Genomic DNA, 72,089 nt, shown 5'->3' on the forward strand with positions numbered 1-72,089 from the left:
AAGAGAGAGAAATTAAATACAGCGTAAGACATGGAGGCTCAAATGTGTCATAGAGCTTATAATATAATGTTGATATAATACTCTTAATATTATGTGTTGATTTTGGTATCTTATGGTATATATGCTATGGTATATATATTATGGTATATATGAGAAAACTCAGCTCTGTGAGAGTAGTATTTGTATTATGGGTTTAACGTTAAACGTGTGGTCTTCCATAACTGCTGCTCACCTTCCTTCAGAGCTCGGACCCATCTCTGACGACAGTCGTTGTCCGGGGCGAAGATGTATAGGTAACAGTTGTCGTGGACAACCTGTTGAGACATTTATGCATATTTGAAAAAAACTGTGTCATGGCTTATTTATAAATGAAAGTCATTGTAAAGTGTTCCCAATGGTCAGTAATTAGCATTCCAGTAATTAGCATTCCAGTAATTAGCATTCCAGTAAATAGCATTCCAGTAATTAGCTTTCCAGTAAATAGCATTCCAGTAATTAGCATTCCAGTAATTAGCTTTCCAGTAAATAGCATTCCAGTAATTAGCATTCCAGTAATTAGCATGCCAGTAAATAGCATTCCAGTAATTAGCTTTCCAGTCATTAGCATTCCAGTAATTAGCTTTCCAGTCATTAGCATTCCAGTAATTAGCATGCCAGTGGTCTTACCTGGAAGGGGTACTTGTTGCTGCAGGGGATTGGGGCTTCACTGCACACTATCTCCACACACTTGATCCTGGAGAGCTCAATGCAGCCTTTCTGGCTGGGCTTTTTCTAAAGATGAATACAGCCTTCTATCAACATCTTCACAACTTTTCATTTGCACATCAAACAATACAACCCCCATAAAGTAACTTATGTACAAGTCATATTTCTTCATAACTCAATATACGATTTAATTAAAAAATGACACTGCTGAACCGTAAAATGTAAAAGAATTTCAACAAAATGTAATTCTTGCCAGCAATTGATAAACAAACAAACCACACAATTTATCAATACAAATTGTACATGCCCCAGGGCGCTGTTCAGAATAGGTCAGGTCCTGGGTGTCCAAGACAAATAATCTTTCCTTGTAATTGCAGGGCGACGTCCTTCGCTTCTGTTGAGATTTCTTGATGAGAGTCCCCTTCAAGATTACCGTGGGGAGCATAGTGAACACAGATACCTGGCTAACATTGAGAGACAGAGTGAGAGAGACAGCGAGGTGGGCTGTAGAGTTAGACTGAACATCTATGGAGGAGTGGAGAGAAGGGAAAGAGTGTTGGGAGTTAGTGTCGTGTGAGTTTCCGGTGTAGATATAGGTAAACCACTTCCTTGAGCACGACAGATAGAAAGAGACCAACTCTCAGACACATACAAACTCATTCTGCAAAGATACACACTCAGACTAAGATGCACACACACACACCCACCCACACAAGTCAAAACATCACAAACTGCATGGGTGCACAGAACCACAGGGCCTGAGCAGCTCACACACTAACAAAACTCACAGTTGAACAAATGCTATCATGCAGGTAACTGCCAAACTAATGAAAACATTTGAGTAAATGAGTGATACAAAGTATATTGCTTCCACACCAGTGTGGTTATTGAGTTAATTAAGCAATTAGCATCCCCTCATGCTTAGGGTCATGTATAAAAATGCTGGGCAGGCCATTATTTTGCCTGCCATGGCTATGCTCCCATAGGATGACAATACCCCCATCCACAGGACAGGAGTTCCAGACACTTATAGAATCTATGCCAAGGTGCATTGAAGCTGTTCTGGCTCGTGGTGGCCCAACCCCCTATTAAGAGACTTTATATTGGTATTTCCATTATTTTGGCAGTTAGTTCCATATACACACAATATGCAGTCGTTATATACACTGCTCAAAAAAATAAAGGGAACACTGAAACAACACAATGTAACTCCAAGTCAATCACACTTCTGTGAAATCAAACTGTCCACTTAGGAAGCAACACTGATTGACAATAAAGGAGTGGCAAGAAGGTTTGCTGTGTCTGTCAGCGTAGTGTCCAGAGCATGGAGGCTCTACCAGGAGACAGGCCAGTACATCAGGAGACGTGGAGGAGGCCGTAGGAGGGCAACAACCCAGCAGCAGGACCGCTACCTCCGCCTTTGTGCAAGGAGGAGCAGGAGGAGCACTGCCAGAGCCCTGCAAAATTACCTCCAGCAGGCCACAAATGTGCATGTGTCTGCTCAAACGGTCAGAAACAGACTCCATGAGGGTGGTATGAGGGCCCGACGTCCACAGGTGGGGGTTGTGCTTACAGCCCAACACCGTGCAGGACGTTTGGCATTTGCCAGAGAACACCAAGATTGGCAAATTCGCCACTGGCGCCCTGTGCTTTTCACAGATGAAAGCAGGTTTACACTGAGCACATGTGACAGACGTGACAGAGTCTGGAGACGCCGTGGAGAACGTTCTGCTGCCTGCAACATCCTCCAGCATGACCGGTTTGGCGGTGGGTCAGTCATGGTGTGGGGTGGCATTTCTTTGGGGGGCCGCACAGCCCTCCATGTGCTCGCCAGAGGTAGCCTGACTGCCATTAGGTACCGAGATGAGATCCTCAGACCCCTTGTGAGACCATATGCTGGTGCGGTTGGCCCTGGGTTATGCTAGACCTCATGTGGCTGGAGTGTGTCAGCAGTTCCTGCAAGAGGAAGGCATTGATGCTATGGACTGGCCCACCCGTTCCCCAGACCTGAATCCAATTGAGCACATCTGGGACATCATGTCTCGCTCCATCCACCAACGCCACGTTGCACCACAGACTGTCCAGGAGTTGGCGGATGCTTTAGTCCAGGTCTGGGAGGAGATTCCTCAGGAGAACATCCGCCACCTCATCAGGAGCATGCCCAGGCATTGTAGGGAGGTCATACAGGCACGTGGAGGCCACACACACTACTGAGCCTCATTTTGACTTGTTTTAAGGATATTACATCTGTCACAGTATCTAACGAAGGTGGCGCCCCTCCTCGGTCGGGCGGCGCTCGCCGGTCGTCGTCGCCGGCCTATTAGCGGCCACGGATCGTTGTTTCTGTGTCTTTTGGTATTGTCTGTCTATCCCGCACCTGTTTTGTGTTTGTCATTAGTGGGGGGTTATTTAGTGTGTATTTTCAGTTGGGGTTCTCGTGCGGGATTGTTTATTGTTCACTCAGGACAGTTGTGATTGTATCCTGTAAGTGTCCATTATATTGCCGGGCTGCGCCCCGTGCGCTGTTTTTTTTCAGTGCGCTTATTTTGGGAAAAGTGTTTTCCCCTGGCGGACTTCGCCACGCGCCCTGTGCCCTACGGCTATTGCATTTTTTCTATTATTATTAAAACACAGTTGCTCCGGCCCTCTGACTCCTGCTCCTGATTCCACATCTCCACTGGTCCTAGACAACCGTGACAACATCAAAGTTGGATCAGCCTGTAGTGTGGTTTTCCACTTTAATTTTGAGTGTGACTCCAAATCCAGACCTCCATGGGTTGATAAATTGGATTTCCATTTATTATTTTTGTGTGATTTTGTTGTCAGCACATTCAACTATGTAAAGAAAAAAGTATTTAATAAGATTATTTCATTCATTCAGATCTAGGATGTGTTATTTTAGTGTTCCCTTTATTTTTTGAGCAGTGTATATTGTTTTCAACAGAGGATATTTGTATAAACCTTGCTGTCTGTCTCTCTGACATTTGCAACACTATTTCAATATTCAAATTCTATCTCCAGCTTTAGCATAGACAGGCAGGCAGCTTTTCTCCAGCTGGTTGAAATTATGAATCCGCATAATTTTTATGGATATATGCAAAGACAAATCAATAGAAAACAGGTCAAATAAAACTAAGTGCAGCTAGTCTGCAGCAGTGGCGACCCTTCATTCAGGACAAAAAAAAGAAGTGGTGCCTTGTTAACACAGATAGAACAATGAGCCAGATGTTGCACAGAAGTCAATTCCTTTTCATGTTTGTTCAACATAATATCACTGAAATGACATGGAAACAACATTGATTCAACCAGGTGTGTGACCAGTGGGTAACCCTAACACCCACTAGCGGTTCTGTGGGGGGGGGGGGGGGGGGGGGCAGTGCCCCTGTGACAACAATTTTGGACCCCTTTGTGGCCCTGCTAAATGTGGATTATGAAATAATTTTTACATAACTGATTTTTGCTATTGTTCTTTTTTTACATCCGTTATTAGACAGTGGCAACGATGATGATTATGAACATGGTCTTTTGCCTGCTAATGCCTGCAATGCAGTGAAGAAAACGATATGACAACAATAACGTCTAATGTAACTGGCCACTCTAACAGTACAACTGGCCCCAGCTTGGCACCCCCCAGTTGAAATGGTCTAGAACTGCCACTACTAACACCACCCCTTACCTTAACCCTAACCTTAACCCTTACATGAGCCATTTTACCGGGGGGGACATCCCAAGGAACCCAGAGAGTACATACCGACTCAGAGATCAGCTCAGAGACATTAAAGAAAGGAGGAGACAGGAATCAAATTGGGCAATGGAGTATAACATAACACCCCACCCAGCAGACTGTTGACCAATCGAGTTCACATTGTCATGCTGCGTCACGCGGTTGCTAAGCTAAGCTTTTTTCTTCTTCTTTCTTTTTCCAATTTTTTGTTCCTTTGTTTTTTATTGTTTGTAGCTTTTTTCGTATATATTTTTAATATTATAATATTATTTTTGTACACCTTTTTCTTCACATTTTCGTGGTATCCAATTGGTAGTTACAGTCCCGTCACTGAAACTCCTGTACAAACTCAGGAGAGGCGAAGGTCGAGAGCCATGCATCCTCCGAAACACGACCCTGACAAGCGGCACTGCTTCTTGACACACTGCTTGCTTAACCCGGAAACCAGCCTCACCAATGTGTCAGAGGAAACACAGTGTACCTGGCGACCATGTCAGCGTGCATTGCGCCCAGCCCACCACAGGAGTCGCTAGTGACTCGATGGGACAAGAACATCCCTGCCGGCCAACCCTTTCCCTAACCCGGACGACGCTGGGCCAATTATGCGCCGTCCCGTGGGTCACCCGGTCGCGGCCGGCTGGGACAGAGCCTGGACTCAAACCAGGATCTCTAGTGGCACAGATAGCACTGCGATGCAGTGCCCTAGACCCCTGTGCCACTCGGGAGGCCCCTTCGCAGTGTTCCACAGGAGCATCATTGAGAGCATACTGTCAGGCTGCATCATGGCCTGGTATGGTAACTCCACCACCGCTGACCACAAGGCTTGACAGAGGGTGGTACGCTTAGCCGAACGCACCATTGGATGCTCAATGCCTGCCCTCCAGGACACCTACAACACGCAGGAAGGCAAGAACATCATCAAGGACCTCAGCCACTTGAGTCACGGCCTCTTCTCCCTGCTTCCATCACTCAGATGCAGGCAGTATAGGAGCATCATGGCAAAAACTGTCAGACTGGCCAATAGCTTCTACCCCCAGACCATCAGGCTACTGCTAGGCAGCCACCTGCTCAACCTGTCCCCCCCCCCCCCCCCCCCCCATGTATATATTCTACCCCCCCAGCAAACATTTACCCTGCCCCAACCCACCAAATGGACAATGCTACAGTTATAAATAGATAGCATTGTCCATTTGGTGGGTTGGGGCAGGGTAAATGTTTGCTGGGGGGTAGAATGTATACATGTGTCTTTTCGTGTCTTTTCGCACGAATTAAGTAGCACATAAATGTGTTTTTTTCTCAAGAACTAAACCACACAAAAATGCACAAAAACGCACGAAATCTGCTGAAATACATGATGTACATATTTGCACTAATTGAATGTGAGGTTGGGCTGGTTCTTCGGGATGCAGGTTTTGGGGCTATGTTTAAGTTGCACTGCGGCCGCCATGGGATTTCTCTTAAAAAATATATATTTCACTGTGACCTGCTGCTGACTGTCAGGCAGTGAGGTTGGCTGTTGCTGACTGAGTGGTGGGGAAGGCCGGAGGTGTGTGTGTGTGTGTGTGTGTGTGTGTGTGTGTGTGTGTGTGTGTGTGTGTGTGTGTGTGTGTGTGTGTGTGTGTGTGTGTGTGTTGAGAGAGCACTACAGCTATTGGCAGCTTGTGACCCTTTTTTTAGCAGTTGCAGGTAGGCCATTTAGAATGTCATTATGGTGACACCCACCTATTTCCAACCTTTCAAGAAATAACGGAGACAAAGCACTAGAGCGCATTACATAAATTCGCTCAGAGGTTTTTTAAACTGCATTCTAATGTTGACATTGTTTAAAGAAAACGTTATCAAGCAAAGTGGTTTATGCATGCCCAGTTTTTGGGTCTCGGGGCTGCCCGAGCGATAACTGAAATGGAAGTTATGATGATACGTTTGCCTCTGTCGGCCATCAAGTAGCCTATTCATGTTATGCCATTGTAGGCTACCATTTGATACATATGTTGAAATGACGATATCACTGGAGTCATTGCAAATCAGTGCCACTAGTGTAGCAATTTAATAAATAGCCTATCACTTACGTTTATTGTTGTTGTAGCCTTTTGTTATTATGCAATTATTAAAGGAAATGTTTAGTTAATTAAATTGGAAGTTATCAAAGCTCAATCGCAATTGCCGATAAGTTGTTAAAACGCATTAAATTGACGGTAACAGTAGTAAGATTTGACTACAGGTAAAAATACATCTAAAAAATAAACACTGGCTGTTGTTGTCAAGCATATTCAGTTCATAAATGTATTATCAAATAAAATAAAATAACACTTGATTTGTCACATGCGCCGAATACAACAGGTAATCGGTCTGATATACCACCATAATTTCACCTTACCGTGAAATTCTTACTTAGAAATAGAGTTACGAAAATATTTGCTAAATAAAGTAAAGTAAAAAATAAAATAAAAAGTAGCACAATAAAATAACAATAACGAGGTTATAAACAAGAGGTACCGGTACCGAGTCAATGTGAAGGGGTACAGGTTAGTCAAGGACATTTGTACATGTAGATGGGGTAAAGTGAATATGCATAGATAATGCATAGATATTAATGCATATATATTAATATTTAATTCAGTGTTTGAAATTATGAACACATCCTCAGTAGCCTATTACAGCAGGCTATTTGGAAACACAAGCACTTCTTACCTCAAAATCGCCTCGCTATTCATGTTGAAATAATTCGTATGTTAATTTGAACTAAGCAAGCTGCTAAATCGTTCAGTTTACATCTTGCCTACATCTTGTCTAGGTTACTGTAGACTATTTGAAAAGAGATGCCTATCAGGGGCCATAGGCTACCTGCCTTTATCCAAGTGTAACCGATGTGAAATGGCTAGTTAGTTAGCGGTGGTGCGCGCTAATAGCGTTTCAGTCAGTGACGTCACTCGCTCTGAGACTTGAAGTAGGTTGTTCCCCTTGCTCTGCAAGGGCCGCGGCTTTTGTGGCGCGATGGGTAACGATGCTTCGTGGGTGACAGTTGTCGATGTGTGCAAGGGTCCCTGGTTGGGGCGAAGAGAGGGACGGAACCTACACTGTTACACAAGCAAACCATAGCAAAGTTGAATTATAATCATAAACCATGATTTTAGTCTAGCCTATGCCTATTGAAATGACAAGTCAATCTCGCAAATGGGTCATTTATAACAGGTTGTAGTCTTAACATCTGTCACATAATAACAACACAATTGACAGAAAATTGCCTAACATTCGTTTTTTATGTTGTCCAAGTGTGAGATTTCGACATCCTCTGACCAACTTTCATCACTCCAACTCTCCTGTCTTATTTATCTATACAGTAGTCATGCACATGTGCAAAGGGGATTTATTTACAATTATAAACTGGTTACCAACGTAATTAGAGCAGTAAGAATAAATGCTTTGTCATACCCGTGGTATACAGTCTGATATACCACGGCTGTCAGCCAATCAGCATTCAGGGCTCGAACCACCCAGTTTAGAACAGACCATATACCAGGGGTATGATATATATATATATGTTTTACTGTTCGATTTTACGTTGGTAACCAGTTTATAATAGCAATAAAGCACGGGGGTTTGTGGTATATGGCCAACATACCACGGCTAATGGCTGTATCCAGGCACTCCATGTTGGGTCATACAGAAGAACAGCCCTTAGTCGTGGTATATTGGCCATATACCATACCCCTTGTGCTTTATTGCTTAATCATAGCAGTCAAATTAGTTAAATCGGCATCCATTGATAGAAAATTATCTGGGGAGTTTATCTTTTCTCTAGGATATATTCCAATTCCTTTTTTTAGGTCATGTCATAGCTCCAAATAGTTAGTCATGAAGAAAACCGAATTGTGCTTCTAACGTCGTTACAAGTTACTACGATATTCATTCTTAAAGTGCTCGATAAGGTTATGGGGAAATTATTTATTGTATAAATATGGCAACTTCTCTCTTGCTGTGAAAAAGTAGGCTAGTTTTCAGGACTTTCTGTAGTTTTGAGTGATCATTGGGATAGATATTTGAACTGGACCTGGCAACCTTGGCCAGGTGAAATCCCGCATCATTGGCTCATTGTTATGGCAATAGAACATTTAGAACGAATGACTGGGGCGCATCCATATATACCGCAAAAAATACGTAACGACAGGTTTGATTCTCAGGCAACCGAACCGATAGAACGAACGACCAGCCTGCTTGGGTAGAAACCCCAGATTTGTGTCGGGACTATATCTTGTGGAAGGATGAAATTGAATGAATACATTTATAAAATAACGTGTTTAATTAAAATATGTAAATCATTATTTGAATATGTTGCTAACCCTTTGTATAAAAGTGATAATGCCCTCGAAGCCGGTGTTTGGACGATATATTGTCAGGGATTGCCGGCCCGAGACAAACACCCGTGCCAATATATCCTCCAAACGACGGCTTATCGGACATTATCACTTAAATAACAGCTGCATTGGACCATTTTAAGACACTTTATGTTGGTGTTTCTTTTATTATGGCAGTTACCTCTATGCTGACCATCACAATGAGACATTAATTTATGTCAGATTGAACATCGCACTTTCGACCTCTCTTACGCCACTTTGTTACAAACTTTTACATTGTACAAGTGTGTTGGATGAAACATTTAAAGAAATTTGCCAAAATACATCAAATGAAGCGGCCAGTCTGTGAAAACCAATCAAATCGTGTATTACTGACGAAAAACTGGCCAATCCGCACTGCCAACAAATCATGTCAAACAAAAATCCAACCAATGGGATGGGATGATAGGGGCATGAAAGGGGAACGGGAAGAGAAGTCGCGCAAACACATTTCTTGTGAAAAGCAATAACGTTAGTTGTGGTGGCGAATTCAGTCTATATTAAATACAGTAATTGATGACTCGATAAAAAGGTATGTTTTGCCTCTGTCTCATTCCTTGTTGTGAAATTACTTCCAAGTCTGCCAAGCTCGCATGTTAGCTAGCTAACGTTAGCTCGCTAGATACTGAATCATCTGAAAATACTGTAGCTAGCTAGATTGTTCACATTCCGTTTGTAGGCTTGTAGCTAGCGCATTAGTCCCACTTGCTCAGCAGGTTAGCTTTAGACAACGTAGTCAAGCTGTCCTACGTAACGTTACACACTTCTAGCTATGCTAATTAGCTAGCCAGCTAGACGCGCATGCGTGACTACAAGGTGGGTATCTCACAAAGCTAGCTACTATTACCAGATTAATAGGGGAAACCCTATAAATTGTCCTAGTTATAAGTATCTTTGATAATAGTCTATATCGAGAGGTAAGCCATCCTCTTTGTAAATCAGCAGGATAGTAGCCATCAGGTTCTTTCCCCAGTTTATTTGTTATCAATGACAAGACAACTAAAAAGGCAAAGTGGGATGATGAAGTAATGTGGGAGGCTATAATAAATATGTAATCTCATCTTCCTCTATCCAGGCCTCCACCATGGGTGAACCACAGCAGGTGAGTGCCCTACCTCCCCCTCCCATGCAGTACATCAAGGAGTACACGGATGAGAACATCCGCAAGGGGCTCGCCCCTAAACCCCCTCCTCCCATAAGAGACAACTACATGATGTTCGGCAACCAGTTCCAGTGCGACGACCTGATCATCCGACCGCTGGAGAGCCAGGGCATCGAGCGGCTCCACCCCATGCAGTTCCACCACAAACGGGAGCTCAAGAAACTCAACATGTCCATCCTGGTGAATTTCCTGGATCTCCTGGACATCCTGATCAAGAGCCCTGGCAGTATAAAGAGAGAGGAGAAGCTGGAGGACCTGAAGCTGTTGTTTGTCCACATGCACCATCTGATCAATGAGTACCGTCCGCACCAGGCCAGAGAAACCTTGAGGGTGATGATGGAAGTGCAGAAGAGACAGCGCCTGGAGACTGCAGAGAGGTTCCAGAAACATCTGGAGAGGGTCATGGAGATGATCCAGGGGTGCCTGGCCTCCCTGCCTGATGACCTGCTCCAGACTGAGGGCTCGAGTGGGGCAGGGGATGGGGCGAGGGGTGGTGGCGCGTTGGGGTTGGCCGCCAGGCTAAAGACTGAACCCATGGAAGTGGAGGAGGCTGGGGCTAGCTGTATGGCTGTTGGGCCACAACAGGACAAAAGTATGGGTGGGGCTGCTAAGGACACAGTATGGGACAAGGATGCAGCAATGTGTAGTATTATCGACGAGATCGCATGAGTTTTGTATTTAGGGCTTGGGTCTCTACAGAAGGCTGCAATGATGAAGAACGTTCAGATAGAAATGTGTTCTGTAGAACAGATTGTCTGTTGTGACTCGAGTTCTCTTCATTATATTTCTATATGTAATGTTCAGAATCAAAATGATTCACCATGCTGAATATAGGTTTCTCTTGTTTTGGTATGTTTGTTTCATTACTGTTATTTGTCTCTGTTTAATTGTGTTGTATGCTTCATCTAGTTCTGATCACATACGCTGTCTGCAGTTTTATAGTATTTTTCATGGACTATGCAGTGTCATGGACTATGAAGACACCTTCCTTGAGTTCAGATTTTTTTTGGGCTATCATTAAGGTTTGGATGCTCTTAAAATTCATAATTTGACAAAAGTTAATAAAGCAATTTCCAAGTCCTGTAACATAATTGATGAATTATTTTATGATTCATTTTCACTATCGTGGTTGACTGTTGAATTAGGCCTACCACCCTTTTTTTCTGTTTTAATCTAAGAATGGTTGAATTATACCATTAGTGGTCCTGCTGATTCCTTTCAGGTTGTCTTAAAACTGAGTCCTGGCGAGAAACCACTGTTTTCTACTTAAAATTATATTTCATACCTTAGATGAGTCCGTGTGTGAACGAACAAACAATCTATATGTTTAGGAGCTGAATCACTGCATTACACTATGTAGTCCAAGAATGCTGAAAAGATCTTGCACTATGATCAAACCTGAACTCTATTCACATGTCATAACCTAATGTGATTGAATGTCAGTGATACAGCCACTGCAACAGTCTTTGTTAGATGGGAAGGACTTAGTCTGTGAAATTTTGTGTGTAGCAGCTTGCTATGTAAGCTTATATACCTGTAGCAATGTGAGCTAATGTCCCAGTCAGAGGCGCGCTACACTACCTCAGTCTCTGTCACTGTTTGGCTAGAGTGTGTAGTGACATTCAGACACACTCCGGGATTAAGTTTCCCCTAGCCTTGTGAACAGCATGAACTGGCACACACCCAAACATTTTAGTAGATAGTGCTGACGGACCCAGAGTAAACTGTATAGAAATAGTCTCACTATGTATATGCTCCCAACAATTTAATGTGTAAATCACCAACTTTTTGGCAACACCATTCCCTGTACCTTGAAGAAGGCACTGTTGCTGAAATGAGGATTTACCCATTCAATTATTGGGATCATTTACATAGTGTGTGACTAGGTCTGTGCTATGTAACTAAAACATGCAGTAACGTGAGATTGCGCATTGGTGGTGACAGACAAAGACAATGAAGCCTTATACAACAGGCTGAGCTAGTACTGCAGGCAAGCCTTTGTTGTGTAAGATAAGGTTTGAGTCAGAGAAGGCTGGTGAGATGAGATACAGGAGGACATGCTCACTGTAATGGCTGGAATGGAATGGAGTCAAACGTGGTTTCCATTTGTTTGATGTGTTTGATACCGTTCCATTGATTCCATTCCAGCCATTACAATGAGCCCGTCCTCCTATAGCTCCTCCCAACAGCCTCCACTGGTTTGAGTATGTAAGTACATTAGTCCCATAGACAGACAGACACACTGAACCCCTAGGAGGATTCTAATTTCCTTATGACGCCATACATACAAGCATTGAATTGATGTGGTGTTCGTTTTGGATCAATGAGGACAGATATACCGCTGCCCGTGAAATGTGAATCTGAATTTCCATTCCTGTGTTATGAAAACATGTTTTGTTATTGAACTTGTTTTTCTGTATTTAATGTAGCCTAGATACTACTATCTCTGATTCAACATGTCTGTGAAGTCTAGTCACATCAGGCATTATTTCAACACAATACATTACCTAACCAGTCGGCCCTGTCTTTGTGCAGAGCAATCAAAACAACACTACTGCCCCAGATATCGAACTGCTACTCAAGTCAGGAGAGACCTACATTTTCAAGTGGTTGCTATAGTGACAGAATGATTCTGAATCATAGAGCGCCTATGAAAGACAGGGGATGCATTATGTGGGTCTGTAGATGCTAGGTGGGAAGGCTGTTGTTCAGACATTACTTTAACACACCTGATTCAATGATTCAGCTAATCAAGGCACTGAGGAACCCAATTGATTAGCTAAATCAGTTGTGTTAGCACTGGTCTGGAGCAAAAACCTGCACAAGTAGGCTAGCTCAGCTTTCCAGGAGGAGAGTTGGCTACGGCTGATCTGGGCTAAAGGCTGGGTGTCCTATCATCAGATTGACTATGTTTAGATGTGTCGGTCTTTAAATAAATGGCCTTATTGGCCTACCTACCTGCATGTTGTAGGGATGGCTCCAATCCCTTTTTTGCGTCCCAAATGGCATAGTGCACTACTTTTGACCAGATCCCATATTCCCTACATAGTGCAGAGCCCTGGTCAAATGTAGTACCAAATATAGGGAATAGCTCTCGAGTGGCGCAACGGTCTCAGGCACTGCATCTCAGTGCTAGAGGTGTCATTACAGACCCTGGTTTGATTCCAGGCTGTATCACAACCGGCCGTGATTGGGATTCCCATAAGGCGGCGCACAATTGGCCTAGCGTCGTCAGAGTTTGGCAGGGGTAGGCCGTCATTGTAAATAAGTATTTGTTCTTAGCTGACTTGCCTAGTTAATTAAAGGTTAAATCAAAATATATAGGGTGCCATTTAAAACACAACCCTTATCTTGGCCAGAGACACACGCCCAGTGATTTACCCAAAAACTGGAAAGGTGTTGTGATGGACCAGGGATTAAACCCTAATTAGGCTAACCCTGACATACATACTGTGTGTTACCTGTGCCATGGAGAACAAAGGGGGAAAGGTCAGAGTTTACAGCTTTATTTAGACTACTGTAGGACGAGGAGGGGGAGCTGGCTGCACATTGACTCTGTACCGGTACCCCCTGTATGTAGGCATGCTACTGTTATTTTATTGTTGCGCCTTAATTATTTGTTATTTTATTTCAGTTTATTTTAGTAAATACTTTAACACTTTTTTTTCTTAAAACTATTGTTGGTTAAGGGCTTGTAAGTAAGCATTTCACTGTAAGATGTTGTATTCGGCGCATGTGACAAATACAATTTGATTTGGGTTATATGGGGATGCCAACTTAGCCTGCCCTGCTGTTATAAAACACATATCTTTGTTGGGTTTAAAGGAATGCCAAGTAGGCTGTAGGAATCATCTAATATGTTTTTTGTTGCACAATCACTCATGGACAGATGAAACGGTGAGAACATGTCAAGGCTCACATAGAATTATGTGATTACAAGCAGCAGTAGTTCCTGGTTTGGTTTTTTGTCATTGATTATTTGGACAGATCCAGATTGGGTGAAGGTGGTGCATGAACTAACCTAACCTAGCAGGCGTAAAACAAACAAAAGATCCTCTGGCAACCACACAGGTCGTTGGGTTGTCACAGCTGCAAAGTCATAAACCGTGCCTATTTCTACAATTTCTCTTACTAAATGTGATTTTAAACCACAGGAGGTTGGTGGTACCTTAATTGGGGAGGACGGGCTCATGGTAATGGCTGGAGCGGTATCAGTAGAACGGTATTAAATACATCATTTGTTTGATGCCATTCCATTTGCACTGTTCCAGCTATTATTATGAGCCGTCCTCCCTTCAGCAGCCTCCCAGGTTTTCAACCTAACCTTAACCACACTGCTAACCTTATTACCTTAAGTGTTACCTTAAATTAAGACCAAAAGCATTTTTTTCCCCATTAATTTTGACAATAGCCCAATTTTGACTTTGTGGCTGTGGTGACTTGTGACAAACCCTGGCACAGACGTCTTGAAAATAAAAATAAAAACCTGTCAGGGGAGGTTCTCTTTGGCACTGTTCAACCAATCCAGTAAATGTGGAGGAGTTAAGATGGAACAATGAGCCAGATGTTTCATTGGATGTAGAAATCAGAAGCTTCGGGTTGGCATTTCCATTCACCACCAAATGTGGTGATGAGAGGAAGCCCAGTGGCTGACAGTGGAAGAGGATGGGGGGTTTCTACTAGTTACCACAGCCACAAAGTCAATATTGTCTATATCGTAAAAGTTCATGAAAACTAAAATGAGCTTAGGGACGTCCCTTCCCTACCCACTGGGCACAGACGTCAATTCAATGTCTATTCCACATTTGTCCAACATATTATCTTTGAAATTACATGGAAACAACATTGATTCAACCAGGTGTGTGCCCAGTGGGTAACCCTAACACCTACCTCTTACCTTAACCCTAACCTTAACCCTTACATGAACCATTTTACGCCTCACCCAGCAGACTGTCGACCAATCACCACGGAATCCCTTCTCAAAGTCAGGGTAGGATGGTGCTTTCAAGACAACTGGGAACTCAGAGAAACATGAGGTGTAATCATGACATCAGTGAACGTCAGTTCGGAAAGTCGGAGCTCTAGAAAGTTACCAGAGTTCCGTACTTGGAATTCCGAGTTGGATGACCGTTCAAAATAATTTTTCCCAGTCAGAGCTTGTTTTTTCCCAAGTTTCCAGTTGTTATGAATGCACTAAAGTCGGAAGTCTAAGATTTCCGAGTACCGATTTCGCAGTTGTTTTGAACGCGGCAAATGTTGAGAAACCTGCCTATTTTCCTTGAAAGTATGTAATATCACTTTTACAAACCTATAGACTATCACAGAGATCATGTGATTTATCTCAAATCTCGGAAAAGATTTGTAATGTACTTCTGGTTCATGATATTCATGCTAATGTTGGGTTTTTGAGCTAGCGCCCAATTGACTCCCATTCACACCTTAAAGGAGAGCTCTCCTTGTCCCAGAATAGGCCATAATGCACCGTGTGGCCAATTGAAGACGTATGAGCAATGTAGACAATGGCCGTTAATACGATTCCAATGGAGTATCCCATCTCCTCAAAACTATCTCTGGCTAGTTTAAACTGGTGCAGTGAAAATGGGCTATATCATAAAAATTCATGAAAACAAAACTTAGGAACATGCTGGACTTCAATACGTCATTCTAGATTCTGTGTTATCTGAGAAATTTGACCTGTTAATTACTTTCAACTCGTTAATTATTTTGTCCCAGCTTTTTCCACTTGTCCCAGCTCTCCCCTATGTCTGGGCCAGGTGGTGAAGGTAGGTAACATTACCTCCTCCACACTGATCCTCACCCCTGGGGGCCAAACAAAGGTGTGTCCTCAGCCCCCTCCTGTATGCCCACGACTGCATGGCCTCACACAGTTCCATCTCAATCAAGTTTGCTGACGACACAACAGTAGTAGGCCTGATTACCAGTAATGTTGAGATGGCCTACAGAGAGGAGTTAGGCACTCAGGAAAAACAAACAGAAAAACGACCCTAAGCATACAGCCAAGACAACGCAGGAGTGGCTTTGGGACAAGTCTCTGAATGTCCTTGAGTGAACCAGCCAGAGCCCGGACTTGAACCCGATTGAACATGTCTGGGGAGACCTGAAAATAGCTGGGCAGCAACGCTCGCCATCCAACCTGACAGAGCTTGAGAGGATCTGCAGAGAAGAATGGGAGAAACTCCCCAAATACAGGTGTACCAAGCTTGTAGCGTCATACCCAAGAAGACTCAATGCTGTAATCCCTGCCAAAGGAACTTCAACATAGTATTGAGTAAATGGTCTAAAAACTTGTAAATGTAAAATTTTGGGGGGTTTTGTAAACCTATTTTTTGCAAAAGTTTGGACACACCTACTCATTCCAGGGTTTTTCTTTATTTTTACAATTTTCTGCATTGTAGAATAATAGTGAGGACATAAACTATGAAATAACACATGGAATCATGTAGTAACCAAAACAGTGTTAAAAAAAAAAATAATAAATTAAGTTGAGATTCTTCAAAGTAGCCACCCTTTGCCTTGATGACAGCTTTGCACGCTCTTGGCATTTTCTCAACCAGCTTCATGAGGTAGTCACTCGGAATGCATTTCAATTAACAGGTGTGCCCTGTTAAAAGTTAATTTGTGGAATTTATTTCCTTCCTAATGCATTTGAGCCAATCATTTGTGTTGTGACAAGGTAGGGGTGGTACACAGAATATAGCCCTATTTGGTAAAAGACTGATTCCATATTATGGCAAGAACAGCTCAAATCAGCAAAGAGAAACAACAGTCCATCATAACTTTAAGACATGAAGGTCATTCAATCCGGCAAATTTGAAGAACTTTGAAAGTTTCTTCAAGTGCAGTCGCAAAAACCATCAAGCATTATGATGAAACTAGCTCTCATGAGGACCACCACAGGAAAGGACCCAGAGTTACCTCTGCTGCAGAGGACAAGTTCATTAGAGTTAACTGCACCTCAGATTGCAGCCCAAGTTAATGCTTGACAGAGTTCAAGTAACAGACACATCTGAACATCAACTGTTTAGAGGAGACTGCGGGAATCAGGTCTTCATGGTTGAATTGCTGCAAAGAAACCACTACTAAAGGACACCAATAATAATAAGAGACTTGCTTGGACTAAGAAACACGAGCAATGGACATTAGACCGGTGGAAATATATATTTTCGTCTGATGAGTCCAAATGTGAGATTTTTGGTTCCAACCGCCATGTCTTTGTGTGACGCAGATTAGGTGAATGGATAATCTCTGCATGTGTGGTTCCCACCGTGTAGCGTGGAGGTGTGATGGTGTGGGTGTGTGCTTTGCTGGTTATACTGAATTCAAGGCACACTTAACCAGCATGGATAACACAGCATTCTGCAGCTATATGCCATCCCATCTGGTTTGCGCTTAGTCGGACTATCATATGTTTTTCAACAGGACAATGACCCAATACAACTCCAGCTTGTGTAAGGGCTATTTGACCAAGAAGGAGAGGGATGGAGTGCTGCATCAGATGACCTGGCTCCCACAATCCCCCGACGTCAACCCAATTGAGATGGTTTGGGGTGAGTTGGACCGCAGAGTGACGGAAAAGCAGTCAACAAGTGCTCAGCATATGTGGGAACTCCTTCAAGACTTTTGGAAAAGCATTCCAGGTGAAGCTGGTTGAGACAATGCCAAGAGTGTGCAAAGCTGTCATCAAGGCAAAGAGTGGCTACTTTGAAGAATATACAATATATTTTGATTTGTGTAACACTTTTTTGGTTACTACATGATTCCATATGTTTTATTTAATAGTTTTGATGTTTTCACTATTATTCTACAATGTAGAAAATAGTCAAAATAAAGAAAAACCCTAGAATCAGTAGATGTGTCCAAACTTTTGACTGGTACTATGTATGTATATATATACACTGCTCAAAAAAATAAAGGGAACACTAAAATAACACATCCTAGATCAGAATGAATGAAATAATCTTATTAAATACTTTTTTCTTTACATAGTTGAATGTGCTGACAACAAAATGACACAAAAAGAATCAATGGAAATCCAATTTATCAACCCATGGAGGTCTGGATTTGGATTCACACTCAAAATTCAAGTGGAAAACCACACTACAGGCTGATCCAACTTTGATGTAATGTCCTTAAAACAAGTCAAAATGAGGCTCAGTAGTGTGTGTGGCCTCCACGTGCCTGTATGACCTCCCTACAACGCCTGGGCATGCTCCTGATGAGGTGGCGGATGGTCTCCTGAGGGATCTCCTCCCAGACCTGGACAGTCTGTGGTGCAACGTGGCATTGGTGGATGGAGCGAGACATGATGTCCCAGATGTGCTCAATTGGATTCAGGTCTGGGGAATGGGCGGGCCAGTCCATAGCATCAATGCCTTCCTCTTGCAGGAACTGCAGACACACTCCAGCCACATGAGGTCTAGCATTGTCTTGCATTAGGAGGAACCCAGGGCCAACCGCACCAGCATATGATCTCACAAGGGGTCTGAGGATCTCATCTCGGTACCTAATGGCAGTCAGGCTACCTCTGGCGAGCACATGGAGGGTTGTGCGGCCCCCCAAAGAAATGCCACCCCACACCATGACTGACCCACCGCCAAACCGGTCATGCTGGAGGATGTTGCAGGCAGCAGAACGTTCTCCACGGCGTCTCCAGACTCTGTCACGTCTGTCACATGTGCTCAGTGTGAACCTGCTTTCATCTGTGAAGGGACACTTATAAGAAACACTTATCTCCCTCACTAGCTTTAAGCACCAGCTGTCAGAGCAGCTCACAGATCACTGCACCTGTACATAGCCCATCTATAATTTAGCCCAAACAACTACCTCTTCCCCTACTGTATTTATTTATTTTATTTTGCTCCTTTGCACCCCATTATCTCTATTTCTACTTTGCACTTTCTTCTACTACAAATATACCATTCCAGTGTTTTACTTGCTATATTGTATTTACTTTGCCACCATGGACTTTTTTTGCCTTTACCGCCCTTATCTCACCTCATTTGCTCACATTGTACATAGACTTATTTTTCTACTGTATTATTGACTGTATATTTGTTTTACTCCATGTGTAACTCTGTGTTGTTGTATGTTGTCCAACTGCTTTGCTTTATCTTGGCCAGGTCGCAATTGTAAATGAGAACTTGTTCTCAACTTGCCTACCTGGTTAAATAAAGGTGAAATAAATAAATAAAAAATTTGTGGCCTGCTGGAGGTCATTTTGCAGGGCTCTGGCAGTGCTCCTCCTGCTCCTCCTCGCACATATATATATATAGATATATACATATATATCTCTCTCTATCTATACATCAATATAGGTACACTACCGTTCAAAAGTTTGGGGTCACTTAGAAATGTCCTTGTTTTTGAATGAAAATACGATTTTTTGTCCATTTAAATAACATGAAATTGATCAGTAATACAGTGTAGACATTGTTAATGTTGTAAATGACTATTGTAGCTGGAAACGGCAGATTTTTTATGAAATATCTGCATAGGCGTACAGAGGCCCATTATCAGCAACCATCACTCCTGTGTTCCAATGGCACGTTGTGTTAGCTAATCCAAGTTTATAATTTTAAAAGAATAATTGATCATTAGAAAACCCTTTTTCAGTTATGTTAGCACAGCTGAAAAGTGTTGTGCTAATTAAAGAAGCAATAAAACTGGCCTTCTTTAGACTAGTTGAGTATCTGGAGCATCAGCATTTGTGGGGTCGATTACAGGCTCAAAATGGCCAGAAACAAAGCACTTTCTTCTGACATTCGTCAGTCTATTCTTGTTCTGAGAAATGAAGGCTATTCCATGCGAGAAATTGCCAAGAAACTGAAGATCTCGTACAACGCTGTGTACTTCTCCCTTCACAGAACAGCGCAAATTGACTCTAACCAGAATAGAAAGAGGAGTGGGAGGCCCCGGTGCACAACTGAGGAAGAGGACAAGTACATTAGTGTCTAGTTTGAGAAACAGACGACTCACAAGTCCTCAACTGTCAACTTCATTAAATAGTAACCGCAAAACACCAGCCTCAACGTCAACAGTGAAGAGGCGACTCTGGGATGCTGGCCTTCTAGGCAGAGATGCAAAGAAAAAGCCATATCTCAGACTGGCTAATAAAAATAAAAGATTAAGATGGGCAAAAGAACACAGACACTGGACAGAGGAACTCTACCTAGAAGGCCAGCATCCCAGAGTATTCCCCCTTTATTTATCCTATGGTTCAGACTTACTGGGAGAATACTGTAAGAATGGCCCATGTTCTGAATTATGTTGCTGTACATTTCAAAAGTGCTGAACAAATAGTAATATTGACCACGTCCGTCCTATCTCGTTCATTAATGTCTTAATCGAAATGATGGATTGCCTCTTATCCCCTTGTCATCCCCTTATGCCATAGCTTGTACATCTCAATTGTCAGTAGAAACCATATTTGTTTAAGCAAGTCAGCCATATCAGCTGTTTTTTTTAAAGGCAGTTAATGAGGCTGAATGAAAAGACGCCAGAAAAAAAACATTTCACGTTTTTCTGTCACATCATGTTCCTGCAGGTGGCAAATTCTCTGTATTTAGATGACTAGAACGGCCCAGGTCATTATAATACGTTTGGAGATTAGTAACTTGTCGGTGCGCGTTTTATGATTTTTGAGAAATATAAAAGCCACTGGCTGTCGGGTCCTCCCGATTCACCACCAGTCCGAGTAAAAGTGTATTATGAAATCGGTTTCACAACAGGGTGGGACTCCGGTCTTTCGACCAATAGCATACCCAGCTTTCCCGTCACATGATCTTTATTTATGTAAGGTAACAGTCTTACATAGTGTGGCTTGGGCTTTTCCAGCTCTAGCCATACAATGCGCATCAGAGCGGTAAGCATGCTTCTCCCAGGTCTGTTTTTACAGTAAGCCTGGGGCTGAAACATTCGAGGAATCGTTGTTAAAAGGCTGACCCAATATTGGTCTAGTGTTGATGGATCTCGGAGTTGAAGACAACCAGACGCGAAGTACAGAGACGATCGGACCTTCTGTCCATCATGATGCCAGGAAAGAGAAGACGTTGCGTGGTGTTGTTCCAAACCAAATACTTTATGCTTGACAATGGAAAAGGCATGTGAATGAATCGGAAGGGTTTTGTCAGTTGGAATTACACTATAAGGTCTTTATGGTTGGATCTTGGGTTCCGCGAGCCTTTGTTTACTAAATCAGAAAGAGTCCAGCAGTCCGGTCATGTTAATCGGAGATGAGTGTCTGTCGTTGCTTAGATGGTGATTAGATAGGGACTCAAACTGCTCACGGACCGGCGGTGGTGACATAACCCCGCAACTGTGTCACCATGGATCTACTTGAGTGCCCAATCTGCCTGTTCCTCATGTGTGAACCGGCCACCATGTCCTGTGGTCACACGTTCTGCCGGAGCTGCCTGGGGAACTACTTGTCATCCAGGTGTCCAGCCTGCAAGGAAATATTTAAACAGAGAGACGCCAACAACATCAAGAACAACATCCTACTCTTCAGTGTCGTTGAGAAGTGCTGCCCAGAAGAGACGAGGATAAAGTGTCATATTCTGGAGAAACTCAAAACCCGCGAGTTCACAGAAGCGTTACGCATCGCGGATGAAGGGATACGACTAGGTAGGTTTCTAACAATAATGTGTGAACTTAAGTACGTTTGAGTACATCTCCTTCTGCAACCCTCGAGTAGGCTGCAGGACAGGCCTATGATCAAATGTGTATGTTCGTTGTGTAAAATGGAATCCACCCACTTATAAAAGCCCCACACGACCCTAATTACGTAAAATTACTATAAACAGCTATTTGCCCGAAACAACTCCAGCCAAGACTTCTGAAATAAAATGATCATGCTGACACATAAAAACCACACTTTAGATGAAATTATTTTGTCTTCAGTGCAATATAGACGACACAATCAGGCCCCCCTTGCAAAAGAGGCTTCTAACCTCAACGGTCTTTTCCTGGTTATATAAAATACTGTTGGAACTGCTATAATATACTAGTGTTGTAGTGACCTGGCATCAGTGGCAACCCGTCATTCAGGGCATTGAGCCCCACCTGTTTAAAAAATAAAATGTAAAAAAGATTAATATTTTTTGTGTGCTTGTTTTGCATGCTGTTTTGGCATTAATACATGTCAAGTATCAATTTGCAAGCAATGTAAAAGCTCAGTGCTTTTGTTTAGTGTTGTTGTGTAGTGGCTTTGCTGGCATGTATCAACATTTATTTTAGTTGAGTTTGCCACTGCCTGGCATGCACTCCCTCTTGTAGCCCATAGCCTGGTCACATAAGAGCCACATGGTGGGAGGCAGTACTGCACTCACAGTGGTCCAACATTACCTAAAGAAACGGAGGTTGTCACCCAGAGATTACATACTTTTGGTGATGTAGTGTATGTGGACACCTGCTCGTTGAACATCTCATTCCAAAATCATGTTTATTAATATGTAGTTGGTTCCCCTTTTGCTGCTATAACAGCCTCTTCTCTTCTGGGAAGGCTTTCCACTAGATGTTGGAACATTGCTGCTGGGACTTATTTCCATTCAGCCACGAGCATTAGTGAGGTTGGGCGATTAGGCCTGGCTCATCCCAAAGGTGTTCAATGGGGTTGAGGTCAGGGCTCTGTGCAAGCCAGTCAAGTTCTTCCACACCGATCAACAAACCATTTCTGTATGGTCCTCGCTTTGTGCACAGGGGCATTGTCATGCTGAAACAGGAAAGGGCTCTCCCCAAACTGTTGCCACAAAGTTGGAAGCACAGAATCATCTAGAATGTCACTGTATGCTGTGGCGTTAAGATTTCCCCTCACTGGAACTAAGGGGTTTAGCCCGAACCATGAAAAACAGCCCCAGACCATTATTCCTCCTCCACCAATTTTACAGTTGGCACTGTGCATTTGGGCAGGTAGGGTACTCCTGGCATCTGCCAAACCCAGACTCGTCCGTCGGACTGACAGAGGGTGAAGCGTAATTCATCACTCTAGAGAATGCGTTTCCATTGCTCCAGAGTCCAATGGCGGTGAGCTTTACACCACTCCAGCTGACGCGTGGCATTACGTATGGTGATCTTAGGCTTGTGTGCGGCTGCTCGGCCATGGAAACCCATTTCATGAAGCTTCTGACGAACAGTTCTTGTGCTGACTGACGTTGCGTCCAGAGGCAGTTTGGAACTGTGTTGCAACTGAGGACAGACGATTTTTACGTGCTTCATAACTCGGCGGTCCCGTTCTGTGAGTTTGTGTGGAATACCACTTCGCAGCTGAGCCGTTGTTGCTCCTAGACATTTCCAATTCATAATAACAGTACTTAGAGTTGACGGGAACAGCTCTAGCAGGGCAGAAAGTTGACAAACTGACTTGTTGGAAAGGTGACATCCTATGACAGTGTCATGTTGAAAGTCACTGAGCTCTTAAGGAAGGCCAGTCTGCTACCAATGTTTGTCTATGGAGATTGCATGGCGGTGTGCTCAATTTTATACACCTGTCAGCAACGGGTGTGGCTGAAATAGCCGAATCCACAAATTTTGGGGTGTCCCCATACTTTTGTATGTATGAATGAATGACCAGGTGAAAGCTATGATCTCTTATGGATGCCACTTGTTAATTCCACTTTAATCAGTGTAGATGAAAGGGGGTATACAGGTCAAGAATGGTCAACCACCCAAAGGACATCCAGCCATCTTCACACAACTGTGGGAAGCATTGGAGTCAAAATGGACCAGCATCCCTATGGAACGCTTTTGACACCTTGTAAATCCACCCCCCTGACGAATTGAGGCTGTTCTGAGGGCAAAAGGGGGTACAACTCAATATTATGAAGGTGTTCCTAATGTTTTGTTCACTCAGTGTATATGTTAAAGAGGGTGGGGCTCAAGGCTGCATCCCTGTCTCCCCCTAAGAAATATGTGTGGGGGGGGGGGGGGGTGTGTGGTGTTAGAGAGGGAGAGACACTCAAATTGACTCAACTTGGCATGAAGGTCTGCTATACAAATAGATGGAAAGCTGTTTTGGGGGAAAAACATACATTATAAAATCAATGTACACAAACAACACAGCCAGACTTCTGTAACACTGGGTCCAGTGACATGTAATCTGTTGTGAGTGGGTGACACACACACACAAGTGCATGCACGCAACACACTCAAGTGGCTGTGTTCGAAGCATTGGAGTGTTGGTGAGTCTTTGTTAATGTTCCTCTTTGCTATGGCTGGTCAGTAATGCCAGTAGTCCTCACACGTGACACTCCCCCAGAGAAGCACAGCAGTGTTTAGGAAGGTGACCAGGGTTACTTCTGAGGTGATAGGCACAGTTTCCTTGTCTTTCTTGTGGTGTATTTTTGTCATTGGTTTTCCCCCCTGTTTTGAGTCGTGACTCGTGACGGCCTTATGCAGCAGCTGATTGGTTTCTGGGTGCTGAGATTCGATTGGTAGTAATGTGTAACAGACATGCAGAGGTGTGAGGGAGTTAAGTTTCATAGTGAAGGCCTAAGCTCATACTAATGGTCAGTCATTACATTCAATGTGGATCAACAGAGAATGAAACAACTTCCTGTAAGAGTAATAAGTCTGTGATGATTCTGAATCTTTGTCCTCCACCCACCAGTAGTTTAACTGCTTTTCTGTCTGGTTTGTCATACTGGGGGTGTCAGTGCACCAAACACTTTGCATAAGTAACTGTTTCTACGCACCACACAGGACTATGCATCGCAGTTCTGGTTTTAATGCAACCCTGCTGTGCCATTGTTTTGATACACATAATCACATTCTATTAATACTCTGCAGGCTTGGCTGTAAAACTAGTAGGTAGCATACCTGGTCTTGGGGGAGGAGGGAAAGTGAGGGTATGAGATCAGATGTGCAATTTGTAGCAAGAATGGAGATGGGTTGAGCTCATGCCACTTCAGGTTTTTGGGAGATGTCCAGTGTTATCTATTATTCCCTATGCATTGCAGGTGCAAGGGCAAATGGAACGAAACCAATTCTGACTGGGAAGCTGTCATCCTACAATCACTGACAGGGATCACTGTTAATTATATCAAACTCTCTCTTCCCTCCCTCCCTCCCTGCCTCCCTCCCTCGCCCTCTCCCTCCCTCCTTCCCTTCCTCCCCCCCCCTCCCTCCCTCCCTCCCTCCCTCGCCTCCTCCCTCCCTCCCTCCCTCGCCCCCTCCCTCGCCCCCTCCCTCCCTCCCTCCCTCCCTCCCTCCCTCCCTCCCTCCCTCCCTCGCCCAGCTCCTGGTGATGTGAGTCTGAAGGTGTGGAGAGCAGAAGCCAGTATGGGACTGAGACTTTTCTCTGATGCCCTGAGGGACCTGGAAGACCTCTGCTGCGTTCGCCCCAACTGGACAGAGGTAAGAAGCACCATGTTATTAGAATGCTATGTCAGACCATACCAGGAGAGAGGAGGGGTTTGGACCGAGGTAGCAGTATCTCTGGTGTAACTGAATCGGGGCCTGCCTAGGTGTCTATACGTCTGCTGCAGCTTCTATGTTTTCCTTTAATATCACTGTTTATTCCCCTTTAATGATCTGTCATCTATGGGTGCATCTCAATACTCCACCCTGTTTTCAGATCAGTTGTTGTCTTGATAAGTCACCACCACGTAACCTTATAAGGAGTTGTACCAAATCAGACTGATTTAGATTTGATGGCATATTTTCAGTTTCCTAGTGTGCTTCCTAGTATGCTTCTGAAATGGCACCCTAATATCCTCTTTATAGTGCACTACGTTTAACCAGACCCCTATGGGCTCTGGTCTAAAGTACTGCACTAATTAGGGTGCAATTTTGGACACCATTCCAGTTTTGTGTGTCCTGGTTGTTTTCTCTGTGGCTGCTGCTGATGGACTGTGTCTGTAGAAGTGTACAGTATGTTATGTCATCTCTCTGTGGCTGCTGCTGACGGACTGTGTCTGTAGAAGTGTACAGTATGTTATGTCATCTCTCTGTGGCTGTTGCTGATGGACTGTGTCTGTAGAAGTGTACAGTATGTTATGTCATTTGAGGCACATTATGCAAACGGCTACTTATGTCATCATGTAACTGAATCATTGGACACTAGTGGGTGGGTGAGTGCTATGACAGCTATGCATTGTTGTTAAGTAAGGCTGTTGTATAGGATTACCCCTTTTGTCCATAACGTCTATGTGCAGAAACAGCCCAAATATAGGTCAGTGTTATTCACTTCTGATCTTGGAGGTCTTCTCACCTAAATCGGCTAATCCAGGGTTTCCCTAACTCAGTCCTTCCTCCTCTCTCTCTCTCTCTTCCACTCCTCCTCTCTCTCTTCCACTCCTCCTCTCTCTCTTCCACTCCTCCTCTCTCTCTCTCTCTCTCTCTTCCACTCCTCCTCTCTCTCTCTTCCACTCCTCCTCTCTCTCTCTCTCTCTCTCTCCTCTCCTCTCTCTCTCTCTCTCTCTCTCTCTCTCTCTCTCTCTCTCTCTCTCTCTCTCTCTCTCTCTCTCTCCTCTCTCTCTCTCTCTCTCTCTCTCTCTCTCTCTCTCTCTCTCTCTCTCTCTCTCTCTCTCTCTCTCTCTCTCTCTCTCTCTCCCACTCCTCCTCTCTCTCTCTCTCTCTCTCTCTCTCTCTTCCACTCCTCCTCTCTCTCTCTCTCTCTCTCTCTCTCTCTCTCTCTCTCTCTTCCACTCCTCCTCTCTCTCTCTCTCTTCCACTCCTCCTCTCTCTCTCTCTCTCTCGCTCTCTCTCTCTCTCTCTCTCTCTCTACTTCTCTTTCCCTCTCTCTCTACTTCTCTCTATTCCACTCCTCTCTCTCTCTACCTCTCAATTCAATGTCAATTTAAGGGGTTTATTAGCATGGGAAACATATGTTAACATGCCAAAGCAAGTGAAATAGATAATAAACAATAAAAAATTAACAGTAAACATTACACACACAAAAGTTCCAAAAGAATAAAGACATTTCAAATGTAAGCCACGTTGGTCCATCTCCTGGTTATCTCCACGGGATGTTGTTTTACCCACAACCTGGCTTAGTTTCCCAGATGCCAGGATGAAGTTGAGACAATAAGGGATTGTTCTAAACTCTTCCAGGCTATCTCTATCTCGGGTCACACACCACATCTTGTCTATAGAATGCCGGCTTTAGGTTTTTATCACCAAGTCATTGTCAGCTCAAGGTATCTCTAGCATAACCCATTTATTTGACCATATGCCCATACTAACTGCAGGAAGTTTAGAGTGGAGACCATCTCTTTACAGAAACACAGCATTTAACAGAACAGATATGTCTTACTATTTGTTAAGTATATAATCGTTAACTATTAATATCATAGAAAATCTATCACAGTGCTCTAGGGCAACGGTGTCTAGATGGAATTTGTATTTGTGGTCCTGGCAACTGGACCTTTTTTAGAACACCATTATTTTTGTCTTACGGAGAGTTACTGTCAGGGCCCAGGTCTGACAGAATCTGTGCAGAAGATCTAGGTTCTGCTGCAAGCCCTCCTTGGTTGGGGACAGAAGCACCAGATCATCAGCAAATAGTCGACATTTCACTTCAGATTCTAGTAGGGTGAGGCCTGGTGCTGCAGACTGTTCTAATGCACTCACTAAATTCATTGATATATATATAGGGGTGGAGCTTAAGCTGCCAAAAGCTTTTTTGAAATCAACAAAGCATGACAAGACTTTGCCTTTATTTTGTTTGTTTATTTGTCAATTAGGTTGTGCAAGGTGAATATGTGGTCTGTCGTATTGTAATTTAGTAAAAAGCCAATTTGACATTTGCTCAGTACATTGTTTTTGCTGAGGAAATGTATGAGTCTGCTGGTAATGACAATGCAGAGGATTTTCCCAAGGTTGCTGTTGACGCATATCCCATGGTAGTTAATGTGGTCAAATCTTTCTCCAATTTTGTGGATTAGGGTGATCAGTCCTTGGTTCCAAATATTGGGGAAGATGCCAGAGCTGAGGATGATGTTAAAGAGTTTAAGTATAGCCAATTGGAATTTGTGGTTTGTATATTTCATCATTTCACTGAGGATACCATCAACACCACAGGCCTTTTTGGGTTGGAGGGTTTGTATTTTGTCCTGTTGTTCATTCAATGTAATTGGAGAATCCAGTGGGTTCTGGTAGTATTTAACAGTTGATTCTAAGATTTGTATTTGATCATGTATATGTTTTGTTATAAGGCCAAAAAGATTGGAGAAGTGGTTTACCCATATTTCTCAGTTTTGGATAGATAACTCTTGTATTGTAGTTTGTATAGTGTTTTCCAATTTTACCAGAAATGGTTCTTATTTGGATTCTTCAATTACATTTCTTCAAATACATTTCTGACGTGCTCTTCCTTCTTTTTCCGTAGTGTATTGTTTTAGTGACTCACCATAGTGAAGGCGTAGGCTCAGGTTTTCTGGGTCTCTATGTTTTTGGTTGGATAGGTTTGTCCATTTGTTTTCTTAGGTTTTTGAATTCTTCATCAAATCATTTGTTATTGTTTTTAATTTTCTTTGGATTTCTGTTTGAAATTTTTAGATTTGATACAGAAGCTGAGAGGTCAAATATACTGTTAAGATTTTCTACTGCCAAGTTTACGCTAGCGTCCCACCCACGGTTCACACTATTCAACAGCCAGTGAAAAATCAGAGCGCCAAATTCAAAATGTCATAATTCAAAATTCTCAAACATACGACTATTTTACACCATTTTAAAGATACACGTCTCCTTAATGTAACCACATTGTCCGATTTCAAAAAGGCTTTACGTCGAAAGAATAAAGTAAGATTATGTTAGGACAGTTCCAACACAAGATAAACCACACAGCCATTTTCCTAGCAAGGACAGGTGTCACAAAAACCAGCTAAAATTATGCACTAACCTTTGACGATCTTCATCAGATGACACTCCAAGGACATCATGTTACACAATACATGCATTTTTTGTTCGATCAAGTTGATATTTATATCCAAAAACAGCATTTTACATTGGCGCATGATGTTCAGAAAATATTTTGCCTCCAATACTGCTGGTGAATCAGCACAACAATTTACAAAAATACTCATAAACGTTGATAAAATATTAAACTGTTATTCAAAGAATTATAGATGAACATCTCCTTTATGCAACCGCTGTGACAGATTTCAAAAAAGCTTCACGGGGAAAGCACACTTTGCAATAATCTGAGTACTGCGCTCAGAAAAAGACATCAAGCAATACAGATAGCTGCCATCTTGGAGTCATCTAAAATCATAAATAGCATTAGAAATATTCACTTACCTTTGATGATCTTCATCAGAAGGCACTTCCAGGAATCCCAGGCCCACAATAAATGTTGTTTTGTTCGATAAAGTCCATAATTTATGTCCAAATACCTCCTTGTTGTTTGCACGTTCAGTAAGCTACTCCAAGTGTAGGAAGCGCGGCCAAAATGTCACGACGAAAAGTAAAAAAAAGTCCTATTTACGTTCGTTCAAACATGTCAAACGTTGTATAGCATCAATCTTTAGGGCCTTTTTAACTTAGAACTTCAATAATATTCAAACCGGACGATTCCAATGTCTTGAAAAACGTTTTGGAACACAGCTACCCCTCACGTAAATGCATGGCAATGAACTCATGTGCTTTCCTGAGTCAACAACTTCCAACTTCCTTTGTTGGCTCTCTGTTCACCATAGACGCCTCAAACAACTTTCTAAAGACTGTTGACATCTAGTGGAAGCCTTAGGAAGTGCAAAATGAACCCTAAGTAAAACTACAGCCTCAGATCCTCCACTTCCTGGTTGGATTTTTTTCTCAGGTTTTTGCCTGCCATTTGAGTTCTGTTATACTCACAGACATCATTCAAACAGTATTAGAAACTTCAGAGTGTTTTCTATCCAAATCTACTAATAATATGCATATTCTAGTTCCTGGGCCCGAGTAGTAGGCCGTTTAATTTGGGTACGTTTTTCGTCCAGCCATGAAAATACTGCCCCCTACCCAAGAGAGGTTAAAGTATGGAGATTCTATTGGGGGGGTATAAGTAGCACACAGGAGGACATTTTTCTCTGTTCAGATAATTTCCTTTTGAATTTCTAGCCAAATATAAAATGTTCATGTTTTGATTAATTTAATAGAGTGAGTTAGGTCTGCTCTATACCAAATTGGCATACCCCCTGCCTGTTTCACACCTGGTTGTTTGGTGTATGGGACTACCAGCTCTCTGTAACATAGAGGGCAACCAGTGGGTCCATCTCCTCTACCATGTTTCTTGTAGGATGACAATGTCTATATTTCTGATGTCTTTGGGTCTCTCTCTCTCCGTCTCTGTCTCTCTCATCCATTATTCTCCCTCTTGTCTGTTCTCTCCAGGGTTTATTTCGTAAAGGTAATGTGTTACTGGAGATGGGTCATCAGTCTGAAGCCCTGATCCAGTTTCACCGCTGTCTCAAACTGCAGGCCGACTTCACTCCTGCCAAGAGCCAGATTAAAAAGGTCAGAAGCTATAGCCAACACTGACTGGCTCATTTACTAACTGTTTACAGCAGACTGGCTTATTTACTGACTGGCTCATTTACTGACTGTTTACCAATCACTGGTCCAGTTACTTACTGACTATTTTTCCCTTACTGACTGTCTGCTTGACTGTGCTTTACTAGCTGTTTCACTGGTCCAGTTAGTCTCACTGACTGACTGTTTTCCACTCATTGACTGTCTGCCTGACTCTGCTTCACTGACTCATTCAGTTTCACTAGCTTAGTGTGTCAGAGACTGCCTGGCTGAATGACTATATGGGGTCAGTTAAGGTTTTAGGAATGGGTGGCAGTTGCTGCTTCTAGGAAGGCTTTAAGGAATGGAATGCCTTGGAACAGTGTTAGGCAATCTCAACATGTACTGTATACTAAACTCAGAAGAAAAAAAAAACGTCCTCACTGTCAACTGCGTTTTATTTTCAGCAAACTTCACGTGTAAATATTTGTATGAACCTAACAAGATTCAACAACTGAGACATAAACTGAACAAGTTCCACAGACATGTGACTAACAGAAATTGAATAATGTGTCCCTGAACAAAGGGGGGGTCAAAATCAAAAGTAAGTCAGTATCTGGTGTGTCCACCAGCTGAATTAAGTACTGCAGTGCATTTCCTCCTCAGGGACAACATCAGATTAGCCAGTTCTTGCTGTGAGATGTTACCCCCCTCTGCCACCAAGGCACCTGCAAGTACCCGACATTTCTGGAGGGAATGGCCCTAGCCCTCACCCTCCGATCCAACAGGTCCCAGACGTGCTCAATGGGATTGAGATCCGGGCTCTTTGCTGGCCATGGCAGAACACTGACATTCCTGTCTTGCAGGAAATCACACACAGAACGAGCAGTGTGACTGGTGGCATTATCATGCTGGAGGGTCCTGTCAAGATGAGCCTGCAGGAAGGGTACCACATGAGGGAGGAGCATGTCTTCCCTGTAACGCACAGCGTTGATATTGCCTGCAATGACAACAAGCTCAGTTCGATGATGCTGTGACACACCGACCCAGACCATGACGGACCCTCCACTTCCAAATCGATCCCGCTCCAGAGTACAGGCCTCGGTGTGACCCTCATTCCTTCAACGATAAACGCGAATCCGACCATCATCCCTGTTGAGACAAAACCGTGACTCGTCAGTGAAGAGCACTTTTTGCCAGCCCTGTCTGGTCCAGCAACGTGGGTTTGTGCCCATAGGTGACGTTGTTGCCGGTGATGTCTGGTGAGGACCTGCCTTACAACAGGCCTACAAGCCCTCAGTCCAGCCTCTCTCAGCCTTTTGCGGACAGTCTGAGCACTGATGGAGGGATTGTGTGTTCCTGGTGTAACTCGGGCAGTTGTTGTTGCCATCCTGTACCTGTCCCGCAAGTGGGATGTTCGGATGTACCAATCCTGTGCAGGTGTTGTTACACGTGGTCTGCCACTGCAAGGACGATCAGCTGTCCGTCCTGTCTCCCTGTAGCGCTGTCTTAGGCGTCTCACAGTACGGACATTGCAATTTATTGCCCTGGCCACATCTGCAGTCCTCATGCCTCCTTGCAGCATGCCTAAGGCACATTCACGCAGATGAGCAGGGACCCTGGGCATCTTTCTTTTGGTGTTTTTCAGTCAGTAGAAAGGCCTCTAGTGTCCTAAGTTTTCATAAGTGTGACCTTAATTGCCTACCGTCTGTAAGCTGTTAGTGTCTTGACGACCGTTCCACAGGTTCATTGAACAAGCATGGGAACGGTGTTAAAACCCTTTACAATGAAGATCTGTGAAGTTATTTGGATTTTTACGAATTATCTTTGAAAGACAGGGTCCTGAAAAAGGGGCGTTTCTTTTTTTGCTGAGTTTATATACAGCAGGGGTGGGCAATGATTTCAGCCCGAGGGCCACATCGGGATTTCAAAATTCAGATTTGTTTGTCAAAAGCAATTTGCGGGCCAGAAAAAGTTATTTAAAAATGTATAGATCCATTAGTGTTTCTGCATGCTTTCTACCTAGTTTTAGACGTTCAAGAGTGTCCTGGAGGTTAAAAAATCCTCAAAGCTCCCCCGGGCCGGATTGAATGGACTCGTGGGATGAATCTGGCTTGGGGGCCATATAACATTCACCCCTGATGTACAGTATACCAAGAACAAGGATGACTGACTGGGTGGGGTTATTCAAGGACAGGCTAGCATTGTAAATGCTATGATTTGCTATGGAACACTGTCAGACTAACACTTATGTGTGTCAGGTCAACTAAGGCGAGGGGTCATCTATGCTAGAAAATGATATGACATGGGACAATATTAGGCAATCTAAACACTTCTACGTAACTGATAAATGGTCAGTTACAGTTAGAGGGCCAGTTAGAGGCTAACTGTGTCAGGTTATCTGAGGTTGGAGAAGTTTTAGAAATGCAATGTCACAGAAGGCAATCTAGTCATTTACATGTTCAATCTAGTCATTTACATGTTCAATCTAGTCATTTAAAATATTCAGCAAGTTGTGGGTTTCTAAATGAATGGTTGATGGATTGATTGATTAAAGCCACGTCTGATGTTGTAGGACGAATTGTGTTGCAGAATGTTGTGGGATATGTTTAGAATGATGGAACGTCTATGATTTTTTTAAATGATTAATGGATAGATTGATCTGTGTGTATGTTTCCCCTGGGCAGATCCTGGAGACGGAGGGCATGTCAGTGCCAGAGGAGGTGCCCCAGATCCTCCAGGTGGTCTCAGAGTACCTCAGAGACCACTGCCCCCCCATCACAGTCCTCTTCCCTGCAGAACCCGCACACAGCCACACACACTGCCACAACAAAAGCTTCCGATACCCTCAGGTGGAGGGGGCAGACGGGGACAGGAGAGGAGACTTGGAGACAGGGCCAAAGGTGAAACATGGGACCAGTACTGAGTGCTGTCTCTGTCAGGCCGTGTCCTTCCTCCCTACAGCCGAGGATGATGAGATGAGGAGGAGGAGGGAGGAGAGGCACAGCAGGGGTACATAGAACACACAGACACACACACACACACACACACACACACAGGAAGAGAGAAGAGACATGTTGATGGTTGATATTGGTTCTATGTTGTCTCCCTCAGGAGGCTGCAGTCTGGACAGAAGAGACTCTCTGAGTGTCCTCACTGTGTCTGACTTTGAATGTCCCCTCTGTATCAGGTTAGTAGTTTCCATAAGTGGTACATCCTGTGGAGTCTTGTGGTACTGTGTTATTGTTGAGAACCTTGTGCTGTACTCTGATCTTAGTGCTGTACCTCTACAGGTTGTTCTATGAGCCAGTGACCACTCCCTGTGGACACACCTTCTGTAGGACCTGCCTCGAGAGAAGCCTAGACCACAACCTCCGCTGCCCCCTCTGCAAACAACCACTACAGGAGGTAACTATGGCCTACGTAACTATGGCCTACGTAACTATGGCCTACGTAACTATGGCCTACGTAACTATGGCCTACGTAACTATGGCCTACGTAACTATGGCCTACGTAACTACAGTGCTTTGCAAAAATATTCAGTATTCACATTTATTGTCAACATAAAATACTATGTAATGTAGATGAGGAATATGTTTTTTTTTTTTTTTGTTTAAGATAAGTAAAACCTAAACTAAAATATAGTCATTGCATAAGTATTCAGACCCTTTGTTTAGGCAAGCCTAAATGACTTCTGGAAGGTCCCTTACACAGATTCAACTACAAGGATCAGGGAGCTTTTGGAAAGCCTCATAAAGAAGGCCAGTGATTGGTAGATGGGTAACAATAACAAATCAGACATTGAATATCTCTTTAAGCATGGTCAGCCTAGTGGTTAGAGTGTTGGGCTAGTAACCGAAAGGTTGCAAGTTCGAATCCCCGAGCTGACAAGGTACAAATCTGTCGTTCTGCCCCTGAACAAGGCAGTTAACCCACTGTTCCTAGGCCGTCATTGAAAATAAGAATTTCTTCTTAACGGACTTGCCTAGTTAAATAAAGGTTAAAAAAAAAGTCATAATTATGTTGTGGATTATGTATTAAACCACCCAGACACATCAAAGATACTGTCGTCCTTCTGAACTGAGCTTCAGGACAGGAAGGAAACTGCTCAGGGATGTTACCAGGAGGCCATTGTTGATTTTAAAACAGCTACAGAGTCCAATGGCTATGATAGGAGAAAACTGAGGATGGATCAACAACATTATAGTGACTCCACAATAATGACCTAAATGACAGAGTGAAAAGAATAATACAAAAATACTGAATAAAATATTCCAAAACATGAATGTTGTATGCAGTAAGGTACTAAAGTAATACTGCTAAAAAATACACTTTTTGTCCTAAATGCAAAGTCTTATGGGAAAACACAACACATCACTGAGTAACTGTCTCCTTATTTTCAAGCATGGTGGTGGCTGCATCATGGTATGGGTATACTTGACATCGGCAAATACCTGGGAGTTTTTCAGGATAAAAAGAAACGGGATGGAGCTAAGCACAGGCAAAATCCTAGAGAAAAACCTGCTTCAGTCTACTTTACACCAGAGACTGGGAGAGGAATTCAGCAGGACAATAACCTACAACACAAGGCCAAATCTGGAGTTGCTTACCAAGAAGACAGTGAATGTTTCTGAGTGGCCAAGTTACAGTTTTGACTTAAATCTGTGGCAAGACTTGAATTGCTGTGTAGCCATGATCATCCACGTCTTGACAGAGCTTGAAGATTTATTTTAAAGAATAATTGTCAAATATTGCACAATCCAGGTGAGCAAAGCTCTTACAGACTTACCCAAGAAGACTCACAGGTGTAATCAATGCCAAAAGTGTTTTTCACATGTATTGACTTAGGCAACAACTATATTTTAGTTTATCATTTCTATTAATCTTTAGAAAAATAGAATTGTTCTTCCACTTTGACATTACAGAGTATTTTGTGTAGTTTGTTGACAGAAAATTACAATTAAATACATTTGAATCTCACTTTGTAACACAATAAAATGTAAAGAAATCCAAGCAGCCTGAATACTTTTGCAAGGCAATGTATGTACACTACTACATAACTAGGGCCTACGTAACTAGGGCCTTCGTCTGTGTAAATGGACTCAATCAGAAACGCATTGCATATAACATCATAATGAAACAATTGCAATGGAAGGTCTGCTTGTAGTGTTTTTATGTCCCTATCATGTTTATAACCCAAGGGAGATCGCTTAAACTGGGATGCACTTATTTGTTACTTTTCTTCCCAATAATGCGGAATCGCTTCGTCTTTCCTGTGTAGTACTTTAAGAACAGGAAGTACAACCCCACGGTGCTGCTGCAGGAGATCATGTCTCACCTCTTCCCCCTGCAGCTGGATGAGAGGAAGCAGGTCCACGAGACTGAGATGGCCGAACTATCCAAGTGAGTCCTGTCGCTGACGCTCTGTAACCAGGGGTAAACGGAGGTTGATTGCGAACCCTCTCGCTTTGTTCTAGAGTCTCCCAGAACTGTAACCTGGCACCCAAACTGATTTCTCTACGTTTCATCTTTGTGAGTGCAGCGTTCAGTCTGGTTTAACCAGGCTACCAAAATTGGCCCTTACCTGTAAAACGAGCTTTGGAACTAATTTGGTAGAAGTTCTTAATGCCTGACTGAAATGTGAAATTGTTGCTGGACTATCATATGCTCGCCAGAATGAGCTTGGGGTGAGTTGGCAACCTTAATGGTAACCATGACAACAGGCATCGGCCATCAGGCTCCTCATACAGTAGAGAGTAGACGTTGTGACCGTGAGGTTATTGGCAAAACACCGCACAAGTCAACAACACCAGCTGCTGGACAAGAGCAACACTGAAAATATGTATACAGTAGCAGTCAAAAGTTTGGGCACATCTACTCATTCAAGGGTTTTTCTTTATTTTTACTATTTTCTATATTGTATAAATAATAGTGAAGACATCAAAACTATGAAATAACATATATGGAATCATGTAGTAACCAAAAAAGTGTTAAACAAATCAAAATATATTTTATATTCTTCTAAGTAGCCACCCTTTGCCTTGATGACAGTTTTGCACACTCTTGCCATTCTCTCAACCAGCTTCACCTGGAATGCTTTTCCAACAGTCTTGAAGGAGTTCCCACATATGCTGAGCAATTGTTGGCTGTTTTTCCGTCACTCTGCGGTCCAACTCATCCCAAACCATCTCAATTGGGTTGACGTCGGGTGATTGTGGAGGCCAGGTCATCTGATGCAGCACTCCATCACTCTCCTTCTTGGTCAAATAGCCCTTACACAGCCTGGAGGTGTTGGGTCATTGTCTTGTTGAAAAACATATGATAGTCCCACAAAGTGCAAGCCAGATGGGATGGTGTATCGCTGCAGAATGCTGTGCTAGCCTTGCTGGTTAAGTGTGCCTTGAATTCTAAATAAATCACTGACGGTGTCACCGGCAAAGCGACCCCACACCATCACACCTCGTCCTCCATGCCTCACGGTGTGAACCATACATGTGGAGAACATCCGTTCACCTACTCTGCGTCTCACAACGACATAGCGGTTGGAAGCAGAAAGCTCAAATTTAGACTCGTCAGACCATTGGACAGATTTCCACCGGTCTAATGTCCATTGCTTGTGTTTTTTTGGCCCAAGCATGTCTCTTCTTCTTATTGGTGTCCTTTAGTAGTGGTTTATTTGCAGCAATTTGACCATGAAGGCATGATTTCACGCAGTGTCCTCTGAAAAGTTAATGTTGAGATGTGTCTGTTACTTGAACTCTGAAGCATTTATTTGGGCTGCAATTTCTGAGGCTGGTAACTCTAATGAACTTGTCCTCTGCAGCAGAGTTAACTCTGGGTCCTTTCCTGTGGCGCTCGTCATGAGAGCCAGTTTCATCATAGTGCTTGATGGTTTTTGCGACTGCACTTGAAGAAACTTTCAAAGTTCTTCAAATTTGCCGGATTGAATGACCTTCATGTCTTAAAGTAATGATGGACTGTTGTTTCTCTTTGCTGATTTGAGCTGTTCTTGCCATAATATGGAATCAGTCTTTTACCAAATAGGGCTATATTCTGTGTACCACCCCTACCTTGTCACAACACAAATGATTGGCTCAAATGCATTAGGAAGGAAAGAAATTCCACAAAATAACTTATAACAGGGCACACCTGTTAATTGAAACGCGTTCCAGTTGACTACCTCCTGAAGCTGGTTGAGAGAATGCCAAGAGTGTGCAAAGCTTTCATCAAGGCAAAGGGTGGCTACTTTGTTTAACACTTTTTTGGTTACTACATGAATCCATGTGTTATTTCATAGTTTTGATGTCTTCACTATTATTCTACAATGTAGAAAATAGTAAAAAGAAAGAAAAACCCTTGAATGAGTTGGTGAGTCCAAACTTTTGACTGTGTGTGTATTAAATACACACCTCCTTAACACCACTGTTACCCTGATTAAATATATATTTATCTCTCTGTATCCTCTCTCTTTTTGCATCCTCTGTCTCTTTCTGCTTTCTCTCTGTTTCTCTCCCTCCATCCCCCAGTCTAACTAAGGACATCCCTATCTTTGTGTGTACGGTGGCGTACCCGGGCGTGCCCTGTCCTCTCCACATCTTCGAGCCTCGTTACCGCCTCATGATGAGACGATGCATGGAGACGGGCACCAGGAAGTTTGGCATGTGCAGCTACGAACATGGAAAAGGGTGGGTCCTGGATGTGTACAATCTGAAAATACTGGTATGAAAATGAACCCTGAGTGTATCTGACTCTCTTCCCCTTTTACACTACTACGCTGAGCCGCACTGTGCTGGGGATCTGATTGTCTTTCACATTACCCTTTCAGCTTGCTTCCAACAACTCTCTGTCTGTGTGTGTCCTCCAGATTTGCAGACTACGGCTGTATGCTGGAGATCCATAGCCTGGAGGTGTTGCCTGATGGTCGCTCCTATGTGGACTGTGTGGGAGGAAGTCGCTTCAGGGTCCTGAAGAGAGGACAGAGAGATGGATACCACACTGCTGATATAGAATACATGGAGGACCACAAGGTAAGTTACAACACGGTTGTTCTAACCTAATCCTGGCCCTGGATGACCCCTGTGAATGCAAAGTTTTGGTTGAATTTAACACTCCTGGGGAAGGTTACAAATGCTATTTTATTAGCTAGTTCTTCAGTGAGTGTTTTACTGATACTTGGCCTGTTTCCAAGCAACAGTTTGTAAAGACAATGTTCAGTGCTCAACCAGGCATACCTTAGAGGTTGTGTGTGTGTGTGTGTGTGTGCACGCGCACTAGAGGCTCAACATGCTTTGTTCACACCTACTGTAAAGGTCAGAGCCTAAACTACACGAAAACAACACTAGACACTATGGAAGACAAAACTTTTACTATCTCATCCTGAAACGTACAAGGTCTGAGGTCATCTGCCTTTGGCCTAAAGAGCAGAAACCCAGACTTCATCAAATAAAATGGAAATACAGACATTGTCATCCTACTAGAAACATAGTATAAAGGAGACGGACCCACTGTTTGCCCATTTACAGAGGTAGACCCAGCCACCAAACTACCTGGGGTGAAACAGGGAAGAGACTCAGGGGGTATGCTAATTTGGTATAGAGCTGACCTAACCCACTCTATTAAATTAGTCAAAACTGGAACATTTTACATCTGGCTATGAATTAATAAGGAATTTATCTCAACAGAGAAAAATGTCCTTATGTGCTAGCTATATCCCCCAAGTACAATCCCCATACTTTAACGATGACAGCTTCTCCATCCTAGAGGGGGAGATCCACCATTTCCAAGCCCAGGCACATGACCTACTCTGTGGCGACCTAGTAAATTCCAGAACTGGACAAGAACCTGACGCTCTTACCACACAGGGGGACAAACGCCTACCTGGAGGCGACAGCATTCCCTCCCAAATATGCCCCCCTAGACACAACTATGACAAAACAACCAACAAAAATGGGTCACAACTCCTGCAGCTCTGTCACATGCTGGGTCTGTACATAGTCAATGGCTTTAAGGGAACTCCTATGGTAGGTACACCTATAGCTCACCCATTGGCAGTAGTACTGTAGACAACTTTATCACTGACCTCAATCCAGAGTTTCTCAGAGTGTTGAGAGTCAGCCCACTGACACTCCTATCAGATCACAGCAAAATCACAATCTACTTAAACAGAGCAATACTCAATCATGAGGCATCAAAGCCAAAGGAACTGCATAATAGTAAGAAATGCTATAGATGGAAGGAAAGTAGTGTGGAAACCTACCAAAACACAATTAGGCAACAACAAATTCAATCCCTTTTAGACAACTTCCTGGACAAAACGTTTCACTGTAATAGTGAAGGTGTAAACTTGGCAGTAGAAAACCTAAACAGTATATTTTACCTCTCAGCTTCCCTATCAAATCTAAAAATGTCAAGCAGACAACCTAAGAAAATTAACAACAATGACAAATGGTTTGATGAAGAATGCACAAACCTATGAAAGAAATTGAGAAACCTATCAACCAAAAACATAGAGACCCAGAAAACCTGAGCCTATGCCTTCACTATGTTGAATCACTAAAACAATACAGAATTACGCTACAGAAAATGAAGGAACAGCACGTCAGATATCAGCTTAATGTAATTGAAGAATCCATAGAATGTAATCACTTCTGGGAAAATTGGAACACACTAATAAAAAACACAATGAGTTATCTATCCCAAATGAATGGATAAACCACTTCTCCAATCTCTTTGGCCTTATAACAAAAACATATACATGATCAAATGCAAATATTAGAATCAACTATTAATGCCTACCAGAACCTACTGGATTCTCCAATTACATTACTACAGGACAAAATACAAACCCTCCAACCCAAAAAGGCCTGTGGTGTTGATGGTATCCTCAATGAAATGATAAAATATACAAACCACAAATTCCAATTGGCTATACTTAAACTCTTTAACATCATCCTCAGCTCTGGCATCTTCCCCAATATTTGGAAACAAGGACTGATCACCCTAATCCACAAAAGTGGAGATAAATTTGACCCCAATAACTACCATGGGATATGCGTCAACAGCAACCTTGGGAAAATCCTCTGCATTGTCATTAACAGCAGACTTGTACATTTCCTCAGTGAAAACAATGTACTGAGCAAATGCTAAATTGACTTTTTATCAAATTACTGTACGACAGATCACATATTCACCCTGTACACCTTGTTGGACTAACAAACATAACAAAGACAAAGTCTTGTCATGCTTTGTTGATTTCAAAAAAGCTTTTGACTCAATTTGGCATGAGGGTCTGCTATACAAATGGATGGAAAGTGGTGTTGGAGGAAAAATATACAACATTTTAAAATCCATGTACACAAACAACAAGTGGGCTGTTACAATATGTGTTTTTTTGCCCATTTTATGCATCAACGAATTGGCGAGGGCATTAGAACAGTCTACAGCACCCGGCCTCACCATACTAGAATCTGAAGTCAAATGTCTACTGTTTGCTGATGATCTGGTGCTTCTGTCCCCAACCAAGGAGGGCCTACAGCAGCACCTAGATATTCTGCACAGATTCTGTCAGACCTGGGCCCTGACAGTAAATCTCAGTAAGACAAAAATAATGGTGTTCCAAAAAAGGTCCAGTTGCCAGGACCACAAATACAAATTCCATCTAGACACCATTGCCATAGAGCACACAAAAAATTATGCATACCTCGGCCTAAACATCAGCGCCACAGGTAACTTCCACAAAGCTATGAACAATCTGAGAGACAAGGCAAGAAGGGCCTTCAACGCCATCAAAAGGAACATAAAATTCATCATGCCAATTAGGATCTGGTTAAAAGTACTTGAATCAGTTATTGAACCCAATTGCCCTTTTATGGTTGTGAGGTCTGGGGTCCGCTCACCAACCAATAATTCACAAAATGGGACAAACACCAAATTGAGACTGCATGCAGAATTCTGCACCAAATAATGCATGCGGAATAGAATTGGGCCGATACCTGCTAATTATCAAATTCCAGAAAAGAGCCGTTAAATTCTACAACCACCTAAAAGGAAATGATTCCCAAACCTTCCATAACAAAGACATCACCTACAGAGAGATGAACCTGGAGAAGAGTCCCCTAAGCAAGCTGGTCCTGGGGCTCTGTTCACAAACACACCCCACAGAGCCCCATGACATCAACACATTTAGACCCAACCAAATCTTGAGAAAACAAAAAGATAATTACTTGACACATTGGAAAGAATAAAAAAAACTATTCTCTGTGTACAACGTAAAACACAAAATAATGGATGAATCAAAGAAAGACTAAAGAGAAAGTTTGTTTCTTTATGTAATAAGAGTCTAAACCGGGAGAGGGGGTTCTACTAAGCTATATAGAATTGTTTTAAGAAAGTCATACCAAGGATAATTTTGCTATTTGTATAAAAAAAGTATTTGGCCTTACTGCTATTTGCCCATACAAATGCATTGAATAACAAATTCACTACATGGAACAACCGAGTCCCCCCCCCCCCAAACACAATAATCTGAAGGAAGTTTGTTCTATCTCTGAGAGATAGAAGAAAGATCAGGATTTTATTTATTCACTTAATAGTCTCTATAGATACTTCCCTACATATTTTTGACTGGTACTGGGGACCTTCAGACGAGTCTTGTGAGGCCTCTGGGCGTCCAAGAGCTTGTACCTGTTCGTGAGAGTCTCATCTTTCCATACAGAAATCATAATAGTTTTTGGCCAAACCGTTCGGACTCTACGGACTTTCGGGATGTCTCATGGTCTGACAAACACCGCTCTACCTCTGTCACCTTTCACTGTGGAAGTGCGACATGGGCAGATGCGGTGGATTGAGATGCAGCCAGTGCAAAAAAACACATCTCTCTAGCTTACACTGACAGATTTTTTATGGGGATTTTTGTATGATGCTAATTAGATTTCCACAGAGGCTCGGATATTGACCTTAGTGGGTTAAAGGTTTGAAGAGAATCAATTGTATTTTGCATTGAGAATCTCCTCCTTTTGTTTCTAGGCTGAGGGGTCAGAGTTGGAGCTGTTGCAGAGCCTCCATGACAGTGTGTATGAGCAGGCCCAGGACTGGTACTCACGCCTCAACACACGGCTCAGAGAACAGATCAGCAGACAGTATGGAACCATGCCTGACAAGGACGACAACATACAGGTACACGGACCTTGCCTATCACCTACCCTTTCCAGACCAGCACTCATCTTGTATCTCCCCATCTCTCTCCTCTCTCTCCCTGTCTCTCGCTCTCCTTTTTATCACCCTGTCTCTCTCCATCAGGCCTCCAACAACGGTCCAGCGTGGTGTTGGTGGTTGTTGTCAGTTCTCCAGCTGGACCCTGCCTACCAGACCACCGTCCTGTCCCTGGCCTCCCTCAACGAGCGCCTGGGACACCTGCGCATGGTTCTGGAGTAGGAGGAGATAAAGGGATACAGCTTTACTGGGCTTTCTGATGCTTATCCAGTACCCTATACATAGGAGAGGGGCATCTCCACAGACTGGATCATGTGAAACATCACACACACTAATATATCACTCACACACAGATCCCACATACAGTACCTATCAGGCCCACACCCCACCCCTGTATCTTCAGCAAGATGTTACTAGGTTTAGAGCCTGTCGCCATGGAAATCATATGTCCTAGCTTGAACCCATTTTACCTGGCCAAGAGCAGAAAGAGTGTTTTATCACTTACATAAATAATGTGTTTGTTCATAGAAACATCATAGGTAAATACCATATTGAATCACTGGTGAAAGGTGCTTTTCGGGTGAAACTAGCTTGAAATACTTTAAACTATACCGTTTCTTGTTTGTGTCCAGCTCGCTAATAATCACCCAAATTAAAGATGGACAGTCACGTACGATTGATATATTGGACTATCTCTTGCAAATTTTGACGGCAAAGAAATGTAACACATTTTCATTGCGGCCTTCTGGACCTCATTGAAGACCGAATGCAGCCCCCGGGGCAAAATAAGTGTGACACCCCTGCAGTATAAGGTTTAACTCAAACTGTTCTGATTCATGCCAAGGGATGTAAACCTGGTGGTAATGTCTCAGATAACCACTAGATGTCTCTGTTCTCACTCCGGTTTCCCCTGTCAGCCAAGCATAAAGAACACTTCCATGGCGACCGACCCGCATGCATGACGGAACCAGCCATGTCAGAATCAGATGATCTGATTCCTATGGCTGTAAAGTGCTTGAAGAAAAGCTTTTTTCTTTTTTTTAAGTGACACAGATCACTCAGTCTTACAGAGCTGAAAACTTGATTTCCTGGGTAATGCACAATATGCTATTAAAAGGCTTGGGTTAAAGTTATGTATAGTTTATAATAATCATATTGTCTTTTTTTTTTTTTTTTTTAAACCTTGGGAAGCTACTATATTGTGACAAACACAGTGAGCAGCCATTTTGAATTACTAGCGCTACAGTATAATTACTATTGCCATTACTATATCTTTGCTGCCTTGTTACCAATATTGAATTGGATGTAATATTAGTGCGTTATTGCAATAATTATCTATTATGAAACATTGAAACAAAAAGGTGCCGCCTGGGTGAAAATCGTAATATTTTGGAGTAATGTGAATTAAAGCTGCTATAGCCTGACTTCTCTGTAATGTTGGCGAAGATGTATTGAACAGGGATCCATCCCAAATGGCACCCTACTCCCTTCATAGTGCACTACCTTTGATCAGGGCCGCAATAGGACTGTGGTGAAAAGTAGTGCACTATATAGGGAATAGGGTGCTATTTGGGATTCCGACCCAGGTCTTTGTTAAATAAGGTGGGAAAAGACAGACAGGTGGTACAGCTTAGCTGTTTTACATGTGTAAACAGGTGTGTTGTTCTGTACACATGCATATGTATGTATGTATGTATGTATGTATGCACAGGAGGTTGGTGGCACCTTAATGGTGAGAATGGGCTTGTGGGTATACCTGGAACAGAATCAGTGGAATGGTATCAAATACAGTAAACATGGTTTCCAGGTGTTTGAAGCCATTTCATTTGCTCCGTTCCAGACATTATTATGAGCCATCCTCCCCTCAGCAGCTTCCTGTATGTAAACAGTCGTTGGATAGCAGTCCTCCCTCTGACAACACAAACAAGTTGATGCTTTGTTGGGCAGTAGAGGTGTGTGTGTGTGTGTGTGTGTATTGAAGAGACTACCTGTGTAATATAAAAGCTACCACTCCTGAGTTCAAATAGTATGGGTTTTCTTTCAAATGCTTGAGTTGCACTTTGAGTTTGCCTGATGCAATGGCACCAATAGAATAGTCCCAAAAGTGCACACCATGTCCATCAGGCTCAATCAATCGTTCAAAGTATTTGGAAATAAATAAATTGCATATTTCCTTTAACCCAGGTCTGGTAGCTTTCACACCCACAGGCAGGACAGACAGGAGTTGCCTCCGTAGCCCATCCCGGGCTCACACCACCCTCTGCCTCCTGTAGCGCCCCCTACCTGTGTGGCCCTCTCACCACTAGTGTTGGTGACTACAGTGCCTGGCCACCCACTAGGAGGCAGCATTTTGTGTTTGAGCAGAAGGGAATAGACAAACGTTGTTTTCTTTTTTGGGGTTTATTAGTGCCACATTCCATGGAATGGTGAAACTGCACATCTTAACATGATTTACTAACAGACAGGCTTGAACTGGGTGAAAACATACACAAGCTGTGTTTTTCTACTATAATAATTGTGCCATAGATACTGTTATTGTGTGTTTTTATTTTGAGATTTAGTTGGATTCAGTCATGAAATATTTATTAAGATTACAACCAACCTGCAACTTAAGCATTGTAATTACTTCCCCATGTTTTATATCCGCTGGACAGTGAGACCAGCTACCACCTGGCACATTAGATTGACCACATATCGTTTTTAATAGACCGTCAGACAGGTGACTCAGCATTGTAACTCGCCTGTTTATAGACTACAGTAGATATAGTAGTGTAGCTATAATATAGATACATAGATAATAACCCTTAGTGATTGGACTGACGTGTGTGTGCTAGATTTTGGAGGGGCACATTTAAAGGCCTGATATTACGGACAACGGTACCCCTCCAAAGGACAGACAGAGAAATGGACGGATGGTTGGGCACAGGGGCAGGCCGGGCCTCGGCCCCTGGTTATTCTGACCTCTGACTTATCCCCTAACATTTAACCTGGTGGCCCATGTTTCCCTCTAACATCGCTGATGAAGCCCTGCCTTTTGTTAGTTTGGCTTCAGTTGGTTCAGTTGGACATGGTTGATTCTGACACTTCTGAAAACCGCTTTAGGAACTGATTTAGACGGGTCATCTAAGTAAAACCAATCTAGGGGAAACACTGGTCTGACTGGCTATGTACAGTTCACTACCCACACAGAACCTTAGAACCCACAGGTACTGACCTACACACCAGCTTTCTGAAAACACACAATACAGAAACGATCATGAGGTCCAATGTAGGCCTACTCTAAAGCGCAGATTTTGACTGGATCACTACAGATCACTGGCTGTCAGACATGTACAGAAGTCTGTATATAAGTCTACTTGATTGTTTGCCGATGGAAACAAAAAAAAACTTGAGGTCCAATCAAAAACATTGATCACTTTACACTTCGGCCATCTTGAATTCCCCTGGCTAATTCGACAAAAAGGGACTTTGATCAGGAACAGGCAGTAGTCTACGTTGTTTATCCTCATAAGTGATTATGACGTACGTGAGAACAGGTAGCGATCAGTATCTGTGCTCTATTCAGGAACCAGACCTGACTGTTAAAATTAACAACTGGGTAGAAATTGACTACAGTTGACTTGTCCTTGATTGAGGCGACTCCCCTCTCCTGTATGATTTATTATTGAAGAAGAAGACTTCTATTCTTGCGCAGTATAATAGATATGCATGACCTGTTTTCTCTAATGTTCAGCAGTGGTATTCATGTTATTTTGTCCGACTACGCATCATAAAATAAAAAAAGATTTTCTCCTTTCCCTTTTTTCTTTCTTTTGAATGTTCAGTTGTTTAGTTCCACACAGACAGGAATGTTCAGTTGTTTAGGTCCACACAGACAGGAATGTTTAGTTCCACACAGACAGGAATGTTCAGTTGTTTAGGTCCACACAGACAGGAATGTTTAGGTACACACAGACAGGAATGTTCAGTTGTTTAGGTCCACACAGACAGGAATGTTTAGTTCCACACAGACAGGAATGTTCAGTTGTTTAGGTCCACACAGACAGGAATGTTTAGTTCCACACAGACAGGAATGTTCAGTTGTTTAGGTCCACACAGACAGGAATGTTTAGTTCCACACAGACAGGAATGTTCAGTTGTTTAGGTCCACACAGACAGGAATGTTCAGTTGTTTAGTTCCACACAGACAGGAATGTTCAGTTGTTTAGGTCCACACAGACAGGAATGTTTAGGTACACACAGACAGGAATGTTCAGTTGTTTAGGTCCACACAGACAGGAATGTTTAGTTCCACACAGACAGGAATGTTCAGTTGTTTAGGTCCACACAGACAGGAATGTTCAGTTGTTTAGTTCCACACAGACAGGAATGTTCAGTTGTTTAGGTCCACACAGACAGGAATGTTCAGTTGTTTAGGTCCACACAGACAGGAATGTTCAGTTGTTTAGTTCCACACAGACAGGAATGTTCAGTTGTTTAGGTCCACACAGACAGGAATGTTTAGGTCCACACAGACAGGAATGTTCAGTTGTTTAGTTCCACACAGACAGGAATGTTTAGGTACACACAGACAGGAATGTTTAGGTCCACAGAGACAGGAATGTTCAGTTGTTTAGGTCCACACAGACAGGAATGTTTAGGTCCACACAGACAGGAATGTTCAGTTGTTTAGGTCCACACAGACAGGAATGTTCAGTTGTTTAGTTCCACACAGACAGGAATGTTCAGTTGTTTAGGTCCACACAGACAGGAATGTTTAGTTCCACACAGACAGGAATGTTCAGTTGTTTAGGTACACACAGACAGGAATGTTTAGGTACACACAGACAGGAATGTTCAGTTGTTTAGGTCCACACAGACAGGAATGTTTAGGTACACACAGACAGGAATGTTCAGTTGTTTAGTTCCACACAGACAGGAATGTTCAGTTGTTTAGGTCCACACAGACAGGAATGTTCAGTTGTTTAGTTCCACACAGACAGGAATGTTCAGTTGTTTAGTTCCACACAGACAGGAATGTTCAGTTGTTTAGGTCCACACAGACAGGAATGTTCAGTTGTTTAGGTCCACACAGACAGGAATGTTCAGTTGTTTAGGTCCACACAGACAGGAATGTTCAGTTGTTTAGGTCCACACAGACAGGAATGTTTAGGTCCACACAGACAGGAATGTTCAGTTGTTTAGGTCCACACAGACAGGAATATTTAGGTCCACACAGACAGGAATGTTCAGTTGTTTAGGTCCACACAGACAGGAATGTTTAGGTCCACACAGACAGGAATGTTCAGTTGTTTAGGTCCACACAGACAGGAATGTTCAGTTGTTTAGGTCCACACAGACAGGAATGTTTAGGTACACACAGACAGGAATGTTCAGTTGTTTAGGTCCACACAGACAGGTGTGTTGTAGTGCTTCCATACTACGTTGCTTCATACTAAGTAGCTAGTACACTAGTGTGGATATTGGATCAGAACCAATGATTGGGAATGATTTTATGACGCATAAGGACAGTGGACATCACCGGAGACTTCACAGTTCATTTAGTGTTCTCTGGCTGGTGTAGTTCTCTATCGAATGTCATAAATACATTAAAAGGTAGAGAAGGGTATTGGCCAGGAAGCCCTTCTAGTCTACTTCACTACTGTCTGTCTAAACAGTTGATATTGATCCACCCATGTTCTGCTGTGTACAAGCCGCCTGGCAACCGATGATGAACCATAAAATACCTGATGGATTTATTTGCTTCAAATATCCCTGGATGAGGATGTTTCAAATGTTAATATTATAAATAAAGTTATTAAAATGAAATTGTATGTTATGTTTTTTGAAATAAATTTGATTGATTAATTGTTTGTTTGAATGGCATTTTGATGATTGGCAATCATATGTTACCCAGAAACCCTTGAAGTAGAGACGTCCAGGCAGAGATAGTTGAGTGGCATCAACTTGTGTAACCTGGAAAATCTTGCCTTGATCCGAGTGAGGACATTGGTCAATTGCCTATGCTCCTGATAGGAGCCAATGGCTTAAATAAAGTAAGTCAATCATACATTTATTGATCTATCAGGAAGTGGAGTAGAGTTATTATATTCTTCACAATATCTTTTTTCATGCTCAACAGTTTCTTGTGTGTATCAAGAATGGTCCTCCACCCAAGGACATCCAGCCAACTTGACACAACTGTGGGAAACATTGGCGTCAACATGGACCAACATCCCTGTGGAATGCTTTCGACAGCTTGTAAAATCCATCCCCCTGACGAATTGAGGCAGTTCTGAGGGCAAAAGGGGGAGCATCTCCTAATGTTTTGCACACTCAGTGTATTTCGTCTGTAGCTCAGTTGGTAGAGCGTGGCGCTTGCCAGGTTAGTGTGTTCTATTCCCGGGACCACCTATATGTTAAAATGTATGTATGTATGTATGTATGTATGTATGTATGTATGCAGGAATGCCTATAATCCACTTTGGATAAAAGCATCTGCTGAATGGCATTTAATATTATTATTATTTATTATTATTATGTTAGAATCTCTCTAAAATGTATACAGATGTAATTACCAAAGCCTCCACCAGGGGTCAGTGTGTAGCTATGGATGGACAGCTGGAGTTCTTCTTCTATGGAACAGGAAGTAGAGCGAATTACTCTGTTGAAGAGAACAGTTGTTGAGTAGAGAGCAGTAGTAATGGTGTCTTTTTGTAGGCATTAACTCCGCCATGGTTTGTTGGACAAAGCCTATGGGAAAATGAATAGTAGGGTTTTTGGATAAACGCTGAATATGAAGTCTGTGGTAGACACAGGATTAGGAGATCTTATACATACATTTCTGTTCTATGATATCTTCCTCAGCTAACATTACTTTTTTGTGAATTATTAACCATTTATGTAATAAAAACAATCACAGAGAGCACATAAAGACTTCGTACTTCATAAAAGTCATGTTAAATTAACTGACTGACATTACCTCATAGAATAAAATGTACAAGGTCTAAGGTACAATCCCATTAGCGGGATTGTAGCCTCAAGAGGTTTTAACTTTATTTTCAGTGTTTATTCCAAAACGATTTTCTTTCCCCATTAATTTTCCCCATAGGAATAGCTGAACGAACCAGATGTAACTTTATTTCTGGTTTTGGGACTACAAACTGGCAAGCTCTGTTCAAGAGAGTCAACGTAAAGCCAAATCAAACCAGGGTACCTCACAGACAACTGAAGGCAAGCTGATTAAAACAATACTAGGTTGTGTGTGTGTGTGTGTGGCACATGTGTATATGAGACAGAAATATCTATGCATATCTATTTCAACAGAAAATTCTTCCAAAGTGAAGGGGAGAATGTCAGTATATTATTGCCTTGAGCTTCCTGGGCATAGTCCCAGTTGGTACTAGATAGAATGTTGCGGTTACCTAGGTTACTCCATTGGCTCACAGCAAAAACGTGACCTTTTTCAAACACAATTTTCTTGTCTGCTTGTTTTAGTCAATTACATTACTACATTTAAGAAAAGTACAACATGTCTAAAGCGGACTTTTCAACATTGCCTGCTCCCTACCGCTCTCACCTCTTAGAAATGAGTGAGTGGAGTTACAAACAGACTAAACAAGTTAGGTCGTACCTGTGATGAAATGTTTTCCATACACAGCTACGTGTAGGCTACTTGGAGACCGGGTCCCCACATTTCCCACTCCAAATAGCCTGAAGCCACAGGCTACATCACATCCTGCCATCATTGGGAGTCCCATAGGACTCGGGGTAGGCCGTCATTGTAAATAAGAATTTGTTCTTAACTGACTTGCCTAGTTAAATAAAGGTTAAATATAAATAAACATTGAACAAAAGAGTCTGTGTTTGATGGAGATGAGAGAGAACCATTACCATGTGCTTATAGCAGGACTATAGCAAGTGTCAAAAGTCCACCAATCATCAGAAGCAAAAAAAAATGAATGTAATTTCCTTGGTGCCAATCAGAAATGAGAAAAAGGGATGACAATAACGTCTTACACTGTCTGTTCTTCACCTAAAGAGTCAGTCAAGCACGAACGCATTCACACACGCACGTGGACACACACACTGAGTGCCACTTAGTTGCTATAGGAACAGAGAGCTTATAGGTGAGAGGAAAACTCAAAGTAGAGAGCAGGATTATCAATTAGAAAATGAACAAACTTTGTCCTTGAAGTGTGAAATGTTTTGAGAGACAATTTGTACGAAGCTAATACAGGAAGATAGGGGTACGGAGGTATGAATGAAGGGAGGGGATAGAGAGAGACAGTGGAAGAGAGCGAGAGCTCAATTTGACAAATCTGTGTGTTTTCTGTGGCGCTCTTTGCCCTTTTTATGTGGCGCTAGGGATTAGAATGATTTGACAGGATGCTGAGTGTGTGTCTGCGTGCGTGTGTGCATGCGTACATGCGTGTGTGTGTTTGCATATGTGAGGGTAAACCACTGATAAAGCTGGCTTGTTTCTCAGCTGTATAATCCCTACAACACTGTGATAAACCCCCTGGTGTGCACAGCACCCACCATCCCTCTGTCTCTGTGATAAACTCTGGAGTACCCAGCACCCAACATCCCTATGTCTCTATATGTGTCTCTGAGAGCGAGGGTAAACATATCAAACACCACGTTCTGCTACAGCTCAGGGGACAGAGTAATCAGACACACTGATGGAGGCAATCAGGGAACTACAGAGACTCAGAGAGACCCGAGAGGAATTCAATGATCTTTTTCCTCTCCCTCCCTCCCTCTCCTTTCCCTCCCTCCCTCCCTCTCCTCTCCCTCTCCCCCCCCTCTCCTTTCTCCTCCTCTCCTCTCCTCTCCTCTCCTCTCCTCTCCCTCCCTCTCTCCTCTCCCTCCCTCTCTCCTTTCTCTCCCTCTCCTCTCCCTCCCTCTCTCCTTTCTCTCTCTCCTCTCCTCTCCTCTCCTCTCCCTCTCTCCTTTCCTCTCCACAGACAGGTGAAAAAAAGCTGCAACAAACTCTGACAACTTCTTTAGGAAGTGCTGTGCATTGGGTGACAAACTTGAAACGTCTTTTTTAACAGCTAAGATTTATGACTTGTTCCCTGGGGGGAATTTAAACTCTACTCAGGTGGAAAACTCTTCAAACTTTGGTCCCCTTTGTGTTTGGTGGAGCTCCACAGCTCCGTCACATACCTGTCCCTGGGGAAGGGAAAGAAAGAGAATGTCTTGATGCCCGTCGGACCACCCCGTGGTGAGACGGAGGATGGGTGACACAGGAAGCTGTGTCGTTGCGGGGGATGTGATGTCATCTGATCAGCTCACTGATTGGCTGAGTGAACTCCTGCTGAGAGACAGCTGGCTGCTAGTGCTCTTCACTTCACTTCCTTCTCTCTCTCTCTCCCTCTTTCTTTCCCTCTCTCTTTCTCTATTCCCCCCTACCTGTTCCCCAGATAATGTTTCCAGTTGAGCCTTTGGCTTGGTTATTACAATAAACCCTATAACAAAGGGAGAATAGAATGTCTAGTTCCGTTTTCCTCTGGAAGTTATTCTGTCTGAACCATGAGGTAACCAGACAAAAGGGTTTGGCATAAGGTTAAAGGTTACGGGCAGGGAAATGGTTAACCCTAACCCTAGCTTCATGTCCACACCCCAGTTCAACTTCAACCCTAACCCTAACCCTAACCCTAGCTTCATGTCCACACCCCAGTTCAACTTCAACCCTAACCATAACCCCAACCCTAACCCTAAGGTATCAGACATTGGTGTGACCCTATAAATAGAATGAATAGAACAGGCGTCCCCATTCAAGCCAATAATTGGTCATTTTATTTATGTGGGTGTGACTGGACAAGACTTGTATTTATTGTTTTTCACATTACCAGCACAACAATCAAAACAATCAATGAAACAAAACAACACACAGCATATAGATGCATCACACAATTATATTATACAATAATGCCTGAATACATATACAAACACACCATTCTAGATGCTACATCAGATCACATACTACACACGTACAGTACCCACTAGTAAGTCTCTATAATGACTCTATGTATTCTAACCAGGGATCTCAGGTCTTGTGAAAGGACTGGGGACTACCTTGCATGTCATATGTCATTTCTTTCTAGTGGCATGCAAGAACTGACCTCATTAATCCATTGAGTGATAGTAGGAGGATCCTTATGGTTCCACCCCTTTAAGGTCTAAGGGCCTGGGCTGGGTTTCTACTGAGCTAACATATGGAATTGTTTTAAGATGGTCATACCAACGATACTTAGCTATTTTATTTAGAATTGTAGGACCACTGTACGTGTACATTTAAAACAAATAATCAGCAGCTGAAACAATAACAAAGGGATGAGCCTGGTCTCAAATCCATAGACAGAGCTATGGATGCAAGGACTGACCATCAATGACATCACAGTTAGAGTTTAACCAGGTTTTGAGTCTATATGGTGTTTGTTTACATTTACTTTGTTTACAAACATTGGAGTTAAACAAGCATTTTGGGGGGTTCTGATGGGGTACAACAGTTGGATTAAGCTGATGCATTTCTAAATGATATTTTTCAAGAATCAATGGGTACATATCATTCATTTATTAGTCCAGAAATTGATGTAGCAACTGCCGATTGCCCCTTTAAACATTGCATTTGGCCTTACTGCTATCAGCCCATAGAAACGCATTGAAAAACAGATTCGTACATGGAAAAACAGATAAATCAAAAGGAAACATGTTTTGAAGTCTATCCTATATCTGAGAGATACAAGAAAGCTCAGAAAAAAAGAGTCTCATCTTTCCATAGAGGGGTCATATTAGTGTGTAGCCCAAACAGTTTGGACGCTACAGACAGAAGTTGGCACATCAGCGGTACCGGTACAGGGTTACCTTCAGACCAGTCCTGTGACACTTGTGGGATTTGTAGAGCAAAATGGAGAACACCATCGTGTTCATGAGAGTCTCATCTTTTCATATTGTTGCCCAAGCCATTCACACGCTACAGACCTTTTCGTGATGTCTCCTGGTCTGACAAACAGATCGTCAAGGATTGTCCTACTTGCCTGTGAAGGATATTTTCAATCTTCAGCCACCACTGTTAATGTTTAGGGCTGGCTCATGTCAGGTATTATAGAGTTCCTGTCTCTGTTTTACAGTGAGGGCAGTGTGGAAAGGAGTAATTTTTAAAGGTGTTTGATAAGATCTATCAATACATTTGTACTGACAGAGCTTGTATCTTGTATTAATGTAAACTCTTTGGGATTGCTAATTCATTTCAGACCATTGATCTGTGATCTGGGTCCCTCCCCCATTTCTCTTTCACCCTTGTTGTGGTAGCTTTGAAATATTCTGTTAATAGGCTATGGGTTTGTGATATGTGTTTGATTATGTTTTATTTGAGTAAAAGAGATTTGAGTGATGGTTGTTTGGTCCTACCCAGTGAGCCTCTTTGCCTGGTCTGGATGAATGGATAGGACTTCTGATAGTTGTGTAAGAGTAGGTATCTCTCTCCTATTGGTATCTGATTGGCTATCTCTCTCCTAACTGGTATCTGATTGGCTACCTTTCTCCTGCTGGTATCTAACCAAAGGCAGATATCCTAGCGGTTGGGCCAGTAACCAGAAGGTTGCTAGTTTGCATCCCTGAGCTGACGAGGTGAAAAATGTGTCAATGTGCCTTTAACCCTAATTGCTTCAGGGTCGCTGTTAATAATTGCAGACCCTGGTCTTGATTCCACTCGCCAATGGTGTCTCAGGGAGAGTTGGGATATGTCTAAAAAAGAAACATTTCCAATGAATACACAATAGGACAAATATATATGTCCTACTTGGAATCTGATTGTTTGTCTCTCTTCCTGCCTGTTATCAGTGGACACTGTTCATTATCACATAGCTCTGTGGTCTTTCTCCTTGAGCATTGTTTTGTCTAGCTGTTGTTGTGGAGATGGAGCTGGCGGTGTGAGTGTGTGTGTGTGTGCTTTACCAGCATTTCAGGACACGAGAGGAGGCATATGATAACAGTCAAATCAAGTACTCTCTCTTAAACCCTGCAACAAGCTGCACAAAACACAATCTCTTCAAAGCCTGAGAATGTGACGCACACACACTTTTGAACTCTTCAGAACTAGAAGAATACACCCTCTCAAAATCCTTGGAATAAACCATACACACACACACCAAAGCCAGTTAGCACAGCCTGGCCTGAAACACAACACACACACAATCTGTCCAGTCTGTTTTCCTCCCTGTGGGGGATTTGGGGAACATAGGGAAGGATTTCTGTCATCCATGGGCACATTGAGCGCTAAGCCTGCCTACCACACCAGCCAGGTCACCCGTGATACAAGTCAGTATTCGACATCCATCCATGTCTGAGGACGTTGGGAGATGACATAGAAACTGGCCACTAGGGGCAACAGTGAGCTCTGTTACCTTCAAGTAGGTTTTGGTTTTGCTATGGTGTTGTGGATAGGGATGGTGGATGGGCGTAAGCATCTGTATGCAAAGGTATATTCGAATCCAGTCATATAAAGTTGTTTAAGAGATTTTTTTTTAAGCCTATCCCAAAACGTAACCCTTACCTTATTCATTCAGAGTTAATTCCTAACCTAAAAAATCATAGTTAATGCCTAAACTTGACAGTAAACACTTCGAAATTTGATGTCCATGAAAAACATGGATGTCTAATTCTGACGTGAGACTGTGAGGGCTTGAAGACCACACACACACACACACACACACACACACACACACACACACACACACACACACACACACACACACACACACACACACACACACACACACACACACACACACAGAGAAAAAGAGAGAGGTCTCAGAGACCTCTGAATCACACTCTATGATAATTGCTCTCTAACTCCATCTTTTTAATGCATTTCATTTCCATACATTTACTGTACCGTTTCCTAAGCTATTGACAGACAGACGGGCAGAAAGACTGAGGCAAAGAGTACAGTACATTAATCAGTTAAATCAAACATCATCCTATTTTTCCAACTTAATTGAGGAGAATAAGAACAATCCAAAATGTATTTTTGATACTGTCGCAAAGCTAACTAAAAAGCAGCATTCCCCAAGGGAGGATGGCTTTCACTTCAGCAGTGATAAATTCATTAACTTATTTGACGAAAGATCATGATCATTAGAAAGCAAATTACGGACTCCTCTTTAAATCTGTGTATTTCTCCAAAGCTCAGTTGTCCTGATTCTGCACAACACTGCCAGGACCTACGATCAAGGGAGACACTCAAGATGTTTTATCCTATATCTCTTGACACATTCATGAACATAGTAATGGCCTCTAAACCTTCAAGCTGCATAACGGACCCTATTCCAACTGAACTACTGAAGGAGCTGCTTCCTGTGCTTGGCCCTCCCATGTTGAACATAATAAATGGCTCCCTATCCACCGGATGTGTACCAAACTCACTAAAAGTAGCAGTAATAAAGCCTCTCTTGAAAAAGCCAAACCTTGACCCAGAAAATATAAAAAACTATCAGCCTATATCGAATCTCCCATTCCTCTCAACTATTTAAAAAAAAGCTGTTGCAGAGCAACTCACTGCCTTCCTGAAGACAAACAATGTATACAAAACACTTCAGTCTGGTTTTAGACCCCATCATAGCACTGAGACTGCACTCATGAAGGTGGTAAATGACCTTTTAATGGTGTCAGACCAAGGCTCTGCATCTGTCCTCGTGCTCCTAGATCTTAGTGCTGCTTTTGACACCATCGATAACCACATTCTTTGATTTGTAGTTCTGATCTGTAGTTGAGTCCCAAATGGCACCTTATTCTCTATATAGTGCACATGGGCTCTGGTCAAAAGTAGTTCACTATATAGGGAATAGTGTTCTGTTTGGGGGAGTCTGAGTTAGTCAGAGGAGGCAGAGGAGTAGACTGGTGGTAGGGGGAGGCAGAGTTATTTAGAGGAGTAGACTGGTGGTAGGGGGAGGCAGAGTTATTTAGAGGAGTAGACTGGTGGTAGGGGGAGGCAGAGTTATTTAGAGGAGTAGACTGGTGGTAGGGGGACAGAGTTATTTAGAGGAGTAGACTGGTGGTAGGGGGAGGCAGAGTTATTTAGAGGAGTAGACTGGTGGTAGGGGGGACAGAGTTATTTAGAGGAGTAGACTGGTGGTAGGGGGAGGCAGAGTTATTTAGAGGAGTAGACTGGTGGTAGGGGGAGGCAGAGTTATTTAGAGGAGTAGACTGGTGGTAGGGGGAGGCAGAGTTATTTAGAGGAGTAGACTGGTGGTAGGGGGAGGCAGAGTTATTTAGAGGAGTAGACTGGTGGTAGGGGGAGGCAGAGTTATTTAGAGGAGTAGACTGGTGGTAGGGGGAGGCAGAGTTATTTAGAGGAGTAGACTGGTGGTAGGGGGGGACAGAGTTATTTAGAGGAGTAGACTGGTGGTAGGGGGGGACAGAGTTATTTAGAGGAGTAGACTGGTGGTAGGGGGAGGCAGAGTTATTTAGAGGAGTAGACTGTTGGTAGGGGGGACAGAGTTATTTAGAGGAGTAGACTGGTGGTAGGGGAGGCAGAGTTATTTAGAGGAGTAGACTGGTGGTAGGGGGAGGCAGAGTTATTTAGAGGAGTAGACTGGTGGTAGGGGGAGGCAGAGTTATTTAGAGGAATAGACTGGTGGTAGGGGGAGGCAGAGTTATTTAGAGGAGTAGACTGGTGGTAGGGGGGACAGAGTTATTTAGAGGAGTAGACTGGTGGTAGGGGGAGGCAGAGTTATTTAGAGGAGTAGACTGGTGGTAGGGGGAGGCAGGTTATTTAGAGGAGTAGACTGGTGGTAGGGGGAGGCAGGTTATTTAGAGGAGTAGACTGGTGGTAGGGGGAGGCAGAGTTATTTAGAGGAGTAGACTGGTGGTAGGGGGAGGCAGAGTTATTTAGAGGAGTAGACTGGTGGTAGGGGGAGGCAGAGTTATTTAGAGGAGTAGACTGGTGGTAGGGGGAGGCAGAGTTATTTAGAGGAGTAGACTGGTGGTAGGGGGAGGCAGAGTTATTTAGAGGAGTAGACTGGTGGTAGGGGGAGGCAGAGTTATTTAGAGGAGTAGACTGGTGGTAGGGGGGACAGAGTTATTTAGAGGAGTAGACTGGTGGTAGGAGGAGGCAGAGTTATTTAGAGGAGTAGACTGGTGGTAGGAGGAGGCAGAGTTATTTAGAGGAGTAGACTGGTGGTAGGGGGACAGAGTTATTTAGAGGAGTAGACTGGTGGTAGGGGGAGGCAGAGTTATTTAGAGGAGTAGACTGGTGGTAGGGGGAGGCAGAGTTATTTAGAGGAGTAGACTGGTGGTAGGGGGGACAGAGTTATTTAGAGGAGTAGACTGGTGGTAGGGGGAGGCAGAGTTATTTAGAGGAGTAGACTGGTGGTAGGGGGAGGCAGAGTTATTTAGAGGAGTAGACTGGTGGTAGGGGGGAGGCAGAGTTATTTAGAGGAGTAGACTGGTGGTAGGAGGAGGCAGAGTTATTTAGAGGAGTAGACTGGTGGTAGGGGGAGGCAGGTTATTTAGAGGAGTAGACTGGTGGTAGGGGGAGGCAGAGTTATTTAGAGGAGTAGACTGGTGGTAGGAGGAGGCAGAGTTATTTAGAGGAGTAGACTGGTGGTAGGGGGAGGCAGAGTTATTTAGAGGAGTAGACTGGTGGTAGGGGGAGGCAGGTTATTTAGAGGAGTAGACTGGTGGTAGGGGGGGACAGAGTTATTTAGAGGAGTAGACTGGTGGTAGGGGGAGGCAGGTTATTTAGAGGAGTAGACTGGTGGTAGGGGGGACAGAGTTATTTAGAGGAGTAGACTGGTGGTAGGGGGGACAGAGTTATTTAGAGGAGTAGACTGGTGGTAGGGGGGACAGAGTTATTTAGAGGAGTAGACTGGTGGTAGGGGGGACAGAGTTATTTAGAGGAGTAGACTGGTGGTAGGGGGACAGAGTTATTTAGAGGAGTAGACTGGTGGTAGGGGGAGGCAGAGTTATTTAGAGGAGTAGACTGGTGGTAGGGGGAGGCAGGTTATTTAGAGGAGTAGACTGGTGGTAGGGGGAGGCAGAGTTATTTAGAGGAGTAGACTGGTGGTAGGGGGAGGCAGAGTTATTTAGAGGAGTAGACTGGTGGTAGGGGGAGGCAGAGTTATTTAGAGGAGTAGACTGGTGGTAGGGGGAGGCAGAGTTATTTACAGGAGTAGACTGGTGGTAGGGGGGACAGAGATATTTAGAGGAGTAGACTGGTGGTAGGGGGAGGCAGAGTAATTTAGAGGAGTAGACTGGTGGTAGGAGGAGGCAGAGTTATTTAGAGGAGTAGACTGGTGGTAGGGGGAGGCAGGTTATTTAGAGGAGTAGACTGGTGGTAGGGGGAGGCAGAGTTATTTAGAGGAGTAGACTGGTGGTAGGGGGAGGCAGAGTTATTTAGAGGAGTAGACTGGTGGTAGGGGGAGGCAGAGTTATTTAGAGGAGTAGACTGGTGGTAGGGGGGGACAGAGTTATTTAGAGGAGTAGACTGGTGGTAGGGGGAGGCAGGTTATTTAGAGGAGTAGACTGGTGGTAGGGGGGACAGAGTTATTTAGAGGAGTAGACTGGTGGTAGGGGGGACAGAGTTATTTAGAGGAGTAGACTGGTGGTAGGGGGGACAGAGTTATTTAGAGGAGTAGACTGGTGGTAGGGGGGACAGAGTTATTTAGAGGAGTAGACTGGTGGTAGGGGGACAGAGTTATTTAGAGGAGTAGACTGGTGGTAGGGGGAGGCAGAGTTATTTAGAGGAGTAGACTGGTGGTAGGGGGAGGCAGGTTATTTAGAGGAGTAGACTGGTGGTAGGGGGAGGCAGAGTTATTTAGAGGAGTAGACTGGTGGTAGGGGGACAGAGTTATTTAGAGGAGTAGACTGGTGGTAGGGGGGGACAGAGTTATTTAGAGGAGTAGACTGGTGGTAGGGGGAGGCAGAGTTATTTAGAGGAGTAGACTGGTGGTAGGGGGGGACAGAGTTATTTAGAGGAGTAGACTGGTGGTAGGGGGGACAGAGTTATTTAGAGGAGTAGACTGGTGGTAGGGGGAGGCAGAGTTATTTAGAGGAGTAGACTGGTGGTAGGGGGGGACAGAGTTATTTAGAGGAGTAGACTGGTGGTAGGGGGGACAGAGTTATTTAGAGGAGTAGACTGGTGGTAGGGGGAGGCAGAGTTATTTAGAGGAGTAGACTGGTGGTAGGGGGAGGCAGAGTTATTTAGAGGAGTAGACTGGTGGTAGGGGGACAGAGTTATTTAGAGGAGTAGACTGGTGGTAGGGGGGACAGAGTTATTTAGAGGAGTAGACTGGTGGTAGGGGGAGGCAGAGTTATTTAGAGGAGTAGACTGGTGGTAGGGGGAGGCAGAGTTATTTAGAGGAGTAGACTGGTGGTAGGGGGGACAGAGTTATTTAGAGGAGTAGACTGGTGGTAGGGGGAGGCAGAGTTATTTAGAGGAGTAGACTGGTGGTAGGGGGAGGCAGAGTTATTTAGAGGAGTAGACTGGTGGTAGGGGGGGACAGAGTTATTTAGAGGAGTAGACTGGTGGTAGGGGGGACAGAGTTATTTAGAGGAGTAGACTGGTGGTAGGGGGAGGCAGAGTTATTTAGAGGAGTAGACTGGTGGTAGGGGGAGGCAGAGTTATTTAGAGGAGTAGACTGGTGGTAGGGGGGACAGAGTTATTTAGAGGAGTAGACTGGTGGTAGGGGGAGGCAGAGTTATTTAGAGGAGTAGACTGGTGGTAGGGGGGACAGAGTTATTTAGAGGAGTAGACTGGTGGTAGGGGGAGGCAGAGTTATTTAGAGGAGTAGACTGGTGGTAGGGGGAGGCAGAGTTATTTAGAGGAGTAGACTGGTGGTAGGGGGGACAGAGTTATTTAGAGGAGTAGACTGGTGGTAGGGGGAGGCAGAGTTATTTAGAGGAGTAGACTGGTGGTAGGGGGAGGCAGAGTTATTTAGAGGAGTAGACTGGTGGTAGGGGGAGGCAGAGTTATTTAGAGGAGTAGACTGGTGGTAGGGGGAGGCAGAGTTATTTAGAGGAGTAGACTGGTGGTAGGGGGAGGCAGAGTTATTTAGAGGAGTAGACTGGTGGTAGGGGGAGGCAGAGTTATTTACAGGAGTAGACTGGTGGTAGGGGGGACAGAGATATTTAGAGGAGTAGACTGGTGGTAGGGGGAGGCAGAGTTATTTAGAGGAGTAGACTGGTGGTAGGAGGAGGCAGAGTTATTTAGAGGAGTAGACTGGTGGTAGGGGGAGGCAGGTTATTTAGAGGAGTAGACTGGTGGTAGGGGGAGGCAGAGTTATTTAGAGGAGTAGACTGGTGGTAGGGGGAGGCAGAGTTATTTAGAGGAGTAGACTGGTGGTAGGGGGAGGCAGAGTTATTTAGAGGAGTAGACTGGTGGTAGGGGGGACAGAGTTATTTAGAGGAGTAGACTGGTGGTAGGGGGAGGCAGAGTTATTTAGAGGAGTAGACTGGTGGTAGGGGGGACAGAGATATTTAGAGGAGTAGACTGGTGGTAGGGGGAGGCAGAGTTATTTAGAGGAGTAGACTGTTGGTAGAGGGAGGCAGAGTTATTTAGAGGAGTAGACTGGTGGTAGGGGGAGGCAGAGGTGCGTGAGTGTGTGTCTAGCGCCAGGACTTCAGTGTGAGTGTGTGTGTGATTTCAAGATCAAGAGGTGTTGATTGGCTATCGGGTGTTTGGCTCAGGGTGAGTCAGCTTAGAAATTGTCTGAATCGCTGAGACTTCAAAAGTGCAATGCAAGTGAGTTTCAGAAGCCTAGTAAAAACAATCAACGTGCAACCAGCTGCCTTAAACCCCAACCATACGTTTCCTATAATCCCTCCCCTTCATTTAAAGGACAGCCTGTTAACACGGATTAACAAAACAACGAAAACCACCAAGAGATTCTTAAACATGTTTTCCAACAGAAGTGATTAGAGAAAACATTTGTGTTCCTCGTGTCACGTTCAGAAGAGAGGGAACGCTGGATGACCAACTGTAATGTCTCTCTTTCTCTCGCCCTCTCTCTCTCTCTCTCCCCCAATCTCCCCCTCTCACTTCCCCCTCCATCTTCCCTTTAGCTTTAAGGTTTGTTAGAGTTGGTGGCCTGTGATTGCCTTTTAATGAGTGACAGAGTGTGGTGCAGGAGTGATAAGGGTCTGAGGGGCTGAGAGGTCCTGGGTGGGGTGGATTAGTATAATCATCTAAAAATGCCATGACTTTAAAAAACCACCACACAATGGAACTTTCCACGCCACCCCAACCCTCTCTTCCCCTTCACCCTCCTCTGCCACTCCGCCTGGCGACAACCAATCAATTTACATTGTGATGGTTCAGAAGCTGCCTTCTGAATATGAATATATTCTGGGGGGTTTTATTCAAGAGAGAGGGAGAGACTGAAAAGGTTGGTGTTTGTAGAGAAAGAGGGGATAAGGGGTGGAGGGAGAGACATAGAGGGGAGAGGAAGAGAGGATGCATTAGAAACACACAGAAAGAAAGAGTAGGCTTCGAGGGGACTCCTACAGCAGGTACACCAATAGCTCGTCCCTTGGCAGTAGTACTGTAGGATACTTTATCACTGACCTCAACCCAGAGTCTCTCAGAGCGTTCACAGTCAGCCCACTGACACCACTATCAGATAATAGCAAAATCACAGTCTAGTTGAACAGAGCGATACTCAATCATGAGGCATCCACGACAAAGGAACTGAATAATGTTAAGACATGCTATAGATGGAAGGAAAGTAGTGTGGAAACCTACCAAATAACAATTAGGCAACAACAAATTCAATCCATTTTAGACAACTTCCTGGACAAAACGTTTCACTGTAATTGTGAAGGTGTAAACTTGGCAGTAGAAAACCTAAACAGTATATTTGACCTCTCAGCTTCTCTATCAAATCAAAACTTTTCAAACAGAAAACTGAAGAAAATTAACAACAATGAAAAATGGTTTGATGAAGAATGCAAAAACCTAAGAAAGAAATTGAGAAACCTATCAACCAAAAACATAGAGACCCAGAAAACCTGATACTACGCTTTCACTACGATGAATCACTAAAACAATACATAAATACACTATGGAAAAAGAAAGAACAGCACCTTTGCAGGGTTGCGGGATAACCGTCAGCACCAGATTCAAGCTTTCGTGGACTCTCTGACTTCGCCACATAATTACAAATCCCCTGCATGAAGTGTCCCATCCCTCTGCAGATTCAAGCCCTCGATGGACGGCCCATTGACTCCGGTCAGGTGGATATCAGACCAAGCCCATTCTACTGCAGGTTGGGGTGAACCACTCAGAGACTCTTAGTTTTCTTTTGATCACTGCTCCCGAGAACCCCCTTATCCTAGGGTACACCTGGCTAGCGTTACATAACCCACTATTCTCCTGGTCCACGGGACACCTACTAGACTGGGGTAAGGACTGCCATACTAAATGTCTAAGACCCCCACCAAGAGCCTTGCAGTGTTCTCCTGCATCCATTGAAGATCAAGACTCCTCCACTCTCCCTCCCGAATACTTCAACCTCCAGGAGGCCTTCAGTAAGAGACAAGCCGCCACCCTTCCACCCCCATTGTCCATACGACTGTTCCATAGAGCTCTTACTCGGCTCTACACCTCCTCGGGGCTGCAGCAGTCATGGACAATTAGATCCGGGAGTCGCTGGAGGCAGGTTTCATTTGCCCCTCTACATCCCCAGCTGGTACAGGCTTCTTCTTCATAGGTAAGAAAGATTGAGGCCTGCATGCTTTTTATGGATTACAAAGAGCTGACCCCGGACCCCCTACCCCTGATGTCCGTTGCCTTGGAGTTGGGCCAAGGGGTCCAATTCTTCACCAAACTGGACCTCCGCAATGCTTACAATCTGGTGAGAATCAGGGAGGGAGATGAGTGGAAACCTGCCTTTAACACCCCTAGTGGTCACTATGAGTATTTAGTCATGCCCTTCGGTTTATCGAACTCACCGGCAGTCTTTCAAGCATAGGTCAATGACACCCTTCCCGAAACACATACTGCATGTTCGCCAAGTCCTGAGACGCCTCCTGCAGAACCAACTATATGTCAAGATAGAAAAGTGTGAGTTCCACATACCCAAGTTTCATTCCTATGTCACATTATCTCTACCGCAGGAATCCAAATGGACCACATAAAGGTTGACGTGGTCGCCGAATGGCTATGTCCAACCTCACTCATGCAGGTCCAGCGGTTCCTTGGGTTTGACAATTTTTACAGGTGTTTTAAACACAACTTTGGTGCGGTGGCAGCGCCTCTCTCGGTCCTAACCCGCAGACACGCTTTTGCTGGACTCCTGAGTCTGACAGGGCATTCATGGAGCTCAAGGGATGTTTCACCGCTGGACCCATCCTCGTTCATCCTGATCCTAATCGTCCCTTTGTGGTACAAGTGAACACCTCGGACAATGGAGCAGGGGCGGTCCTTTCACGGAACGAGGAGGACAAGAAACTGCACCCATGCGCCTTTCTCTCCAAGCGGTTCTCGCCAGCGGAACTCAACTACGATGTAGGCAACCGGGAGCTGTTGGCAGTTAAGTGGACCCTTTAAGGGTGGAGACACTGGTTGGTGGGGGTACCTCATCCTTTTGTGATCTGGACGGACCATTAGAACTTGGTCTACATTCAAGAAGCCAAGAGGTTGAACGCTCACAAGGCTGTTTTTTAACAGGTTCAATTTCACACTAGCCTATCGCCCAGGATCCAAGAATCAGAGAGCAGACGCCCTCCCCACCAACACAATGTTTCTAAAGAGGAGAGGGACTCTGAGCCCATCATCCCCAGCTCCCGCTTTGTGGCCCCTGTGATATGAAGTATTGAAACCTGACCCCAGCGGGGAGACACTAACAGACTTTCCTTTCCTTGATCAGCCTGTTCCCGACTACTACAATGAGAACACTCCTCTTAATTAACTGGGCATCCAGGGGTTAATTGGACACTGGAGTTCCTGAGGCAGAAATTCTGGTGACCCAACATGATTGAGTATGTGAGATCCTTTGTTGCGGCCTGTTCTACCTGTGCCCAAAGCAAGTCCTCATGACAGCAACCGGCTGGGTTGCTCCAATCTCTGCCCATCCCCAGCCGTCCCTGGTCCCACCTGTCCGTAGACTTTATCACAGGGTTACCTCCATCCCAAAGGCTTACCACTATCCTGGTGGTTGTTGATCTTTTCTCCATGGCAGCCCATTTCATTGCCTTACCCAAGTTGCCCTCAGTGAAGGAGACTGCTGATCTCATGATTACCCATGTCTTTCAACTACACGGACTTCCCCAGGACATTGTCTCGGATTTCTGCTCCCTGTTGGGGGCGTCAGTTAGTCTCTCCTTGGGATTCCACCCACAGTCGAATGGGCAAATGGAGTGGGCCAACCAGGAGCTGGAGAAGTTCCTTCGCTGTTTCGTCTCCACCCAGGCCAGTAACTGGAGCAAGTTCCACGTCTGGGTGGAGTATGCTTACAACACGCTGCCAAACTCTTCCACTGGACTGTCGCCGTTCGAGTGTCAGTTCGGTTACCCCCGTTTCCTGAACAAGAGGCCGAAGCGGGGGTGCCATCAGCCGACGCGTTCATTTAACAATGTTGCCGCACCTGGATCAGAGTGCGATCCTCCTTGATCTGCTCCTCTGCCCAACACCAACATCAGGCAAACCGGCACCGAAGGCCTCTTCGGCTACTCCGACCCGGGCAACGGGTGTGGCTGTCCACCAGTGATCTTCCCTTAAAAGTGGACTCCCGGAAGCTTGCTCCACATTCCATAGGACCATTCAAGATCCTGAGTCGCATCAACCCGGTCACCTATCATCTCCAGCTTCCCAGGTCTATTAGGGTCTGTCCATCCTTCCATGTCTCCCATCTCAGGCTGGTAAGGACCAGTCCCTTCCCTCCCACACCTGCCCCTCTGCCCCCTGGAGTTGTTGATGGTCTCCCAGCCTACAATGTTCGGGGTCTGTTGGAGGCTTGTCGGGTCCGAAGAACCCTGCAGCACCTGGTGGACTGGGAGGGCTACGGCCCTGAGGAGCGGACGTGGGTGCCTGCCCGGGACATCCTGGATCAGGGACTTGTTTGGGACGTCAACCAACTACGTGGTGGTTGCCCTGGCTCCACGGCTGAAGCCACTCCTAGAAGGGGGGGGGGTGTTAAAAGAGGTATGTTTTATGATTTGCAGAAAATGTAATTGTTTACTGTGTGCGTTCATTTCCTGAGTGAGTTTTCGAGACTTAGTGTTTGTTTTTTCTAGTGTACTGTGATCCTGTGACTACCGTTTCTTAGTAAAGTATTATATTTATCCTTGACCATCGATTCCTGGTCTGGTCTCTTCTCTGCACCTGGGTTCAACCTTACCATGTTACACTTCTTCAATCTTTTTGTCCCTATAACAAAGAACAAACAGCAAAAACATATACATGATCAAATACAAATCTTAGAATCAACTATTAGAGATGACCAGAACACACTGGATTCTCCAATTACATTGAATGAACTACAGGACAAAATACAAACCCTCCAACCCAAAAAGGCCTGTGGTGTTGATGGTATCCTCAATGAAATGTTAAAATATACAGACCACAAATTCCAATTGGCTACACTAAAACTCTTTAACATCATCCTCAGTTTTGGCATCTTCCCCAATATTTGGAACCAAGGACTGATCACCCCAGTCCACAAAAGTGGAGATAAATTTGACCCCAATAACTACCATGGGATATGCGTCAACAGCAACCTTGGGAAAATCCTCTGCATTATCATTAACAGCAGACTTGTACATTTCCTCAATGAAAACAATGTACTGACCAAATGCTAAATTGTCTTTTTATCAAATTACCGTACGACAGATCACATATTCACCCTGTACACCTTGTTGGACTAACAAACATAACAAAGACAAAGTCTTGTCATGCTTTGTTGATTTCAAAAAAGCTTTTGACTCAATTTGGCACGAGGGTTTGCTATACAAATGGATCATCACCATCACCTACAGAGAGATTAACCTGGAGAAGAGTCCCCTGAGCAAGCTGGTCCTGGGGCTCTATTCACAAATAGACCACACAGAACATGACAGCAACACAATTAGACCCAACCAAATCATGAGAAAGCAAAAATATAATTACTCGACACATTGGAAAGAATTTACAAAAAAAACTGAGCAAACTAGAATGCTAGTTTGCCCCAAACAGAGCGTACACAGTGTGACTGTGACTGACCAAAAATTATGGAAAGATTTGACTATGTACAGACTCAGACTCAGTGAGCATTGCTATTGAGAAAGGCCGCCATAGGCAGAACTGGCTCTCGAGAGAAGACAGGCTGTGTGCACACTGCCCACAAAATGAGGTGGAAACTGAGCTGCACTTCCTAACCTCCTGCCAAATGTATACAGTATTAGATCAGCGAGATTTGTGACCTGTTGCCATAAGAAAAGGGCAACCAGTGAAGAACAAACAGCTTTGTAAAAACTATTTGATCACATAATATGATACATAATATGATATTTGAAATGTCTTTATTCTTTTGGAACTTTTGTGAGTGTAATATTTTATGTAGTACAGTATTGTTTATTTCACTTTTGTTTATCGTTTACTTCACTTGCTTAGGCAATGTTAACATATGCCAATAAAGCACTTAAATTGGAGAGAGAGAGAGAGAATGAGTTAGAAACAAAGACTAAAACAGCAACATTATTTTTGTCACCTCCACTCCTTCAGTTAACTTCCTCCAGCAGTTGACTTTATCTCGTCTTTCTCACTGGGAGCTTAACACTAAATCAATCATAGGATGTTCAATGGCTGTTTGAAATCCTGGTACTTGAACGCTGATTCTCTCCCTGTGAGCTCGTTCAGTTGGAAGTTATATCCTCACACTATAGTAGCCCCAGGTAAACGTTGCCCTTTGGCACAGATCTAGGATCAGCTTACCTTTTCCCAGTTCAAACTTCACCCATTAGGGGAAAGCAGAAAACTGATCAGGGGCTTTCTCAGACTGTCCCTGTCTATATCAGGTAGTTTGCTCTGTGTCATTGCTGTAACATGCCTGTGTAATAGATGGGGTGTCATTGCTGTAACAGGCCTGTGTAACAGATGGGGTGTCATTGCTGTAACAGGCCTGTGTAACAGATGGGGTGACATTGCTGTAACAGGCCTGTGTAATAGATGGGGTGTCATTGCTGTAACAGGCCTATGTAATAGATAGGGTGTCATTGCTGTAACAGGCCTGTGTAATAGATAGGGTGTCATTGCTGTAACAGGTCTGTGTAACAGATGGGGTGTCATTGCTGTACCAGGCCTGTGTAACAGATGGGGTGTCATTGCTGTAACAGGCCTGTGTAACAGATAGGGTGTCATTGCTGTAACAGGCCTGTGTAATAGATGGGGTGTCATTGCTGTAACAGGCCTGTGTAATAGATGGGGTGTCATTGCTGTAACAGGCCTATGTAACAGATGGGGTGTCATTGACCATATTCTCCCAATATCTCACAGACCCATATTTCTTGATGTGCATCCCAAATGGCACCATGTGCCCTACATAGTACACTACTCTTGACCAGGAAAATGGTGCCAGTTGGGACACAGACCTAATCTTTAGTAACAGTCAGCAGTGTCCGTATAGTGCTCTCCCTGTGACCTGAGTCTCGGCCCATTTCAGAGACGGTCAGAATTGCGGTCAATTAAATTTCAACGGACACAATTCAGGAAAATAATTGGAATTTCATTCCATTTCAAGAGGGAAGAAATCCTATACAACTATACATGTCGTTGTAAAGTGTTTGAACTGAAACCTAATTGAATTTCCTAAACTGATTGAATTAAAATGGCATTGAGCTAAGTTTTAGAGTCACAGATATTCAACTGTTGGTTTATTATGGGTCAAGGTAATGTTAAGTAGTCAGGCAGCTGGGGCCTGACAATACAGTGGTGCAGTAGTTGTTTAGTAGCAGTACAGTAGTGGTGCAGTAGTAGTACAGTAGTGGTGCAGTAGTAGTACAGTAGTGGTGCAGTAGTACAGTAGTGGTGCAGTACAGTAGTGGTGTAGTACAGTAGTGGTGCAGTACAGTAGTTGTGCAGTAGTACAGTAGGGGTGCAGTACAGTAGTGGTGTAGTACAGTAGTGGTGCAGTACAGTAGTTGTGCAGTGGTACAGTAGGGGTGCAGTAGCAGTACAGTAGTGGTGCAGTACAGTAGTAGTACAGTAGTGGTGCAGTAGTAGTACAGTAGTGGTGCAGTAGTGGCGCAGTACAGTAGTGGTGCAGTACAGTAGTGGTGCAGTAGTACAGTAGTGGTGCAGTACAGTAGTGGTGCAGTAGTAGTACAGTAGTAGTACAGTAGTGGTGCAGTACTAGTACAGTAGTGGTGCAGTAGCAGTATCATTAGTGGTGCAGTAGTAGTACAGTAGTGGTGTAGTAGTAGTACAGTAGTGGTGTAGTAGTAGTACAGTAGTGGTGCAGTAGCAGTATCGTTAGTGGTGTAGTAGTAGTTCAGTAGTGGTGCAGTAGTAGTACAGTAGTGGTGTAGTAGCAGTACCATTAGTGGTGCAGTAGCAGTACAGTAGTGGTGCAGTATGACTGCAGTAGCAATACAGTAGCGGTGCAGTAGTACTGCAGTACAGTAGCAATACAGTAGCAGTGCAGTAGCAGTAGAGAAGGGGTGCAGTAGTAGTGCAGTAGTAGTGCAGTACAGTAAAAGTGCAGAAGTGGTACAGTAGCAGTGCAGTAGCAGTACTGTAGTGGTGCAGTAGTAGTGCAGTAACAGTGCAGTTGCAGTACAGTAGCAATACAGTAGCAGTGCAGTAGCAGTACTGTAGTGGTGCAGTAGCGGTACAGTAGTACTGCAGTAGCAGTGCAGTTGCAGTACAGTAGTGGTGCAGTAGATGTACAGTAGCAATACAGTAGCGGTGCAGTAGTACTGCAGTACAGTAGTGGTGCAGTAGGACTGCAGTAGCAATACAGTAGCGGTGCAGTAGTACTGCAGTAGCAGTGCAGTTGCAGTACAGTAGCAATACAGTAGCAGTGCAGTAGCAGCACTGTAGTGGTGCAGTAGTAGTGCAGTAGTAGTGCAGTACAGTAGCAGTACAGTAGTAGTGCAGTAGTGGTGCGGTGCAGTAGTAGTACAGTAGCAGGGTAGTACTCCTCTCTTCTCTGTGTCAGGCAGGGAACAGCTCAAAAGGAATATGTTAAACGGACACTTGGTTGTTTCCGATCACTTTGCCTTCTGAGGTGCTCAATTATTGATGTTGAGAGAGGAGCTGTAGCAGGCATGGACTCTCACTAGCACACAGTCAAGGGGGATTATACTGCACTGAAGGCCTGTGTGTGTGTGTGTGTGTGTGTGTGTGTGTGTGTGTGTGTGTGTGTGTGTGTGTGTGTGTGTGTGTGTGTGTGTGTGTGTGTGTGTGTGTGTTTGATAGGTAACATTTTAGTAGCTGACTCATTGTGCTGTCATTGTACAGAGAGGTGTATATTGTAATTTTATTTTCATTCAGCTAAGCTCACACACGCACACATACATAAACATACATACACAGACACAGACACAGACACAGACACAGACACAGACACACACACACACACACACACACACACACACACACACACACACACACACACACACACACACACACACACACACACACACACACACACACACACACACACACACACACACACACACACCCAACTGGAGGATGTCACGGCTGGCGTGGTGTAGCTTTCAGAGCAGATATTAAACAGAGAAGTGATCAGACAACAAAGGGAGCATCATGGGATATGAACTCTGTTCAACTGGAGCATCATGGGATATGAACTCTGTTCAACTGGAGCATCATGGGATATGAACTCTGTTCAACTGGAGCATCATGGGATATGAACATTGTTCAACTGGAGCATCATGGAATATGACCTTTGTTCAACTGGATCATCATGGGATATGAACTCTGTTCAACTGGAGAATCTTGGGATATGAACTTTGTTCAACTGGAGCATCATGGGATATGAACTCTGTTCAACTGGAGCATCATGGGATATGAACTTTGTTCAACTGGAGCATCATGGGATATGATCACCTGGAGAATCATGGGATATGACTCTGTTCCAATGGAGCATCATGGGATATGACTCTGATATGAACTCTGTTCAACTGGAGCATCATGGAATATGATCAACTGGAGCATCATGGGATATGATCAACTGGAGTTGCTACTTATTTAGCTGCTCCACATGAACACTGTTCCAAATCACTGCAGACCATCTCAAAGACATTTCCACTGCCTATTTTTGTGTGTGTGTCAGTTTGAGAAAGCGAGAGGAGAGAGAGAGAGAGAGAGAGAGAGAGAGAGAGAGAGAGAGAGAGAGACGGTCTGTCTGCCTCTCTCTGCGGGGAACAGGGATTAGATTTCTCGGCTGTCATGCGTTGTGACATTCAGAATGTCTTTAAACTTCAGGTAATTATCTTTTTGTTTTCTCATGATTTGGTTGGGTCTAATTGTGTTGCTGTCCTGGGGCTCTGTGGGGTCTGTTTGTTTGTGTTTGTGAACAGAGCCCCAGGACCAGCTAGCTTAGGGGACTCTTCTCCAGGTTAATCTCTCTGTAGGTGATGTCTTTGTTATGGAAGGTTTTTGAATCGCTTCCTTTTAGGTGGTTGTAGAATTTAATGGCTCTTTTCTGGATTTTCATAAATAGCAGGTATCGGCCTAATTCTGCTCTGCATGCATTATTTGGTGTTTTACGTTGTACACAGAGGATATTTTTGCAGAATTCTGCATGCAGTCTCAATTTGGTGTGTCTCATTTTGTGAATTCTTGGTTGGTGAGCGGACCCCAGACCTCACAACCATAAAGGGAAATGGGTTCTATAACTAATTCAAGTATTTTTAGCCAGATCCTAATTGGTATGTCAAATTTTATGCTCCTTTTGATGGCATAGAATGCCCTTCTTGCCTTGTCTCTCAGATCGTTCACAGCTTTGTGGAAGTTACCTGTGGTGCTGATGTTTAGGCCAAGGTATTATAGTTATTTGTGTGCTCTAGGGCAACGGTGTCTAGATGGAATTTGTATTTGCGGTCCTGGCAACTGGACCTTTTTTGGAACACCATTATTTTTGTCTTACTGAGATTTACCGTCAGGGCCCAGGTCTGGCAGAATCTGTGCAGAAGATCTAGGTGCTGCTGTAGGTCCTCCTTTGGTTGGTGACAGAAGCAGCAGATCATCAGCAAACAGTAGACATTTGACTTCAGATTGTAGTAGGGTGAGGCCGGGTGCTGCAGACTGTTGTAGTATCCTCGCAAATTCGTTGATATATATGTTGAAGAGGGTGGGGCTTAAGCTGCATCCCTGTCTCACCCCACGGCCCTATGGGAAGAAATGTGTGTGTTTTTTGACAATTTTAACCGCACACTTGTTGTTTGTGTACATGGATTTTATAATGTCATATGTTTTTCCCCAACACCACTTTCTCTCAAATTGTATTGCAGAGCCTCATGC

General features: G+C 43.8%; 3 protein-coding genes across 4 annotated transcripts in view; 2 read left to right on the forward strand and 1 right to left on the reverse strand.

Annotated features, from left to right (window-relative positions):
- Window positions 1-1,271, reverse strand: part of LOC115168459 (tyrosine-protein kinase ITK/TSK-like) — a 7,476-nt gene extending 6,205 nt beyond the window's left edge. The window contains exons 1-3 of the mRNA XM_029723773.1: window positions 1,013-1,271; window positions 667-771; window positions 233-314 (exon numbers count right to left, since the gene is read on the reverse strand). Coding sequence (XP_029579633.1) covers window positions 233-314; window positions 667-771; window positions 1,013-1,150 — 325 coding nt within the window. The 5' untranslated portion in view covers window positions 1,151-1,271. The remainder of the gene's footprint in view (window positions 1-232; window positions 315-666; window positions 772-1,012) is intronic.
- A 7,951-nt stretch (window positions 1,272-9,222) lies between these two features.
- LOC115168467 (mediator of RNA polymerase II transcription subunit 7) lies at window positions 9,223-11,073 on the forward strand. Its single transcript, XM_029723786.1, has 2 exons — window positions 9,223-9,355; window positions 9,899-11,073. Exon 2 carries the CDS (start codon window positions 9,908-9,910, stop codon window positions 10,652-10,654), a length of 747 nt encoding a protein of 248 aa, XP_029579646.1. The 5' UTR covers window positions 9,223-9,355; window positions 9,899-9,907; the 3' UTR covers window positions 10,655-11,073.
- A 9,731-nt stretch (window positions 11,074-20,804) lies between these two features.
- LOC115168476 (LON peptidase N-terminal domain and RING finger protein 1) lies at window positions 20,805-46,436 on the forward strand. 2 transcript variants are annotated; one of them, XM_029723794.1, is made up of 11 exons: window positions 20,805-21,628; window positions 25,236-25,354; window positions 30,314-30,436; window positions 33,118-33,442; window positions 33,545-33,620; window positions 33,724-33,838; window positions 35,712-35,833; window positions 37,957-38,115; window positions 38,295-38,457; window positions 42,455-42,604; window positions 42,728-46,436. In XM_029723794.1, exons 1-11 carry the CDS (start codon window positions 21,331-21,333, stop codon window positions 42,860-42,862), a joined length of 1,785 nt encoding a protein of 594 aa, XP_029579654.1. In that variant the 5' UTR covers window positions 20,805-21,330; the 3' UTR covers window positions 42,863-46,436. The 2 variants fall into 2 exon arrangements, with proteins under 2 accessions (XP_029579654.1, XP_029579664.1); XM_029723804.1 differs by having other exon boundaries at window positions 35,784-35,833.
- The last annotated feature ends 25,653 nt before the right edge of the window (window positions 46,437-72,089 follow it).

The sequence above is a fragment of the Salmo trutta genome, chromosome 3, assembly GCF_901001165.1.
Source record: "Salmo trutta chromosome 3, fSalTru1.1, whole genome shotgun sequence".
Taxonomy (NCBI): Eukaryota; Metazoa; Chordata; class Actinopteri; order Salmoniformes; family Salmonidae; genus Salmo; species Salmo trutta.

Coding starts and splice junctions, on each gene's coding strand:
- LOC115168467 (XM_029723786.1), top strand. CDS start 9,908: ATGGGTGAACCACAGCAGGTGAGTGCCCTACCTCCCCCTCCCATGCAG.
- LOC115168476 (XM_029723794.1), top strand. CDS start 21,331: ATGGATCTACTTGAGTGCCCAATCTGCCTGTTCCTCATGTGTGAACCG. Junction 21,629..25,235: donor GGATGAAGGGATACGACTAG/GTAGGTTTCTAA, acceptor TCCCTCGCCCAG/CTCCTGGTGATGTGAGTCTG. Junction 38,116..38,294: donor AGCTACGAACATGGAAAAGG/GTGGGTCCTGGA, acceptor TGTGTCCTCCAG/ATTTGCAGACTACGGCTGTA.